The sequence below is a fragment of the Gigantopelta aegis genome, chromosome 9 (genome assembly GCF_016097555.1).
Source record: "Gigantopelta aegis isolate Gae_Host chromosome 9, Gae_host_genome, whole genome shotgun sequence".
NCBI classification, from domain to species: domain Eukaryota; kingdom Metazoa; phylum Mollusca; class Gastropoda; order Neomphalida; family Peltospiridae; genus Gigantopelta; species Gigantopelta aegis.
Window position 1 is genome coordinate 26,381,472 of NC_054707.1, and position 72,089 is coordinate 26,453,560.

The 72,089-nt window shown below is 38.1% G+C and overlaps 3 protein-coding genes across 6 annotated transcripts in view; 1 reads left to right on the top strand and 2 right to left on the bottom strand.

Annotated features, from left to right (window-relative positions):
* LOC121381508 (atrial natriuretic peptide receptor 1-like) overlaps positions 1-7,131 on the top strand; it is a 73,787-nt gene extending 66,656 nt beyond the window's left edge. Inside the window, exons 19-25 of the mRNA XM_041510831.1 lie at positions 194-340; positions 1,352-1,475; positions 1,813-1,881; positions 2,752-2,926; positions 4,027-4,125; positions 6,605-6,696; positions 7,039-7,131. Of these exons, the coding sequence (XP_041366765.1) occupies positions 194-340; positions 1,352-1,475; positions 1,813-1,881; positions 2,752-2,926; positions 4,027-4,125; positions 6,605-6,696; positions 7,039-7,131 (799 nt within the window). The remainder of the gene's footprint in view (positions 1-193; positions 341-1,351; positions 1,476-1,812; positions 1,882-2,751; positions 2,927-4,026; positions 4,126-6,604; positions 6,697-7,038) is intronic.
* A 12,010-nt stretch (positions 7,132-19,141) lies between these two features.
* LOC121380959 (MAM and LDL-receptor class A domain-containing protein 1-like) lies at positions 19,142-49,881 on the bottom strand. 2 transcript variants are annotated; one of them, XM_041510009.1, is made up of 8 exons: positions 49,720-49,881; positions 38,880-39,047; positions 34,207-34,371; positions 33,026-33,181; positions 31,461-31,601; positions 30,706-30,851; positions 29,411-29,492; positions 19,142-24,022 (listed from the first exon to the last, which is right to left on the bottom strand). In XM_041510009.1, the coding sequence occupies exons 1-8, from the start codon at positions 49,772-49,774 to the stop codon at positions 23,052-23,054; spliced, it is 1,884 nt and encodes a 627-aa protein (XP_041365943.1). In that variant the 5' UTR covers positions 49,775-49,881; the 3' UTR covers positions 19,142-23,051. The 2 variants fall into 2 exon arrangements, with proteins under 2 accessions (XP_041365943.1, XP_041365944.1); XM_041510010.1 differs by lacking the exon at positions 19,142-24,022 and adding an exon at positions 25,202-25,956 and having other exon boundaries at positions 49,720-49,877.
* An 8,565-nt stretch (positions 49,882-58,446) lies between these two features.
* Positions 58,447-72,089, bottom strand: part of LOC121381125 (myosin light chain kinase, smooth muscle-like) — a 76,158-nt gene continuing 62,515 nt past the window's right edge. For all 3 annotated transcript variants that reach the window (XM_041510258.1, XM_041510257.1, XM_041510256.1), the window contains 5 exons: positions 68,016-68,215; positions 67,421-67,573; positions 66,410-66,455; positions 66,049-66,200; positions 58,447-61,495 (listed from right to left, as the gene is read on the bottom strand). In XM_041510258.1, the coding sequence (XP_041366192.1) occupies positions 66,060-66,200; positions 66,410-66,455; positions 67,421-67,573; positions 68,016-68,215 (540 nt within the window). In that variant the 3' untranslated portion in view covers positions 58,447-61,495; positions 66,049-66,059. The remainder of the gene's footprint in view (positions 61,496-66,048; positions 66,201-66,409; positions 66,456-67,420; positions 67,574-68,015; positions 68,216-72,089) is intronic.

Consider the following 72,089-nt stretch of genomic DNA (forward strand, 5'->3'; position numbering starts at 1 on the left):
GTTGTGTGTGTCGCAGTAACCGAGTGTCGTGTGTATCGCAGTAACCGAATGTTGTGTGCGTTGCAGTAACCGAGTGTTGTGTGTGTGTTGCAGTAACCGAGTGTTGTGTGTGTTGTAGCAACCGAGTGTTTGGTGTGTTGCAGTAACCGAGTGTTGTGTGCGTTGCAGTAACCGAGTGCTGTGTGTGTTGCAGGAAGAAGGACCACAACATCGTAGAGGTGCTCATCAACCGACTGGAGGGCTACGCCGCCAACCTCGAGGTCATCGTCGAGGAGCGCACGCAGCAGCTGTTTGCCGAGAAACGCAGATCAGAAATGCTGCTCTACGAGATACTACCTTCGTGTGTACTAGTATATTCACACATACACACATACGTGCATACTCACACGCGCGCACACACACACAGAGAGAGAGAGAGAGAGAGAGAGAGAGAGAGAGAGAGAGAGAGAGAGAGAGAAACGCGCGCGCGCACGCAAAGATACACGCACAAATACATGTATACACAGAGAGACGCGCGCACAAAAACATACACAAATGTATGCAACATAAATTAAATGTTTTTTATTTTTAAAATGTAAAGTATTCAGTATGCAACGTGGTTAACATTCCATAGTATCAGTCATAGTTTGTTTTAAAAGACAAAAGAAAAGCGGTTGAAATTACAGTAGGGATAACTGTGTACTGTGTTGCGTCAACAATAAAACAGTGAAAACGTACGTTGGTAAGTCGGCAGAGTAGAGCTACTCCCAATTCTAATTCAACACATTTGTAACAACAAATATGATTGACTATCTACTACAGTTCTATAGTTTCAAGTCGTAGAGCAAATTTTCATGTCGCAATATGTCAAGTTAAGTGTGTATATTGTACATATATTATTGCTGAAGTGCTGTAAAGATCGCTACGGGTTCCCGTAAAGCGAACACAGTTCACAATCTGAATAATAAAGTAACAAATCGAAATTTTATTCTATTCAGTTCACAGTTGCCAAAACCAAATATCACTTACCAGAGGCAGTTGGGCCATAATTCTATACAATTACGGTATACTATTTAAATACCAGTAAATAAATTCATACGACTTTTTTTTTTTTTTAATCAAGTGCTTTGACAATGTTAAGATTTCGTGCTGGGGTGTCGTTAAACATTCATCCATGCATGTTAGTGCATTGTAGCACAAACCAATTAAATGGAATAGTGCTCCTTTGAGTTTGTAATGGAGAGTAATAAATGGATAGTGAAGAATGGCGTGTGGTAGTCAGAACATTGGTGTCGGTGGACATTCTAAAAATAAACTAATACAAATATATTCGAGACTTGTGTTTCAGGTAGTTTTACTGTTTACGTTGCAGATCTGTGGCCAACCAGCTAAAACAAGGCTTAGCAGTCATCCCGGAGACGTTTGAAGCGGTGACCATCTACTTCAGTGATATAGTGGGATTCACCTCCATATGTGCAGCTAGTTTACCCATGGAGGTATACTAGGTTCCAATCCACTAAGCTTTACTTAGTATTGATATAACCATTTGTTAGTATTATTTAGTATATATATGACTAAGGGCACTATTTTTTTCTGGAAGATACATTTTGTTGGTATATTAATTTCAGTATCAACAGAAATATGCTCCGAATAGTTAGTTGTTGTTTTTATGAGACGATAGACCCTTACACATGTACGCGCATAACAATGAAAGCATTATTTGCATCGAAGCATTAAATGCATATACAATTATATTACATGCAATTCTATGTGTTTGGGTGGAGGTTTTCTAACTCTTGTATAATTAATAATTTATGTTTGTCTTCATTTCAGATAATTAATTTTCTAAATGACCTATACTCATTATTCGACAGCATCATTGACAACTATGATGTGTATAAGGTTAGTGCTAATTATTTGCATTGGACATTGTAGTTACTAGGTGCAAAACGGGGTCATTGTTCGTGAAGATGAGCGTGTTCGCGATTGTTATTACACACATTGACAGAAATAATGAAACAATCTTTACGAAACTTTTAATTGTGGTGGTTTAACCATTTTTTGCACAGTCCATTGATACCATTAAAGGATGTGGGGAATTAGTGGGCATTTTACAATTAGATCACCCTCAGATGATTATAACGAAAGATGAGAGTTTTGTTTTCATGTGCCACTAGGAATCTTTTCTTTATTTTCTCCTTGCTATTGCTATAGTTTGAAACCTACCTTCCTTACCATTATCTGTTAGTGTTAAGCACAATAGCAAGCAAGGTAAGGCGTGTTTGTAAATATGAATTTAGGTTGAATAAGACGACTTTTTATTTCATGCCTTTACGAAATTAAGACCACAGAACTATAAAATGGACTGTCCTGAATGTGTAGGCATTACGAAGACTGTGAACTAATCTACTGGGTAATGAAGCGTATTAAAAGTTCCAAATATAATGCTGTCCATAAATATTGTCTGGATCCACTTTGATCCAATTACTTCAAAATTCCGTTTGGCTTTAGTTGAAAAAAACCCTGATATTATTGTAGGCAACATTCTAAATTGATCGGCTACAATCATTAAAATGATCAGAAATGCTTTGAATATATTAAGCAAGAACCTGTAAGTATATTGTAATTTTAATAATTAAAAATGAAATACTGGCCCAAAAATGTAACATTGGATACAAACAGTATAGTACCATGACCAGTGTCTGACCAGTGTGAGTATAAGCGTGCCACTCAGTGGGTACAGTGAGTTTTGATGAGCGTCATCTCATTCAGGTGGAGACTATTGGTGACGCATACATGGTAGTGTCGGGGCTACCCATCAGGAACGGTCGGCGCCATGCCGTGGAAATCTGCAGAATGGCTCTTGCTTTCTTGAAAGGCGTCAAAGTGTTCACTATTAAACACATGCCGCAGACTAGGCTGCAAGTCAGAATTGGAATCAATTCAGGTTGGTGTTTTTATATAATGATTTCATCAGGTAATCCCAGAAAGTAAGGAAAGGGATGGAGAGAGAGAGAGAGAGAGAGAGAGAGAGAGAGAGAGAGAGAGAGAGAGAGAGAGAGAGAGAGAGAGAGAGAGAGAGAGAGAGAGAGAGAGACAGAGAGACAGAGAGAGACAGAGAGACAGAGTGTGAGAGGACGGGGACCGGCTGTCGCTATATGGGCTACTAGCACCTAAAAACCAACTAGGGATAGTGTCCTCTGCACTTTCTAGCAGACAAGAGTCTATACTGTCATGAGCTTTTATGCACCAGTCGTGAAGCATCAGTCAGAATCTATGAATGGTGATGAGAGAACCCAGAATCTATGAATGGTGATGAGAGAACCCAGAATCTATGAATGGTATTGAGGGAACCCATAATCTATGCATGGTGATGAGAGAACCCATAATCTATGAAGGGTGATCAGCCCTACGATCCATTGTACCACTGATGAGCACTCTATCACTGCGCAGTGGCCCGCCTCTATTACAAAGATGGTTTCGAAATTAGATCATGCTGATTTGTCTTTTATAACATGGACTGCATATCGTATTACCATGCAAACTAATAGTTGATCGTTAGAACTGGTATTAACTCAGGTGAGTGTACTTCGGTAGTACACGTCTTCATTGTATAATATATGTACCAGGTATTGTAATATAATAAAACATTTTATCCTGCACCCGCTGCTTCTGTTGGCCATCGTACATAGTGGGTGAACTAACCGAACTAATTGTTTTCCCCATTAATGTTTGATGGATTGCAGGATACAAATAATAACTATTTAATGACGCATGATATCTGCTTTATCCTGTTCAGGCTGAATGGGAAATTTGGCAAGCCTCGCAGAAATTCCCATTCTTACCGTATCAGGATAACGCCGAAATCCTACATGTATGTCGTTAATTAGCTCTATATAACTGAATTTGTTACATCGTATTACTGATTAAATTATTTCAATGATTAGGATGATTGGGTCGATTTGTTTCGATAGTCTGTTGGTTGGTGGGTTTGTTACATATGTTCCTGCTTGTTGACTGTGTTTCTTTGCATTGCACGTGTCACAGGACCGTGTGCGGCAGGTGTAGTCGGTTTGAAGATGCCGCGATACTGTCTGTTCGGAGACACTGTGAACACCGCGTCGAGACTGGAAACCACCGCAGAAGGTACGTAGTACCCACATAACGTAACGCAGTGCTACACAATTGAACTTTTAAAGTTCGATTTGTTTAACGACACTGCTAGAGCACATTGATTTATTAATCATCAGCTATTGCATGTCAAACATTTCGTAATTTTGACATATAGAGGAAACCCGCTACATTTTTCAATTAGTAGTGCTATATAATGAATGAATGAATGAATGAATGAATGAATGAATGTTTAACGACATCCTGGTACAAAAAAAATATATATCGGTTATTGGGTGTCACACAATGATAAATACAATGGTCACACAATGATCAACATCAATACACAAAATTATAAAATCATGTTAAAACACGGTGTGAAGAGCTGTGCAAAAGTATAAGTATCACAGGTAAGTATGTGTAAAAGTATATGTAAACGTCAGTGTCTCATAGCAACTTCAAGATAAGTTCAGGGTGGAATTGAAATTATTCTATAACATTTTTTCTGCCAAATATATCTTTCCTCGTCGGTCCAAGATGAATATCGTGAACCGTCAGTGTACACTGACAATCGTCATACTGAGGTGGAGGATCCTTCTTTATAACAAATGCATGTGTGAAGTACATGTATGTATGGCCGGCTGCGAGCACGACACAAGACAGAGTTAGTGTGGTATGTTTAACGACACCACTATTACACCTTCACTAGCTGTTGAATGGCAAACACTTGATAAGCATGACATGTAGTCTTTAGAGAAAACCATCTTTTATGTGCACATTCTCGCCTATACCAGAACAGAGCAGAACTTTACAGAACTTTATTTCTCTCAGATTACCGAATGGTGATACATTGAGGTGGTTTACAAACATATATAATGACATTTTCAGTGTACTATTAACAGATTATGTGATATAATAATTAATTATCGTATATACTCATAGCAATAATACATAAATCAGTATACTTGTTATATAAGAATAATTTTAAAGACAGCAGTGTACTCTAAACGTGATACATATAATACATGTTTTTTAAAAACGTGATATACGTTTTTAAAAACGGTATTAATAACATTGAGGAACATACATAATTTCATTGTAGTTGATAATTTTGTAGAATTAAATAGCGGATAAAATTTTAAGGTGATAGCTCTGTTGTAGTAGTATCTCTTTAGTAAAATAAGGGTACTGGGTTCGGATCCCAGTCGACGCATGGGATTTTTAATCCAGATACCGACTCCAAACCCTGAGTGAGTGCTCCGCAAGGCTCAATGGGTAGGTGTAAACCACTTGCACCGACCAGTGATCCATAAATGGTTCAACAAAGGCCATGGTTTGTGCTATCCTGCCTGTGGGAAGCGCAAATAAAAGATCCCTCGCTGCCTGTCGTAAAGGAGTAGCCTGTGTGGCGACAGTGGGTTTCCTCTAAAAACAGTGTCAGAATGACCATATGTTTGACGTCCAATAGCCGATGATAAGATAAAAAAATCAATGTGCTCTAGTGGCGTCGTTAAATAAAACAAACTTTACTTTTGTAAAATAAGGACACTGAAATAAATAATGATATTCGTCACCTAAAGCAGTGTTACAAAGAGGACATATTCAGTCTTGTCTTTCAATGTTTTGCTATCGGCCAGTTTCAGTTAGTGAATACCATGACCATTGAAATATCAACTAGGTGGTACTGGTTGGGACAGGAAAAACCCAATAATGTTTTGAGAGCGAAGAACTGGCTACTGATTAGATATGCCACCCAGATTTGACTTTCTATTTTAGCCAGAATTCACAACGATGTCAAATGACAACAATCTCATTACTATTTCGACATAATCAAATTATGTGTGTTAGCTTAATTTGTAGTTATGTATCACAATAAATATAAAAAATAGCGAAATATAGTACCAGAAACTATGATTATGCACCTTTTAATGTGAGGATATGTTTTGTGTCTGTTCGTCTATTAAAGCCATTTCACACATCTTAATATTAATGGTGCTGTGATTACTCTATTGTTTGGCGAAAGAAAGCGGATTTAGCAGATGGTAGTACACATAAGCCGACAAAATGCTAATAGCAAACAGAGTAAGATTCACAAAGGATGTTCTGTTCAAATTGTCCATAAATTAAAAAGACATACCTAGTGGGGGCTCTAAAACTGTATATTATTATGCTCTGGTTAATTTTTTCAGTCAGTTTTAGGTGTTCTGTTCGCATTCAGTGGTAAGACAGTCAGTTTTAGGTGTTCTGTTCGCATTCCAGTGCCAGCTCCTACCCATTCTGAGTAAACCACTATGTGACTAACCATAAAACTGCTTGATATAATGACATTGTGGTTCAAATCATAACGTGTTCCTTGTGACCAAACTCCGATAATGATCACGAATAGGTTTGCATGTGGTCTGTGTTCAGAGAGCAACTTCTTTTTTATCAGCTAATAATGTTGCAATTAAATATATCAATAATTATGTCTGCTTCAGTGATAATATTAATGTACGTGCACCATCTTGTTTTGCAGCTGGACAAATTCAGATCAGTGGCGATACAAAAATAATCCTAGATCGAGTTGGAAATTTCGTTACCAAACTTAGAGGAGAAATCCATTTCAAGGTATGCATTTATTTTTAACTTTAATAACATCGAAAGACCGTACCATTGGCATACATTCGCATATGAGTTTAGTATTATTTCTAATTTTTGCAAATGCCTACTAAGAAATTCTGGGTTCAGTAAGTCAGAGCCCGTTTTTTTTGCACTTCTCTTTATACCGAATGATAGGGAATCAGTTAAATTGTTCGCTGACGTTAATATTGTTTCCTCCGCACGGATGCCAATTTTCTGTGTTAAATGGAATAATGATGGTAATAGAAAATGAACCTCTTTTGTTATGATTAGAATGTGCGACATAATTGTTTTAATTCAAGAACCATGACTGTTGGGTTTCGTCCACAGGGCAAAGGAACACAGATCACGTACTGGCTAGTCGGAGAAGGTCTAGGCAATGAACAAAGCTTATTGCCCGAATGCTTTGACCGCAACAAATGAAGAGTTCACGGAGCGTATACAGGAGACTCTGGAGCGATTGTAAATGCCTCGAATTGAGCGTGCTCGAGTAAGAAGTTACCACACCCGGTAGATTCAGAACAGGAGCATTCCATAACAATCCAATCCAATATTTATTTACATGCTCATATACCACGAAGGTTTCAAGCATGTCTGTCCTGGGCATAATCTCTGGCCTTTGCCAGTGACTAAGTCCAGGACAGAAAAGGGTGGGGGATAAGTTTGAAGTGGGCAGATTTTGGAATAAAAATTTAGTTGTGTCCAGCGACTGCGCGGACCGACTAGTAGACACCGAAAATGGGCCGTGTTCTGACTGGCTGAATTTCGATTCCTTCGGGTCTAACTAGAAAAAGCTAAAGTCTACGGAGAGTAACTGCTCCTAACATCATGTCCGGACTAAGAATTTAAACCCAAAAATAAGTTTGACTGCTCGGCCAAAAAGGTTTTAAGGTGATTTGAGCAATTGAACGGGCGCCAAAGTAAATTGCGTTGGACTATTTATAAAAAAATAAACATAAAGATTTTGAAGCTCGATCGAAAACGTTTAAAGTCCAACTAAGCCCAAAAAGGAGGATACCTGTCCTAGTTAAGGTTGGTTTTTCGGGGATCTTGGAGCTTTTCGGAGTTGCGGCAGCCGATCTTTCCGCTGGCTTAGAGCCTGTACCACCGTGGAGTAGCCGGGGCCGCAGACTGCTCTGAGCATCTTGTGGAGAGACCTGTTGTCAATCTTCCAGAACAAGACGCACTGTCTGTATGTCTGCTCCCTCCGATGGGTCACGACTACTCCCGGCGTACTTCCGAAGGTCTTCTGATGGATTTCGAAGAAGCTGCCGTCCTCCATGGGCTTCCAGTCGATGTTTGCGTATCCTCCCTGGAGTTTTGCTGGTTGAGAGGTGTCCCCTTGCATATATGGGTGGAGCTGATGTCGGAGTCCACCCAGGGCCAGGCTCCATTCGTCCTCGTCCTCGTCCTCGTCCTCATTCTCTTCCTCTAGTAGGGGGACGGCTTCAGGCGGCGGCTTGGTCTTTGCTGGTTGGGTGGTCGGTGATGACGCCTTCCTTTTTGGTGCCGCCACCGCAACAAATCCTGGTGACGACTCAACGGGAGCGGTCGTTAGAGTTGACCGCTGCACCGGAGTCGCCAGTTTTGGAGTGGAGGTCCATTTTGGTGGTGTCCTACTGGCCGGCTTGCACATCGCGATGTCCATTACCGAGTAGGGCGGATCCGGGGATGCAGGTGCCGATGGCAGTCGCCTCCTCTCCGGAGAACTCGGTGGGGGCGGCGACGCAGAAGGGACCGCCACTGGCGGTTGAGCCGCCAGCTTTGTCCCCTCCTGAGCCGTCCCCAGCACGGGTTTCTTCCTTCTCCTTCCTCTTCCCGTTCCTCCGGTCCTCTTCTTTGGAGGCGGGTCTCCATATATCAAGGACACGGTCGCCCGTGACCCGGTATAGGTGACCCGAAACTCCAAAAGGGATCCAAAGTTGGCTATCAGTCCCCCCAGGTGGGGGGGGGGGGGTAAATCGAGAGCGCACTGACACACGTCTAGTCTCATCGAGAGTCAACTGGAGAAAAAAGCATTCCATAACAATCAATATTACCAACACTGTGTTTACAAGACGTATTTAGTTAACTCTTTATGTACGTCATTTAAAGTCATTGATCCTAGTGCTTTAGGTACGTGCTATTTATGTTTCACATAACATACACTTTGGTCTGCTAGAAACACCAGGACAACCAAAACCACAATAGATTCACCAAACATTTAGTCACGAAGTGGTAAATGATTCGTGACTGAACTTTTATAAAATAATTTCTCATATTTTTATCACGTGAAATATAATATTAATAATAAAAAGGATTTGTCAAATACAAGACTTTTATCATTTAAATTAAAGAAGTTTGCGATGATATTTAGTGTGTTTTAATATTTGTTGTTGTTTAATGTGTAACACCACATGAGGAGAAAAAAGATGCTGCATGTTTGACATGAACAAAGATGCCTTCTGATTTATTATTTGAAAAACAGATTTCTGTTTCTAATATTTTCTTAATGTTTTTCTTAATTATCACTAGACATAAAATAAAGTCATTTGGCTCAGACGTGTATTGTTTGGCGCCTTTTGTTTCACTTGTTTAACTATCAGCAATCACATTTCCTCCTAATTTCTCTAAAATGGTATTGTAAATTTTATCTAAAATCGAATGTACTTACGTCAAAGAGCTATTTTCTGTAATCTATGTTCACCGCCCATTTTTCAGGATATATTTGTTATCGCGAACAAGTATATTCTTGACACATTGACATAAAATATAATTGTATACTTATCTTTACTAAGACAATGACAAATCAATTTGTAGCGTGTTGTTCGAGTGCCTGGACACAATTCCTGTAAATGGCTGGAAATATAACAACCTCTTTTACCACATAGTTCAGTGTACAGGATATTGACTGGTATTGAATAAAAACACGAGGGGTTGAAGACAGAACGTGTTGTTGGTGATATAACGATGGGTTATAATTCAGTGTTTGAGGGGGTTAATACAGAAAGTAGTGTTGGTGATATGATGGTGGGTTGTAATTCAGTTGTTGCTGGGGTGTGAATACAGAAAGTGGTGTTGGTGATATGATGGTGGGTTGTAATTTACTTGTTGCCGGGGGGTGAATACAGAAAGTGGTGTTGATGATATGACGGTGGGTTGTAATTCACTTGTTGCTGAGGGGGGGGGGGGGATTGAATACAGAAAGTAGTGTTGGTGATATGATGGTGGGTTGTAATTCACTTGTTGCCGGGGGGGTGAATACAAAAAGTGGTGTTGGTGATATGACGGTGGGTTGTAATTCACTTGTTGCTGAAGGGGGGGGGGGGGGTTGAATACAGAAAGTAGTGTTGGTGATATGATGGTGGGTTGTAATTCAGTTGTTGCGGGGGGAGGGGTGAATACAGAAAGTGGTGTTGGTGATATGATGGTGGGTTGTAATTCAGTTGTTGCGGGGGGAGGGGTGAATACAGAAAGTGGTGTTGGTGATATGATGGTGGGTTGTAATTCAGTTGTTGCGGGGGGAGGGGTGAATACAGAAAGTGGTGTTGGTGATATGATGGTGGGTTGTAATTCAGTTGTTGCGGGGGGAGGGGTGAATACAGAAAGTGGTGTTGGTGATATGATGGTGGGTTGTAATTCAGTTGTTGCGGGGGGAGGGGTGTGAATACAGAAAGTAGTGTTGGTGATATGATGGTGAGTTGTAATTCAGTTGTTGCGGGGGGAGGGGTGAATACAGAAAGTGGTGTTGGTGATATGATGGTGGGTTGTAATTCAGTTGTTGCGGGGGGAGGGGTGAATACAGAAAGTAGTGTTGGTGATATGATGGTGAGTTGTAATTCAGTTGTTGCTGGGGGAGGGGTGAATACAAAAAGTGGTGTTGGTGATATGATGGTGGGTTATAATTCACTTGTTGCCGGGGGGGGTTAATACAGAACGTGGTGTTGGTGACTGAGCCTCTGTACACTGGTTTGCGAAATGTCCATATGTATGTCATTGTTATTTTGCATTGTTTAACGGGAATAACACGACTGTATCGAGCATGAATTAAAATATAAAAATGAGTTGCTCATCACGTGTTTTTGTTTTGTGTTGTCTGTAAGTTTGTTAAACACATTCTGTTCTAATAAAGCCAGATGTTTATATACCGTCTCGCACTATTTTGTTTTAAAAGCCACAATAATATAACCATGTATTGCTTCGTTTCGTTTCAACATAATGTTCGTGCGGGTTGCCTGGGCACACCGCGATTCTCCGGATATGTCTTTGTGTTATGGGTCAGTGAACGAGGTCCGTGTAGACCCGTGGAAGTTCACCGTGTATTGCTTGCAGTGTTATACTGGCTACTTCTGGTGGGGGCCGTTACCATAGTTTGTTATATTATGTGAAAAACAAGCATTCTGAGAGTACTTCTTGCACAATACCGAGTCCAATACATTTTCATATGTCCTAAATTCAAGAATCATAACTCTGTCAAACTTTTTTGTTTAACGACACTACTAGACCACATTGGTTTATTAATCATCGACTATTGGATGTGAAACATCGCAATTTTGACACATTTGTTCTTTAGTTGCAAGGGATATTTTATATGCACCATCTCACAGACAGCACATACCACGGCCTTTGATATACCATTCGTGGTACAATGACTGGAACGAGAAATAGCCCAATGGCCCCATCGACGGGGATCGATCCCAAACCGACTGTAACTGAACAGGATAAAGCTGTACAAAACATTGTAATTTAGTATCTTCAGACATTGCGAACAGAAGTCCGGAAAACTATATAAAGGTCAGACGGACGCATAGAGAGACAGTTAGACGGACAGACAGGGAGAGACAGACAGGCCGACAGACGGACCGACAGACAGACTGACAGACAGAGACGAACCTTTTATTCCCCTCCATTTAGACGCATGGGAAATTAATAATCATGACTAAATCACTTAACTGAAATATATTGTGTATTTGCATTCTATGCCAGATAAATCATATATTTAGGGCGAAAATAGTGGCCATTTTGATTTTCGACCATAAAAAATAGCACCAACGGGAAACTTTGGGTATTTTAACATGTTGTTACTTACTACATAAGAGAACTATTCTGAACAAAATCAGTTTAGTATTTCCGGTGTCCCAGTTTCAGATTCCTCCCGTATTCAAGTTACTCCCCGGTAATTTGAACCTAGTTTCAGATTACCGGGGGTTGTTTGAACCTAGTTTCAGATTACCGGGGGTTGTTTGAACCTAGGTTCAGATTACCCCCGGGGTAGTTTGAACCTAGTTTCAAGCTACCCCCCCCCCCCCCCACTTAGTTTCAAACGACACCCCGGGGGTAGCCTGAAACTGGGGGGTAACTTGCACATATATGGTAGTTTCAAATTACCCCAAGTTTTGGATTAACCCATTTAATATCTCAAACAAGACGGCGATTCATGAACGTGTTGTGAATTAGACTAATTTTATATAGTGATATTTCCTGGGGAGAAAAATGGTGAGTGACTGAATCATTGTTTAACGTCCGTGTATATACACAGACGACGTGATGTCGACGCAGGAAGGGGCTATACGTAAAATATAATAGGACAGACATATTATGTGTTCTATTATTTACGTATTGACTATTAACAGTTTATATCTGAACGTAGGTAGTAGTATACAAGAAATAGAGATTATTACACGAGCGGGTGTCATACTGATTTTACGAAACGAGGGACAGATTTCTTTGTATGAAATATGTGTTCGTGTAATATGAATTTTCATATTTTATAGGAATACTTAATATATATATCAACGTTTCGATGTAAAAATATACCCTATTTGTGAAAATTTACTGGTTGTTGGGTGGGGGTAATTTGAAACTACGGGGGGTACTTTGAACCTAGGTTCGAATTACCCGGGGGGTAACCTGAACCGGGGGGTAATTTGAACCTATTACACCGGATCAAACCCTAATGCTCCTGGTCAACTAGTTTTAAATCCGAAACCAGTCGTTATTGCGTTTGTATTTGTGCTAAACATATTCTGCTGTTCCGTGACCATTGTTCATTAAATGTACAGTTCCAGCGTACATACAATTACTTTGAAATATATTGCGTTTTTCAGTCTTTCAATACTGCCACGCCCTCCAGATTCGATTTCAAGGTTGAAATGACGAAATGACATCAGATTGAAAATATAACCTCATAAAACAATTCTACAACACGTTTAGTTGAAATATACCGGCCTCGGTGGTGGTATGGTTAAGCCATCAGACATAAGGCCGATAGGCACAGGGTTCGCAGCCCGGTACCGGCTCCCACCCAGAGCGAGTTTTAACGACTCAGTGCATAGGTGTAAGACTACTACATCCTCTTCTCTCTCACTAACCACTAATATCTAGCACACTGTTCTGGACAGACAGCCCAGATAGCTGAGGTGTGTGCCCAGGATAGCGTGCTTGAATCTTAATTGAAAATAATTTAAAAGAAAGAAAGAAAAGTTGAAATAGATAACTCATTTATTATTCTATCACAGTTATTTCAAGGGTTTTAATACGGTCTTTATGAATTTGAAAATAACCTCAAATTGCAAAATAAAGTCGCCTAAATACTGTACATCCTCGTTTTAATGTAAATAGATATATCTTTTTATAAGTTAGCCCAGATATTTCAAACAGTTCTGCGGGGTGGGGGATTATCAATATAGTGGACAACGGTCACATTTGATTTAAATGTCCTCAGTTGCAAAATCAATCCCACCAGAAAAGAAAATTAAGCCAGTGATTCATTTCATTTCAACAACTTATTTTCGTGCTTATATCCAACTAAGGTTCAAGCACGCTGCCCTGGGCACACACCTCAGCTATTTGGGCTGTCTGTCCAGGACAGTGTGTTAATTGTTAGTGAGAGAGAAGAGGGTGTACTGGCCGTACACCTATCATTGAGTCGTTAAAACTCGCTCTGGGTGGGTACCGGTACCGGGCTGCGAACCCTGTACCTACCAGCCTTATGTTCGATGGCTTAACCACGACGTCACCGATGCCGGTATATTTTAACTAAACGGATTGCAGAATTGTTTGATGTCATTTCGTCATTTTTACCTTTCTGGAGGGCGTGGTAGTAGCCACTGGTCAAAATGCTGGTAGATACTAGAATAACGTTTCGGTACTGGCTCCAACCCAGAGTACATTTTAACTGATCAATATGGAGGGGGGAGGTGTTTAAACAATGGCAGAGGGAATTCGCCGCTACCATATACCCTACTCCTACAGCAGACGAGCATCATCTGGTATACTGTGTACTTCAGACAGAACAGAACAGAAGAAAAATCGACGGGTCCAACGACGGTGATTCATTTAAGCAGGCACCTAAGATAATAAAATAGAAAGTGGCCAAAATTATATTTGCATATTTATACACCATAACGTTCATATCTGGGTCAATATAAAAAATGGTAACATTTTTGTGGGGAGTCGGGGAAATGCGGAGAAAGAAAAAAATATATTCAGTGCAAACACATTAAGGTTGTACTATACCAAATAAAATCCCACAGGCGACCATATTAATGTTTGTGTTTAAAAACACTATATGCAATATATCAACCAAACTATGACCCATAAATATCAGTACTACAATTGGGACCTCTACCTCAAAGTATTAACTGAAAATGGTATCTTTCATGGCTCATTTTCGGTATAACCAGATGTTTTTACAACACCACTAGTTTTCTTTACAGGTACCCTACACATGTTTCAAGCACAAGGCTGCTTGACAGAGTGCTACTAGATGAAATAAAATGGCATAATTGTTTTGCCCAGATGAAACGTTTTTTTTTTACATCCAACACACTCACATTTATTACCAATCACAGGACTTGTGGTGTTAACGTCTCTATCAAAAGTTCTGCACCTCGAACTTTGAACCAGACGGAAGTTATTTGGTTTAGTACTACCTTAACAGTATGAACGCTGTATGGACAGTAACACTTTTTGTGTAGACAAGGTCAAGAACAATTATAGAATGCCTAGTTGGTACATAGTGTGTTCTTAGACAAAATAATTTCCTTACATTCTTTAAAAGTTTATTTCTAAGTTTGACATATCCAAACACAGTAACAGTATGGACACTCAAAACTTGTAAGAAATAAATCCTCTTAATGACTTGTATCGTGTGGTCCAAGATACTGATTTAATGCTACATTCAAATGATAGAATGGAAGTGGAAGATCCCTTGTAGAACGTACATTAAGAACACGTTCAAGGAGTATCAACTATGAAACTATTAGTATGCTGGTAACATGGTATGTAAGGGACACGCATATTTATTTTTAAATTCCTAAACTATAATTATCAAAATAAAATTTTAATAACGCATAATGCTTATTGAATATATCATGAGCAATCCACAGAAAAACGTTGAACAATAACAGATTTTTAAATAAAAATCCCAACTTTATCTTAGTTACCTCTTACAAGGACTTAAGACGTTTTGGCATACTTTCTGAAATAAAATACTCATTTTATTTTACCTAATGTCTCTAATATACTTTAAATGTATGTATTTGCATGCATTTGCCATAGTAATATTTTATAATGTTTGTTGGTTGGGGTTTTTTGTGTGTTTGTTTTTTTTTTTGGGGGGGGGGGGGGGGGTGGGGGGGTTTGTGGGGGGGGGGGGTGTATTAAATATATTAATAAACTTTAGAGCCAGGACCAAAAATGTTACCAATTTTGATATTGACCCATCTCACAATGGAAAAGGGTAGAGTTGAGACCTCATATTTTCTAGACTTCATTAATCATTGTGAAGGAGGGTTAGTGAGCCACACAACAATGTCTACAAGACGATGGATATGACGAAGAATGAAAAGATGTTTCACAGAGACGACGATGCCAGGCTATTATTGTGATAAGAGGTTCTCACACACAATTCACATCACTACATACATCTGGCGTAAAGGGACGTGCTTAATTCCTTAGTGTGTTCCTAATCTGTATCGGCCTTCACTTGTGATCGGTAAAAATAAAGGGCCATACAATTTCCCCCATGTATTAAACGTTTACTCGTTGCACATGTACTATTTGGTGATTAATGTGCCACATAGTAATCCTGGGGTCTGGAATTCATCTCTCATAGCAGTCGCTGTAATCTGATTTTATCCGGCAGGGTTACTTGCATCGTATGATCAAATCATCCCATTCTTTGATTGATTGTTTCCCTTCCCAATCAGTGCACCACGACAAAGGCCATGGTATATGCTGTCCTGCCTGTGGAAAAGTGCATATAAAATATCCCTTGCTACTAATAGAACAAATATGTAGCGGATTTTCTCTCTAACACTGTCTGTCAGAATTACCAAATGTTTGACATTCAGTAGCAGATGATTAATAAATCAACATGCTCTTGTGGTGGTGTTATACAAAACAAACTAATTCTTCAATGTTCATTTTGAATACTGTAATACAAAAGCTGTACAAAGTTAAAAAATCAAAACAAAAACAAGAAGACAAATACAAATTAAGTAAAATATATGTATATTTCACATATGTACACACTTTTTAAAATACTTAACAGGAAGCTTTGAACACAAAATTCAGAATTCCTATATTTGATGAGCATGCCATAGGCTAAACACAGTTGTTCAAAGCATAGTTACATTTAACACTGTGTTATCCCAATATTTTCCTTTTAATTGCGTGTACACAAGAACAAAATAAACTTTAATTTTTATTGTGTATGTTGTTCTAAATCAACTTTCAACATTATCTTTTCAATTATTATTTGTACTGATTCAGTTCTTGCTTTTGAAAATGTTAAGCTAACTAAAGTTTGAACAACTGTCCCGTGATGTAGATCATATAGATCGGACTTTAAAGTTTTAGACCTTCGTTCAAAATTTTATATCGAAATTACTTCTTTTTTTTTTCTTCTTTTTTTTTTTTCTTTTTTTTTTCATTGTCCCAGAAGAATACGACTTTCTTTTTTTAATATTATTAAATAGTCCGATCCTCTCTTCTTTCTCTTATTTATTTTTGCACTGTCCTTCTAAAATGCTCCAAATTATATAAATATTCGGCCAAGCAGTCAATTCTTTTTTATTTTTGGCTTGTAAACGTTTTATTTTTTATTTTTTTAATTCTATTAGCATTTTAACTAATTGCTATTTTCAAAATACTGTCCATTTCCAACTCTACGTCCCCCCCCCCCCCCCCCCCCTTCTATCCCGGACCCAGTCACTGAAGTCAGGTATTGTGCCCTGGAGAGACGTGCTTGAACCATAATTGGATATAGTCATGTTAATATGTTATCCAATCCAACCCCAGATGTTCTGTGTTATATTCACTGGTCGTCTTAGTGTTCGTCTAAGACACGTGGTTGTACTGACGTCACGTGTGCCTTGACATTCTAATAGTTACTCTCATAGTTCATTCTGTTTACGTAACAATCATATTTTCTGCATATACAACAATATTAACTAGCATAAAACCGTTCAAACTTGCAAAAAAAGATCATAAAATAGGCAGTCTCAAACACAAACATCAATACATTTTAGAAGATATCAGTACGGTATACTTTACAACTTACATTAATAACTACTATTTGAGAAGTGCATTATCTACAGGTGAATATAGAATTAATTACTGTTCAAAATAAGTAGGGGATATTCGAAATCAATAAGTAGGATATATTCGAAATCAGTAAGTAGGAGATATTCGAAATCAGTAAGTAGGAGATATTCGAAATCAATAAGTAGGAGATATTCGAAATTAGTAAGTACATGTAGGATATATTCGAAATCAATAAGTAGGAGATATTCGAAATCAAGAAGTAGGAGATATTCGAAATTAGTAAGTACATGTAGGATATATTTGAAATCAATAAGTAGGAGATATTTGAAATCAGTAAGTAGGAGATATTCGAAATCAATAAGTAGGAGATATTCGAAATCAGTAAGTAGGAGATATTCGAAATCAATAAGTAGGAGATATTCGAAATCAGTAAGTAGAAGATATTCCAAATCAGTAAGTAGGATATATTCCAAATCAGTAAGTAGGAGATATTCCAAATCAATAATTAAGAGATATTCGAAACCAGTTTGTTGAACGAAACAAGATAAAATATAACACCAGGAGCATTATGCACGACTTTTCTACTGAACGCACTTCCAAACGCAGCCGTTCGTACAAATGCGAATCACGTGAGCACATGTTGCACGTGCTATGTGTGAAACTCTGAATTAAACACTTTGTGGACACGATATAGAATGACTCAAAATGTGGACTTCGGCCTCGTTTAGGCCATCCGAGGGCCACATCTCCAGTCCCTAATCGCCTCATCTGTACCTACACTTCAAGAAATCGAGGCCAATCTCACATAGCCAAACACATTCATGAGTGAGAGTCCTTGTGGTTTTGTAATAATTGCTATAAAAGCATATATAATAAACAAACTCCATTATTTAATGCTATATTTGAATATACCTTACTTATTTTGAACAGTAGTATGTGTATGTACATATATATACATGTCCTTCTAAAATGTTCCAAATTATATATATTTTTTGTTTTTTAGTTTGTTTTGTTGTTGTTGTTTGTTGTTATATTTTTGTTGGTTTTTTATTGGGGTTTTTGTGGGGGGGGGGTTGGGGGAGGGGGGTTGGCCGAGCAGTCAATTCCTTTTTTTTTATATTTGGCTTGTTCACATTTAAAAAAAAAAAAACTTTTAACTTTTTCACTTATTGCTATTCCAAATCTGGCCATTTCCAACTCAATTCCCCCACCCCCTTCTCTCCCGGGGATTGTGTCCGGGAAAGACGTGCTTGAACCCTTAACTGGATATGGGTACATAAATATGGTATCCTACACTACTATGAACAATTGTGCGATCCAATCAAATATTTCGTTTACAATGGCAAATATCAGGTACATTGTATGTTAATAACAAACATGTGTTATTTTTATTTAGTTTTGTAAGTGGTACACAGGTCTAGAAGTGCCTCTTTGTCTCACTGTAGAATACTCTATATCACTGTGCCTTATTTCTTGTTAACTGGTTAGATACACTCGTGCGAAATCAGCACCTATGAACCTTTAAAATATGTACTAGAGTAATCGTCTATGAGCCGAGACTCCAAATTTGACCAATTGGTACCATCCGAGGGCACCAAACTTAACTATACTTTTTTGATAGGTGTATGTATCTGGATCTCAAAACAGCATGATGGACTTTTCTGCAGAGTAGCTTAAGGTAAAAAAAAAATTTTAGTAGAGAGGTGGTATTTTTATAAAATTTTAATAACATTTTTCTGTATTAATCTGTTTATCAATATATAGATAGTTTTAATCGTACAAACTGAAATGCACTTATCAACATTCACCAGGAATTCATTTTGAACTATCTCCAGCTAATTAAGGCATCACAACATCATTGTAATCCAAGATGGCCGTCAATATATTAACAAATCGTACTTTATAACAAGGAAATCGTAATTTATCGCATTTTACATCAACTGGGAAGATATTTTAATCCAAGATGGTCATGAAAATGGCCGCCAACAGTAAGCAGTGGCCATATCTTACATTCTACATATATTCCCCAAAAAATAATTTATACTTCAAATACATGTTGTTGGGTTTTTTTCATACGGAAAGCATTTCAATTCTGGTAATCACTTATACAATACAGATACATTTTATCATTACATGAATCCAATATGTTAAGTATCACTTAAAACAATCATTTTGAAACCAACTGCTACGTTTTAAAGGTAAACCAATCCTTTGATATGGATGAAATAGTTCACAATGCCAACATTGCTGTGATAAATGGGCATATGCACGCAAGTCACCAGTTACTAGTGTTTATACGAATTATGTATTGTACACACATAACAGTTTGCATGTATTACATACAATATGTTTTATGCTAATATGCTGCATTTGATCCAAATACATAATCGTGAAGCATATCTCTACAGTCTTCAAAGTGACTAGATATTCTCTGTAGATAAAAAGAATGGACAAAACTGGCTTCTACGCTGTTATCAAGTATCTCCAACTGAATCCATGCAGCATTGGTATCAACCTTTAGAGATGAGGATCCTTCCTTTATCACTGTTAACAGTTAAGAGGTGGGCAGTGGAGTTCAAGAGCAGAATAGAGTGTCGAAAATTATCCAAGACCAGGGAAATCTTCAGCTGACACTACTAAAGAAAATGCTAATAAAATACAAGGATGCTCGAGACTCACCACACATCACATAGCCAATACAGCAGGCACTTCTCGTGAGACAGTTAAGGAATAAATTGGGTATAACAAATTTTTCAGCACGCTTGGTTCCAATACACCTAAGCACCTGCCGTTGTCATGGCTGCTTTGAATTTATTCATCATCCTCCGTAATCCACCAGGAGGAAACCTGCAACACTAGTGTGATCCAGGCACTCGAGCATCGTTGGCAGCAGTGTGTAAACCGCGGAGGGGATTAAACTAATAACAACAAACTCCGTCAGCGTAATATATCATAGTTAGGCTTAGAACCTTTGAGTCATCGCTTATAGTTTTAGCATTCTCATGTTCCATCTCTATGTAACTGATATATACGTTATCCTTGCATTGTGTCAACCAAGACAATTTATCTAACATAATGTATAATCGTGTGACGCCAACCTTTGTCACCATAACATGCAAATTACTAGTATACCTGGAAATGATCGGCCATCACCAAATGAACTTAGTGGCTAATTATTACCAGGATTAAAATGATTGCACTGTTTTAGCATTTGTTCCATGACAGCTACAGTTTTCATTCAAAAGTTGGTATTGTTTATTGAAAGCTACACCGAATTATTTGCATAATTTCAGATATGCTTCTTCCGATTTCTGTCCAAATGATAGAGCTACTGGCAATGGGAAACAGCAATGAAAAAGGTTGCTTCTGATTTGATGACCCATGACCTTCCAGGCTGTAATAATGCTGCTATAATATAAAGGGTTACAAAAGCAAGAGTTACCAAAATTTGGCCTGAAGCATTTAAACCTGTTAAACCTGAGGACTTCGATGCTGATATGAACGAGTCACCAGGAATGCTACATTTATATGGTACAGACGTTGATTGGTGAAAATACGAAGCTTTAGGTCACTTCCACAAGTAACTATTCCACATGGAGCATAACCATGCACCCTCTGAAATGGTCCGATTCAGTGCAGCTCTTTAACCAAATTTAGCCCACTGGGTAATGTTGGTGTTCAAGGTGATGCATTTTATGTCTGTGCATTGTTAGGCCAACTAAGATTGGATGATGTATATTCAAAATCAATAATTTTTGCTAGGCAGCAATTCTTTTTTTATATTTGATATGGCAACTCGTTTTGGTAAAACAGTATACGTATAACGGAATAACCGGATTTATATACTAGACATTACAATCTTACGGAGAGAAAACTTGATGGACGAGTCTGACGAGGCAAATTGTCATGGTCAATAAAATGTAGTGATGAAGTACATATATATTATATATGTATGTATCCATTATCAAGAGACAGAAAATGGGAATGATAAAAACTGATTTCACAGTTTTTACCAAAACATCAGTTATAGACTACAACCTGCCCATTTATCGCAGCCAGATTGGCATTATAGACTTGGTCTATATGATGTAACATTTCTCCTAGATAGTTTAAAAAACGATTGGTAAACCCTTAAGACATAGAGGCCAGCATAAGAATTATTATTTTAGATGACATTTTAGAAAACTTTACTTGTAGATATAAATGTATTTTTAATGGATTGAACACCCTCAAAACTTAGCAATTGGTTTCAAAAAGATTGTTTCTGTTAATGAATATAACGCATTTCTTTGGTTTTGCAGCCATTTTGTTAACCATCTTGAATTCTGAAAAATACCCCCTATAAGACCATGTATTTGAAGTAAAAAATATTGTTTGGGGTAAAATAGAATGTAACATATAGCTACTTCTTACTTCTAACGACTATTTTCGGGGCCATCTTGGATTTAAGTGATAATGCAATATCTCAGAATATGTTGTAAACGTATTCCTTGGTGAATAAAAATACTCAATTCCTAACTTTACAGTCTTGCTATAGTTGATGTAAAATGAAATACATTTCAATGTTCTTGTTCTGACTACTATAGTGGTAGCCATCGTGGGTGTAAATAATGTTGGAATGTCTTGATTAGCTGGGAGTAGTTCATGAACATCAACAGTTTCGTCATTGTTAATAAAGTATTTGAGATGTTTCCAGTTCTGTTTTAACAGCCATCTTGGACGTCATCTTGAATATTTCAAAATGTTCAAGGATACCACATTACACCTCTCGGATCCTTAATCAGCACTTACGAAAGATACAAAAATCACAAAGAACATTGTGGGCACCGATCTACAAGGTTTATAAGTGCTTTAGAAAACACTAAAACACGAATTTATCAGATTTTTCGACCACCTGAATGATAAATGATAAAAAGTGTGATACCTAGGTAAAGCTACCTCATCGAAAAGTTCATCATTCGTTTTTGTTTTGTCCTGTGGTGTACTAAAACATGTATAACAGTTTTGTTTGGTGTCCTCTGATGGTCTGGCTGATGGACTATAAGTCGAGTTGGGTGGATTAGCTAATGTTAAAAAGAGCACACTCTGATACAAACATTACTGCAGCTTCAAATATAGATCGATGTTTATTACGGCCAGTTGCCCACAATATCTGTGGCAGCCCACCAATACACTTTACAACCAAAATGCAGTCAGATTATCATTAAACATGAAACACCGTGTTTCAGACTGTTTCTTGTCGTCTTTCACTAGGTTTGGTAACACCAGACAAGAAACCCAGCCATATAAGCTGTTGTTTGTCACCTCTTTTCACAGCGCCATGTTTTAAACAGTGTATTTCAATATTCAGTTTGTAAATGTTGTGTTGAGGCCAAACAAAATAAATTTCTGGTCTCTGGTCAGCACGCGCGTCAATTTTGACCTCGCGCATCAACATTTTTCTTTTTAATTTCCCGCGGTATGACGTCGATTTTTGCCGGGATTTTCTTGCTATGACGTAAAACCGCATTTGCAGCCAAAATGCGATCGCGCATGAACTAGCACGTGCATTCTGATTTCAAGTTGAATATGCTCCTTATTTCGGTATCAAATATACCAACATTTTCTGTGAAATTCATCTCATTGCCGCATCAATTCTGGAACTTTTCTTTTAAAAATGTGCCTAAAATACAAAACAAATACAATATTTCCACTTGTAGCGAATATCTGTTTTCTGTAGGTCTGTGGTACGAAACTGCTCAACAACTCTTACACCTGGAAGTAACAGACATCGATCTATTAGGCTCAGTTTTAGTCTAGTCTCAGCAACAAATTTAACTTTGATTGTAGTACCCTCCGTCCGCCGTGGTTATTATCATAAGTTCGTCTTCCAATTCCTTGGTCTTTTTCCTTCGTTGGTGTCGCGTCCACAGGTACGCTAAAATCCCTATAACAACCATACCAACGGCGATACCGCACGATATACCAATTATCAGCGGAATGAACCTATGTATAAGATTTTTAGGCTTACCCACACTGCTAAGAACTGTTGGTACGATATCGTTTCTAAATGTCGTTGTATTTGTTTCTTGTTTTGGTTCTTTGCTAGGCAAGGCATTGGAGCCGCTTGTTGTCTTGGCAGTTGGCCGTTTGGCAGTCGAGTATGACGCGGTTGTATTTGTATTAAAACTGGTTGTCATTGTATTATTTATTATAGACGATTTCGGTGATGTTGATGTGGATGTAGGTGCTGTCGTGGAGATTGCACGCGTTGTATTGGCATCGGGTGTACTGTCTTGGAACTGTTCTGTGGGCTCAGAAGTGCTGACGGATAACATCGTTGTGACATTAGCAGTGTCAGTGGTTTTGGTTGTCACATGATTTGTTGTTGTATAGAGTGTTGATTTATTCAAAATGGTGACCGTTGTAGTTTTCGTCTTTCCTGAAAGGGAATAAGTTGTAGACGTTGCTGAACCTGTTGCACTGCGCTTTTTTGTAGTTGCCGTTGTGGAAGTAATTACGGTTGTTAATGGTGTCGTCTTTGAAGTTGCTGATGTCGTAGTTGATGTTGTTTTCAGTGTCGTTGACTTCGACGTTGTTGGTGTTGATGGCACTGTTGACACTACTGTAGTTTTTATATTTGAGAAAGAAGTCGTAGTTGTACTTCGTTTTGTTGGGGTGGACGTCTGTGATGACGTAGATCCGAGAGAAGTGTTAGTTGTCACTAATGACTTAGTTATTTCGCTTGTCGATGGCATGTGCGTTGTAGCCGTTGTGTATGTTGTTGCTGCCGTAGTCGTTGTATCTGCAAGTAAGACACTAAGTAGTCGATTAAATCCTTTGAGACACACCTCAACATAGCTTGAACTCTTTTGAATGAAAACATTTTATTACATTTCAAATTGGATTGTACATTCATTATTCATCTGAGTATAGCCTTATTAATAGTTGTATATACTTACCTTCTGTGACACCCAATAGCCGATGTGTATTTTTGTGCTGGGTGTCGTTAAAAATTCATTCATTCATTCATTCATTCATTCATAGCCTTACTATATAAAACAATACGTTATTCATTTGATTAGAATCTTATTATACAGTACAATAATATACAATGCCAGTGACAATGACATATACACTATATGCAGCTCACCATGTAGTCTATAATATAATATGCAAGGCTGTTTTAACAGTTTCTGATCGTTCAGGTCGCTTCGCCAGTTTTTATTTGCACTGCCGACAGCCTGCTTTGTACTTACGTAACCCGATTTCGTGAATATCTTTTGCCCTCAGGTCCAGTCAATTACCGTACATACATCGAGTTAAATAGTGCATACAACGATAAATTTCATTAATTAAACCGTAATGGAGGTCGCTATAGTTGTCACTTAAATCAGAAGTGGCTATATGCACGACAGTCGTAAAAAGGGAATATGGGTTTTAAACCACATCGATATATTGGTTAATCCGTGTTTGTTGAGATTAGAAACGTGTACGGGTACGGGTACGTGTGGGTACAAGTGCAGTAAAACATCTGCTATCCAATAAGAAATCAACACAATTCCAGATCAGAAGTAAAGAGAAGTGGATGTTTATTTGCAACTGCTGCCTGTCATAGACAACGATGACGAAATTCTACTTTTGACGCAGGAATCTTTGGTGTCGGCAGTATTCAACCACAGCCGGCCTCGGTGGCGTCGTGGTTAGGCTCAATGAGTAGGTGTAAACCACTTGCACCGACCAGTGATCCATAACTGGTTCAACAAAGGTCATGGTTTGTGCTATCCTGCCTGTGGGAAGCGTAAATAAAAGATCCCTTGCTGCCTGTCGTAAAAGAGTAGCCTATGTGGCGAAAGCGGGTTTCCTCTAAAAAAAACAGTGTCAGAATGACCATATGTTTGACGTCCAATAGCCGATGATAAGATAAAAAAAAAACCCATCAATGTGCTCTAGTGGCGTCGTTAAATAAAACAAACAAACTTTATTCAACCACACTTTTAATTTAGCAACTTTGACAGAAGATAAGTGCTGGACAATGTTCCGATTTAAAAAGAACCATATAAATCCATTCGGAGCGCTCTCGGTATTCCTGACAAAGTAATCTGTAAAAATGGAACTGTACTTTCGGGCACAGAAAGTCTTTGCATTTTACTTCTAAGATTTGCCTACCCAAATTAGATTACAAGATTTGTCCCCGGTGTTTGACAGGCCAGCGTATAAACTTTCATACATATTGAATGAAATACTGAACATGCTTTATGAGGAGCATTCTAATCTTCTAACTGATCTCAAACAAAATTGGTTAAGAGCTAATCATGTGCTTCAATATTCCATAGCTATTTCTGAAAGTGGGGCTCCACTTGATAACTGTTGGGGATTCAAAGATGGAACGGTTAGGCCAACATGTAGACCCAGTACAAATCAGCGCATTGTCTATAACGAACACATACGGGTACATGCATGAAAGTTCCGGATCGTCACGACACCAAGTGAGATGATCGCCAACGTGTATGACCAAGTGGAGAGTAAGCGGCATGATGCAGAAATGGTTCGTATGATCGGCATTTTTTGCATTTTTGGACAAGAAGGTCAGTCCTCTCCCTTGACCGTCTTCCATCCATTTGCATTTTGCCGTTCTTTGATAATACAGTTGCTATATTAGGCCATTTTGTTCTTTCTGAAGACGAATGTTATCTGCTGGCTTAAGTCTTATCTTAATTTTTCTATTAACCATTGCATCTGAAAAACGAAAGAAAAGGGAACTCATATCGTTTAACAGTTTATCTATGTATTCTGATTATAAAATATTTATGTTATATCAGTCAGCGGCTTGACTACTATAAATGTATATGTTATATTACTTAATGAAGCCACAATAAAATCACTGTTTGGAAATGGCAACCAACTGGTACTGAAGGAATAAACAATCCGTTACAAAAATCGAGTAAACAACACAAATAAATAAAAAAAAAAAAAAAAAATCAAGGATGCACCCAAATTCGAAGAGGGTGGGGACAATAACCAGGTTATCAATTGTATTTGGCCTAATACGATCGCAGATCCAGGAGAGACGCAGAGGGATGCAGCCCCCCACCCCACCCCCCACCCCCACCCCCACACACTTTTTTTTTGGCCGATGTTCCCAAAATTTGTCAAAAACTGTTGAAACATCTCTTTTCACTTCGCATTCACATCCCCCTCCTCCCAACCCGTGGATCTGTAGTTAGTAGGGTAATATATATATATATATATATATATATATATATATATATATATATATATATATATATATATATATATATATATAGATAGATAGATAGATAGATAGATAGATAGATAAATACCCAGCGTAAGACCATACCTCTATTCTGTTGAAATCAGATTATATTTGTATATGGGAATATTGGTACTTTAACTCAAATATATACCAAACATTCAGATATAGGACAGGTTAACAGGTGCGAGAAACGCGAGAGGCCTCAATTACGATGGTTTACGGATTAAATTCGCTAATTGCATATTATATAACTGCTACAAAAAGTATACTAATAGATTAAACGCTTTCGCTTTCACATTAATGTACATTTTCCATACACAATTCAACTTAATGAATTTTTTTTTTAAACCCACACGTAATTCACTTACTTGTAGCAGCCATTGTACACGTTTTTGTCAACGTGTAAACTTGTCGAGAAATCTTCTGACGCGCATAGCTTGATGACGTAATCCGTGGGTTTTTTAAATACACGTATCCGTACATGTACACGTATCTAATCTCAACCTCTCTTATGTTGGTTATTGGAACAACATTGGTCTAGAAATCGATTTTATATAACCTCCTAACCGACACCACAGAAAGACCATTGATGGTGAAATACAAATCACTATAACACTGTTTGAAACGAAATAAACATGTATTTATTTATTTGCTTATTTCTTTTTTATTTCAGAATTTTTGTGCATAATCATACAATATACATGTTTAAAAAAAAATGTCAAACCAGCATCCAATCTACAGTGGGTTAGTTGTTAGTTGGTTAGTTGTTAGTGAGAGAGAAGAGGGTGTAGTGGTCTTACACCTACCCATTGATCCCTTAAGAACTCGCTCTAGGTGGGAGCCGGTACCGGGCTGCGAACCCTGTACCTACCAGCCTGTGGCTTAACTTTCATTTTCCGTTGCCAACGGAACAAATATATAAAGCAAAAGGCATTGTCAAAAATGAGGAAAGATGCCTATAATAAATAGACAATTTCATGGTGTTTTACGAATACGATTTTTATGTCAACTCGTGGTGTGTGTATAACATACATGTATTTTCACTCATTGCTTCGCAATTCGTGAAAATATGGTTTTCACACATCACTCGGTGACATAAAAATCGTATTCGAAAAAACCCATGAAATATCCTCTAAATACTTGATATAATGGCTCAGTGGGAAGTGAGAGGGGAAAACACACACAACACAACACAACACAACACAGTACACACAAATACACACAAACACATGCATACACACATTAATTAAAAAACACAAAACACCAGTAAGAAAAGGCCTTTTAATGGGACGGGAAGTTTATTTGTGGTTTTTATACCTTAAAAACCACAATGAACTCCCGTCCCATTATATAGAGGTGCCATGCTACATGTATACACATGATATATAAACTATATAAACACATGCCAGTCCATGAATGAATGAATGTTTAACGACACCCCAGCACGAAAAATACATCGGCTATTGGGTGTCAAACTATGGTAAATGCAAAACAAATTTGTTGATCAACATAAATATAAAAATTAAAGAGTCAAACATGCCAGTCCAAGTCAGAACTGCCAAACAATGTAAACAAAACAAGCTAAAGTTAGTATATAGAGAATAATACATGAGTGGCTGTTAGATACCATTTATCTCACAATGAGTTGTTTTCAAATGTATCTAACGAGTGAAAGCGAGTTTCATACGTTTTTAAACAAAGAGTTGCGAGATAAATGGTATCTTACGGACAGGAATGTCTTATTCTATTTCTTACATATCCTTAAAAACAAGTTTTAAGCAAATTTTAACATCTTTTTCGACTAAAAGTTATTTACAGCCGTTGCATTTGTAGCTGACTTACGCGTCACAGACACATGAAAGCCAGGTTAAATAAACGTCACAGTCTAATCAATTTTCATCGTGCTGGTTTTTTATTGGACGTATGGCATTGGTGACCTAGTCATCACCTAGGAGCTGCTAGTCGTATGTCTTGAAATTGTTAACACATGTACGTGTACATGTACAAGTATGTGTAATCATAAATAACACGTGGTGTTCTTACCACCGGGTGTGTAAGAAAATTATTTAGTAGATTATGACACACAGATCAAAACTTTACAAACTTATTACAGTTGCAATTGCTCAGGGCAATATTTTTGTAATATCATAGTATAGTGCCAACTCCTTTTGGATCCATGTAACATTTGGAATTAAACATTCCAATGACGTTAGTTATCAATATGTTTACATTCATAGGATCATTACCAAATAGGGTTAATCCTATCACATCCCCAAAATAAGTGTATCAAACTTGCTATTTTATGTTTACAAAAAGAACAAAGTGGTCACTGAATATATCCTTTGCTGTATAAGAACCTACTTATGAATTAGGCTATATTGAAACTGTATTCTCGGTGCAGCGAAATGGCACTGTATTTATCCAGTTCCAGTATTGTTTCTGATATATTTTCTTACTTATTTACTTACTTACTTACTTACTTAATTAATTAATAATTTTCACGTGTTTATTTATTTTAGTATTTATTTTACTATTGATTTACTTACTTATTTACTTAATTACTTGTTTATTTATTTATTTTCATGACTATTTATTTTAGTATTTATTTACTTACTTTTTTATTCTTGCTTACTTACTTATTTATTTTTATGACTATTTATTTTAGTATTTATTTAGTCATTTGCTCATTTATTTACTTAATTACTTACTTACGTGCTGATTTATTTCCATGTGTTTATTTATTTTTGTATTCATTTACGTTTTTACTTATTGACTTACTTATTTACTTAATTACTTACTTACTTACATATTTATTTTCATTAGTTTATTTATTTTAGTATTTATTTACTGACTTCTTGTCTGTTCTAACAGTATGTCAATTCTCGGTGTGTACAGCTGTCGATTTGGTTCACTGACCTTCAGAACAGTTGTAGAGGCGGATGTCGTCGATGGCGATGTCGCTGACGAAGGCGTCTTTCCGTGTACCGACGACGACGAGCTGCAAACAGACGGCTACAATCAGACCCATGCGCGCTAGTCGAAAAACTCATTGTCTACGCTTTTCATAATCAAAAATAAAATCTGATTTCATAAAATCTACACTAAATAATACTTTCACATATTGCTGGAATGAAAACGTAATGGTAAAGACATGCGGATGATGATGATTGTGATGATGATGATGATGATGATGATGATGGTGGTGGTGGTGGTGGTGGTGGTGGTGGTGATGATGATGATGATGATGATGAAAATTATGGTGATGAAAATTATGGTAACAAAGTAGATAATGATACCCATGGCATAATATCGATGACGACGATGCTGCTGCTGCTGCTGCTGCTGCTGCTGCTGCTGATGATGATGATGAAGATAATGGTGATGATGATGTGGTAGGTTTGGTGGAGGTGATGACCATTATAACAATTTATAAGTTCAACTGTAGTTTTGTGTTTTGTTTATCTGTTTGACATGGGTGGGGCATTTTTCGGAGGAGGGATTCCGTGCTTTGCAATCACTGTATACATTGGCAAGATATGATGACTAGATAAATCTCTATATTTTCGGTCACTGGCCAAAAATATAGGTCACGTGACATAAGCCCGACTCGACTCGAGTATTTCAGAGTAGATTTTCAATAAACATACTCTTTAAATTATTTGTTTAAGTACAATAAATACAAATAACTTTTAGTTTTGCGATAACAATACAAAACTTGTATATTTATTTATGAATTAGAATTTAGATGCGCCTTTTTAATGTGACAGAATGTAGCTAGCTTCTTACAAATAATGACGCCATGTATCTTGTATGACATCATACGGCAAAAGCCTTGCTAGGTTGACAATACTCGATTTGCGAACACAAAACTTGAATAAGTAATGATTTTCCGAATATTCCTGTAAGATTTAGGATAAAAGAAATAACTGGTTAATGTCTTAAGATATCGGCTTTATCCTGCTCAGGTTAATTGGCCAACGCAGCTCGGCAGAGCCTCGCTGCATTCGCCATTCTAACCTTCGCAGGATAAAGCCGATATCTTAAGACAATAACCAGTTATTCCATATATATATATATATATATATATATATAGAGAGAGAGAGAGAGAGAGAGAGAGAGAGAGAGAGAGAGAGAGAGAGAGAGAGAGAGAGAGAGAGAGAGAGAGAGAGAGAGAGAGATTATACGGATTGCACTACATCTCGTTTCCGTACTTGAAAGTCTTCGTTTTGCGACTCAATCTTGAACACTCCACGATGCCACTGGTTGCCTTGGTTACCAGCGACGTAGAAGTCCGGTGATATGTCATCTAAGGTGTCCATGCTAACAGGTTTGACATACACCTCCAGACTGCCAACAGCTGAAACAAGAACGCTAATATCATACTGATTGTTATTATAAACACAGATCATACAAAACGTGACTTTTGATAAACAATTAACATGCCTGTCTTTTACAGAACCGTTTACAGGTTTGTAAATAGATGATTTTTCAAATTTAACAGATGTTAGTGAGTTAATTATCAAGAGTTGTAACATTATACAAATATTTAACAGCTTTCCCTGCACCAACCTGACATCCTCGTCCTCTGCCGCTAATAAAGCTGGTCTGACCCACGGCACTAACAACCGCCGATATTATAAGAGTATAGTAGGTGCTTACAGGTGCCTCTTGAGAATGCCAGAAGTAACTACTGAACAAACTCCGAAGTGGAGAGACAAGGACTGGGATGTGGAGGTGGTGAGCGAAAGAACTTGAAACATAGGAGGAGTTGCCAGATCAGGAAGAAAAGAGATAGAATTCAAAGGTCAGAAAGGAAAGGGGGCATTTGGTGGGCATTTAACAGCTTATCGTAGCCTAGCATTGTGTTAATAACGGGTCATTACCGTATGCAAAACTAAAATTAAAGAACCCAGCTAATTTCACGTCGAACATGTAGTGCGGTAGCGTGCGTTATGTTGCTACATACCGTCCTCTCCGTCTGGTCCGAGCATGTGGTACCAAATCTCCACACACATCTCACTCAGCTTGGCGGGATACGCAGGGGAGATAAGCTTCGCCTTGTCGCCGCTGTTTCGTGGTGACGAACTCTCTATGAACATGTAGTGGCCTGTAAGGGCACCAGAAATTATGTAACAATATTTGTTTTGTTTCTATTAATTTTGTTGTCGTTGTTATTTAGTTTGGTTTTTGGTGGCGTTTTTGGTGGGGTTTTTTTTTTTACTGTTGTTGTTTCTTTGCTTGTTTGGGGGGTTGGTGGTTGGTTGCGGGAGTGCGGGGGTTGAGGGTGTGTGTCTCTCTTTGTTGAGTATTTTTCTTGTAGTTCATGTTGTTACATCGTTTTAAAATGTATTTGAAGAAGCTCGTATGTACTTAGAAGAAGCGATTTTTCAGTTTTGAATACTGCAGTATATGGTAGTAGATGGGATTACTACATGTGCAGTTTGGACTAGCGTCTGTGTAGTTTAGATTAATGTATATCCAGTTTAGACTAGCACACGTCCAGTTTAGACTAGTACACGTCCAGTTTGGACTAGCACACGTCCAGTTTATCCAGCGTACGAACGTCTGAGGCTAGTGCATGTCCAGTTTAGATTAACGCCCAAGCAATTCTGCTAGCGTATGCATAGCCTTGCGCGTGAAGTTTAGACTAGTGCATTACCAATATGGGCATGAACAGTTTGCATTAGCGCCTGAACAATTCATACTAATGCATAAGTAGTTTGGACTAGCGTATGAGCTTTGGTAACTAGCATAACATGAACAGTTTTGCTAACGTATCAGCGGTTTGAACAAGCATATAGGCAGGTTGGAGTAGCGTATAGGCAGTTTGGACTAGCGTGTAGGCAATTTGACTAATTTCTTTTAGCGTGTAGGCAGTTTGACTAATTTTTATTAGCGTATAGGCAGCTTGTATTAGCGTATAAGCAGTTTGTACTAGCGTATAGGCAGTTTGGACTATCGTATAGGCAGTCTGTACCAGCGTATGAGCAGTTTGGACTAGTGTATGAGAAGTTTGGACTAGCGTATGAGAAGTTTGGACTATCGTATGAGCAGTTTGTACTAGCGTATGGGCAGTTTGTACCAGCGTAGTGTCAGTTTGGTCTAGCGTATGAGCAGTTTGTACTATCGTATGAGCAGTTTGTACTAGCGTATTGTCAGTTTTAACTAGCGTATGAGCAGTTTGTACTAGCGTATGATCAGTTTGAATTAGCGTATGAGCAGTTTGGACTATCGTATGAGCAGTTTGTACTAGCTTATGAGCAGTTTGTACTAGCGTATAGGCAGTTTTGACTAGTGTATAGGCAGTTTGGAATAGCGTATGAGCAGTTTGGACTAGTCCATGAGCAGTTTGGGCTGGCGTATGAGCAATTTGGACTAGTGCATGAGCATTTTGGGCTGGCGTATGAGCAGTTTGGACTAGTGCATGAGCAGTATGAGCGTATGCTTTGATATAGGTACATGCCCGTAGGTCAATACTAAATCGCATTAAAAATTAACCTTGTTTAAACAAAACAAAATAAAACTCATTACCAAGTGATGCGTTCATAAACGTGTGATCGAACTGTGGGCCCGTATTCATCGTAGGCGTCACTCCTGATGTTCGTATCCAGTCAAAATCATCCTTGCTTCCTTGACTCCACCCACAAAGGTTGGAATCTTCAAAATCACACTTGAAACTCAAGCTGGCTGCAAGTAAACATTTAATTTATAGTAAACAAAGCTTGCCCCTCCTCCGCAATTGCATTTCCCCCTCCAGTGTCCATATTGGTTTGTTTAAAATCCAAACAAACGGCCTTGGTGGTTTTTTGGTTAAGTCATATACTGGATTCGCACCCCGATCTCAGCTCCTACCCAGGGTGAGGTTTAATGTCTCAGTGATAAGGTGTAGGATCACTACACTCACTTCGCTCTCTCACCAACCACTAACTGTGCGTCTCGTCTACACGTCATATCCTTACCTGTGAGTCTCATCTGCACGTCATATCTTTACATGTGTCTCGTCTACACGTCATGTCATTACCTGTGCGTTTTGTCAACTTGTCATATCCCTACCTGTGTGTCTCATCTACATGTCATATCCCTACCTACACGTCATATCCTTACATTTGAGCCTCATCTAAATGTCATATGCCTAATTACCTACACGTCATACCCCTACCTGTGCGTCTCATCTACACATCATATCCTTACATGTGTGTCGCATCTACACGTTATATCCTTACCTGCACACTCATTAACATGTAATATCTTTACCTGTGCGTCTCATCACGTTATATTCTTACCTGTGCGCTTTCAATAACACGTCATATCCTTACCTGTGCCTCTCAATTATATGTCATATGTTTACCTGTTATATCTTACCTGTGTCTCTCATCTACATGTCATATCCCTACCTGTGTATCTCATCTACACGTCATATCCCTACCTGTGTATCTCATCTACACGTCATATCCCTACCTACACGTCATATCTTTGCATGTGTGTCTCGTCTACATGTTATATCATTACTTGTGCGTTTTGTCAACTTGTCATATCCCTACCTGTGTGTCTCATCTATATATTATATTCATACCCGTGTTTCTCATCTACACGTCATATCCCTATCTATACGTCATATCCTTAAATTTGCACCTTATCTACACGTCATATCCCTATACTACCTACACGTCATGTCTTTACTCGTGTGTCTCATTTACACGTCATACCCCTACCTGAGCACGTTGGAGGGTCGTCACTCCATCTCTTTCCGTCGCATGTTATCACTTCCGGTCCAGATCTTTTCAGTCCAACTGCGCACTGGAATTTATACAATGCGCCGCTGAATGACTCGATGATTTGTGTGTTCGGTAAATTAGTAATGGGAGGGCATCCTCGTGCTAAATTAAAACAAAAACAAAAATAACAAGTTATGAAGTTGAATGGTGAAACAAATATGTAAACAGAACATTGATATTGTGCACGTCGAGTCTGATAATTTTAACGTCATGGCAACACCATACAAATTCTATGCGTTATTCATTACAGATTTGAAGCTATACTGTATGTAGAGAATAATACACGAGTGGCCGTTAGATACCATTTTCTCACAACGAGCTGTTTTAAAATGTATCTAACGAGCGAAAGCGAGTTTCATACGTTTGGCTTTTTGCCCAAATAGTAAACTGACCAAGCTAGTCTCATAATACTTTTAGAGCTTCATGATATACATGGTTGTACATGTTTACTTCAAGGAATGAACTAGCTAAGTATACAGCAATCATATACCCTATACCTATGTACAAGCCTTGAAATCACCATCATATGGTGCCTATAGCATTAAGAATGATTCCATTCTTAAGATAATAATGACATAGCCGTGTTTATGCCTTTGCAAACTGTTTGATTCATCAGTACGTCAATAATTTGTAAAGATAGTTTTATTCTGATATGCTCTGGTTCTGGTTCACAATTTGAAATACAATCGTCGGCTCGGAACAAGATGTACTGATAGCAGGCATATCTTTGAGATTGTTCATATTGAAATATCTGGTACTCATACGGAATTCGGTCCAACTTTGGATTTTCCATTTATTTGTGTTTGTCTGCCTTGTTAGCCTCCAAATGAGGTTATTTATTTTGTAACAATTTTAGCTAAATGTTTGGGGTTTTGTTTTATCATTGGTATGATCCATTACCAGTGACTGTGGTCTAACACATGCACCAGAAACATAAAATTTCAAACATTTGCTCCTCCAGTGAGAGCCACCTCCAGTCTATCAATGTTGTCCCAAAATAGATTCGTCTGTATCAGGCTAAATGGTGGTTGAAAACTATTGAAGTGCTAACTCGTGGTAGCCTCTAGTTGCAGAAGTCATACAATTTGTCTTCAGCAGGGAGCATGACACACCCTGTCCTGTTATTTTCAATGTCTAAATTAGTTCAACATAATTATGAAGGTAGTAATGCATTAATATTAAATTTTAGGAAACATATACAGCTGAATCACTTACCACTCCAGTGTATTAATGCAGTTAATAAATAGGTAAATTTGAATATAATAAAAATGTGTTGTTTTGATATTTTAAGTTGTGGATTCAACAGTATGTCTATTTGTGTGTGGCCATGTTATGATACGTTATTATCTTCCATGAACTCTGTACAAAGATACAATTTTAAACAATAATACCTTTGTAGTCATGGTTATATTACAAATATAACAATAAATATATGATCAATATGGGGTTTAAATCAATAACGTAGACTTTTAATCGGTTTTAGTCTAATGCGAGATCATATTAATGGCATCTCACCAACATACAACGTCAAATTAACTTCACATGCAAGACCTAAGTAGTATTTAGCAGCGTAATATAGATTTGTTTGCAATAAAATCCCTGAAACAGAACATTCGAGGATGTCAACCTACACTTACTATTGAGAAATGGTGGAAATTGCACTACGTAATGTAAAAATAAAAGTGTTACTTGAGACCCTAACCTTCTAGGGATGACACGATTGCTTCTATTTCTGAAATTCATTATTCCACTAACTTGCTCTTCTGTTATTTTTGCTTTGTCTAATGAATATTTTATAATGTGTTTTATTTAGTTACTGTTAACAAGTCCAATGCAATATTGCTGTTGAGGAAATAGGGGTAGGGTTGCAAAATATGTATTTACACAGAAAATCCTGCAACAATACTTTATTTGTAGGATGTAAATAATAACTGGATGTCCAAATGAGCGTCTATAATTAGAGCATTTAAAGAGAATATTTGAGGTGCTGAGCCTAAATTTTATGTTAAATTTCTACTGAAAAATAAAACTGTGTGAATTGTTTTTATAATGTTACAAAAAGTGTTATATGAGACCCTAATCCTCGAAGGATTTCAATATTGGTAACATATCGGAATTCTCCAATCAATTATCTCCCAATCCTCCAATTTTTTATTCTTAAATACTCTAACAAATATTTTACAATGCTGTCAATATGCTAGTCACCCTTTAGCAATTCTGTAAAAATATAACTGTCGTGAAAATGGGGGTAGGGTTACAAGACGGGTAGATACACACAGAAAATTGTGAGTCCCGCAATGCTATCATAAATTTTCCATCCTTATGGATGTAGGCCTTGACAAAAGTCTCTACGAGCATTCGTCTCCTCAGATGGTACTGACCGACCCCTTTGGCTCATTGACTATTACAGCCGTTGCACTTGTAGCTGACTTACGCGTCACAGACACATGAATGCCAGGTTAACTATACGTCACAGTGTAATCGATTTCCATCGTGTAGCTTTTCATTGTTGTAGTGCATTAATGATCTGGGGCCTAATTCACAAAGGTCTTTAGGCTCTGTTAGACAACAAAGCATCCTCTTTGCAAGTCTTTTAGCATTGCACTGCGAGATTGCAACGTTGTGAGAGTTTAGTGAATTAGGCCCCTGGTCTCACCTGAAAGTGTTAACTTGAAATAACATACATACTTGTGTTAACAACCCATGTGTTATCAAAAATAACGAATGGTGTTCTCACCAACGGGTGTGTAAGAACGTTTTTCTTACACACCCGTTGGTGAGGATATTATACGTTATTTTTTATAACACATACGTGTTAACACATATACCTGCGATAACAGTTTACAGACATACGACTGGTTGCATGTAGGTGATGACCAGGTCACCAATGTCATACCACCCAATGAAAAAGCACGGTAGAAATCGATCACTCTGTGACGTACAAGTTAACCTGAAATTGAATTGTCTGTGACGCACAGGTTAACTTTAAGCGCTAGGGCCGTACATAGGTTTTAGTTGGAAAAGGCGGTTAAATTTATTTTAAAACTGTTTTCTGAAGATATGTCAGAAATAAGAATTCTACATAAGTGTCCGTTAGATACCATTTACCTTACAACTCGTTCGATACGTTTTTAAACAAATCGTTGTGCGATAAACGGTATCTAACGGCCGCTCGTGTAGTAAGCACCGTTTTCTTTTCCCTTACAAGGTCATATCTGGTGCTACTACCACCACCACCCACACAAAAAAACAACCAACAAACAAACAAACAAAAACCAAAAAACGTACGCCTATTTACTAATTACTGTAAACTGATGGCAAGTGTGTTCTGTATTGTGATTAGTTAATTAAATTCTTTTTCCGGTGTCAAATGAAAATAACACCCAGAAAGTTAATGACGTCAGTAGAACGTTACGTCATTAGTAATTGGAGCAGGCGAACCTGACGATTCAAGGGTCTACCGTTATATTGTAGCCAGGTATTTGTTTTCAAAAAATGCCCAATATACAGTTAGTTCCGTAGAAAAACGATTCAGTTTATGATGGGCATAACCATATTGAGTTTTTAGATTTGCGGGTGTTATTGTCTATTTGATCCCGCAAATATCATTTTTGACCGAAGGAAAGTATATATATTTAAACTCTAAATGGATAATAATAGTTGGTACACTGGTGGCACCTAAGTCTGCGCACCTAAGCATTTGTGTTATATTTTAAAGTTAAAATCTTTCTTTTAAAATATGTTTCACCGCCATTGTACAATGGAACAATAAACGTGTTACTACTGAATGTTATTTTAATTTTAAAAGAATTTAAACTCATGTCATGAGCGCATGTTTAGTGGCACACCACCACCACCACTACCAGCCCCCCCCCCCCACCCCCCCCCCCCCCCCCCCCCCCCCCCCCCCCCCCCCCCCAGCCCCCCCCCCCACCCCCGCCCGTATTTACTGGCCTGCATGACGGCACATAAGCCTCCGCAGCAAACATTAAAACAGCCCACGTCTGTCGCTGATATTCACAGAAACAACAACAGGTATAGGATCCGACTTTTTGTAAGTTTTAAACAACACGCACTTCCTATTATAGTCCGTTTCAGAATTTTTTTAGATTGTGCATATGAGATAAATATAAATGATGTTCCATGCTCCTTAGTTTCGTAACATGAAATGACAATATAAAAAAGGCCAGTGTCAAACTTCATTATCATTATTCAACAAAAGTTGTCTGTTATTAACTGTGTAAATGATCACATTAGATCACATATGGTTCATTAGAAATATAGAACAATCAATGATAATTTTGAAACAGACTATAGCGAAAAATAGGCAGTGTAAGCTTGGTCGTCTGGCAGCCATGTTGCCGGTTGTGTCACTCGGAGGGAAATTCAAAGTATTGTGGATGTTTACGTTAACAGATAAGCACCATCCCACATAGTAGCACATACCACAGCCTTTGATGTACCACTCATGGTGCACTGGCTGGAACGAGAAATAGCCCAATGGGCCCACCGACGGGGACCGATCGAAGACCGACCGTGCAACAAGTGAACGCTTTACCACTGAGCTACGATGCGGCTAAATAACTTCATCTTTGAAGTGAATATCTTACCGATGCACAGTGGTGGGGGGTGACTCCACGTGGTTCCCTGCATACAGAAGGCGTACTTGGCTCCATATCGAGTGTAGCGTTTCCGGCAGCGAAAGTGAATCATTTTCCCCCTAGCACGGATTTTGATCCTCCCGTTCACCAGCGTAGGCCGAGTACAACCAGGTTTAACTGAAAACAATACACAGACATCTAAGTCACGAATAGCATAATTACAATATTTTATGGAATATGGCAGCAGCAGACATCTTGTGTTCTAGACCCGGATGTTGGAATTCCACAATAACAACCATTCATAGCCATGTGTCGTCTTCCTGGCTGATTTAGTTTTTTCATTCCATTTTCTCTATAGGGTGTGTACTACCAAATCAAAATCCATTGACGACTACCTAAAGCGTATCAATTGACATAAACACCACAGATATAAATACTACCACCCCTCACTCTTAAAATAAATCAGAAAACATTGGGGGTGAAGCTGCTCATTTCAGAGATAACGGATAGCGTCTATGACTACCCTAGCTCCGCATAAAATTTTAGAACTTTATTTTACAGGTACCTCTCACATGTTTCAAGCACAAGGCTAATTGACACAGTGGTACTAGATGAAATAAAATTGCATACACTGTTTGCCTAGATGAAACTATTTTTTACACCCAACACACTCACATTTATTACCAATCACAGGACTTGTGGTATTAACTTCTCTGTCAAAAGTTCGCGTGCACCTCGAACTTTGACCCAGCTGGAAGTTATTTGGTTAATATATGCTTTGTTGGACTGAAAATATTTAATTTGTTGGTAGTAAACTGAAAGGTGTTAAAATTAGTAATCTATGGTGCTTTAGAAACTGTTAATCACATTTATTGAAGATTTTTTCAACCCAGAATATAAACATGAATACAAGACAAATTTATCATCGTGTGTTTTAAGTTCTTCGAGTGAAACCAGTATGAATAACTTGGCAAACTGAAATATGATCATACGCGGGGCGTTAAAGATGTCTGCAACGAAACCAACTTTTTTATTCAAACCATAATATCGAATTAATGACGTCAGACTGATCCCTTCCGGCCATAAAACCCTTTGGAGCATGACCTTTTTAAAAAGCTACAGGTCCATGCCATGCTGTGTAGTCCAGGGCCAGTTGTCGACATATAATCTCCCGTGGGAATTTAATGAAGAAAGTAGGCAACATACACCATTGTGAAGCTTAGGCCTTGGAGATTTAAAACATATTTGGTGTCATTTTTTCCTGACAGGTTCAAGGTCACATGTCACGGTCAAAGGTCAAGAATTGTTAAATTTAGCTTCAAAGGTTTGTTAACGGAATCAATCCAAGAAAAACGTGTACATATTGAATGAAATTAATAATACATAAGTGTTTATGTCGACCCTAACATATTTAAATATATCTATTTTCCCTCGAGAAATTCAAGGTCACATGTCAGGGTCAAATGTCAAGAATGGTTAAATACAGCTTTAGGGGTTTGGTAATGGAATCAATCCAAGAAAAACATGTACACACTGAGTCAAATTAATCATGCATCATGTTTTTACTTCTATTCTAACATATTTACATATATCAATTTTTCTGACAATTTCAAGGTCACGTCAGGGTCAATGGTCGAGAAATTTTAAACACTGCCTCATAGGTTTTATAACTGAATCAATCCAAGAAAAACATGTACATATTGAGTGAAAGTAATAATACATAATGTAGTTATGTTTGTACCAACATGTTTACATGTCACGATCAAAGTTTAAGAATTGTTAAATATAGCCTCATAGGTTTGATAGCAGAATCAGTCCAAGAAAAACATATACATATTGACTGAACTTACAGAGCTAGCTGTGGCACTCGCCAAATTTATTCATTTGGCGAAATAATTTTGTGTAATAATTGATATTGTGTTAGAAAACAACTGGGTTTCTGCGATTTTGTTTTCTGCTCACCCACTGCTAATCCTGACTTAATAATACATAATATATTAATTGTATCCTAACATATGTACATATATCCATTATTTTTCCTGACAACTTCAAGGTCACATTTCATTGTCAAAGTTCATGAATTGTTAAATACAACTTTGGAGGTTTGATAACGGAATCAATCCACAAAAACGTGTACATATTGAGTGAACTTAATAATTCATAATGTATTTATTTCTACTGTAACATATTTACAGTGATACGAGTGGTTTGTAGCAATTAGGTATATATCGAATAATATCTTAGCGGTTCAAAGTGTCCTTTAAATACCATTAAATACTGCTATGACTGATATTGATGATACATTTCTCATGACTAAGGGTGATACCATTATGAGGAATTAGGATTGGCAAAGATACTTCCTGTTATATTGAAAATCACCATCTTCACAACCACTCCTTTTGTGATTTATTCGAGGTTGAGGGGTTCTATTATTTATATTTAAGATGTTGATGGTGATTAAAAAGTTGCATGTGGTAGATGTCAGATTTGATTTGATGGGTTATACCCAGATGTATAACACATATATTAATAAAACAATTGATTTGTGTCATTCAATGTAACTAAACTATAATAATTGCTTACTTACAAATGTAGTTCACCAAATGTTTAACAACCAATAGACGATGATTAAAGGGACATTCCTGAGTTTGCTGCATTGTAAGATTTTTCCGACTAGTAAAATATTTCTACGATATATTAAATATATTTTCTTGTTTAGAATATTAGTGTCTGTATATTCAATGTATTTCTGCTCATCTCAATATTTGAAAGAAGCCCAAACTGGATTTTGTCTTCAAATAAGTTTGTCCCATAGATGTTCAATCGAGTTGAGATATGGCGATCTTGATGGCCATGGCAGCACATTAATGTTCTCATTCTGTAGGAAATCCATTGTTACACGTGCCGTATGCGGCCTGGCATTGTCCTGCTGGAAGAGTTCTCTCTGTCGATCCAAAATGGGAAGCATGTGACGGCGAAGAATTTCATCCCGGTAACGTACAGCTGTCAGGTTGCCTTGCACGAACACAAGTTCACTTCTGTCGGTGTATGAGATGGCTCCCCATATCATAACACTCCCTCCACCGAATCTGTCAACTTGGGCGACGTAGTTGTTGGCAAAACGTTCACTGCGGTGTCTGTAAACACGTTGTCGTCCATTACGTCGCTGTAGAAGGAAACGTGACTCGTCGCTGAACTTGCTGCCATTTTCCTCAAGTTCCACCCCTGTACATTCGTGCACCAGTGAACACGTAAATGTCGATGTTGACGTTGCAGAACGGGGCCAATATACGGTCTCCTAGCCCGTAAACCAGCTTCTCGAAGTCGGTTCCGAATGGTTTGTGCAGACACCCTTCTCAAACCAGGTATGCGTCTAACAGTGTTCGTTGCTGTGGCAGTTCGGTGACGCAAGTGCAGAACTCGGATGTAGCGATCTTGTGCTGCAGTTGTTATGCGAGGTCTTCAACTTCTGGGCCGGTCTTCAGCTGAGTGAAACTGCTGGTACCTGTCCCAGAGACGTGAAATGGTGACCTGATGGACGTCCATGTGGCGTGCGACTGCTGACTGCGATTCACCTAACTATTGCTATGTTTCCATTCGGCAGGTTTAGTCTTGGCATCTTGTAACTCGTCTACGTCAAAATGGAAATGAGGCATCATTGCGAGCATTGCAGCTTTAAATATCTATCACTGCCCCAATCTTTCCCCCGAGTTTCACGTGCATTCGCCAAAATCTGACCATTTCACGTCAATTTCCTGCAATTGTCGCACAACGTGCCACAACGTGCGTTAAATTTGTTTTAGGGTGCATTTGGGCATGCATTCCAGGAATATTAACAAACATTGTCATTCAACAACATTGTACAAAAAAACGATATTTTGTAAAATCAAACACTTTACTTCTTTCCCTATCACCCTATGCGTTTCTTTTTGGACAGAGTATAGAACGATCAGAAACACGTTTAATATACACCCACTAATATTTTATGCAGAAAAATATATTTGATATGTAATTGCAATCGTTAAAAAGTCTCTGTTAGTCGATAACATCTTAAACATTGCAGCAAACTCAGGAATGTCCCTTTAATTAATCAATGTGCTCTAGTGGTGTCGTTAAACAAAACAAACTTATTTACACAGTTTTACATAATTATACAATTTTTATTTTAATGGAAATAATCATATTGATGTACTAAGCCAATAGCCGATCTCTGTTTGTGTGCTGGGGTGTCTTTAAACATACATACATACATTCATTCGTTAAACATACATACATTCATTCATTCACTTTTCATTTAATATTTTAATTTTTGATTTACATACGTTCTTTTTATTCTCTCTGTTTACACAGTTTACACTGGTATGATAACACACCCGTTTTATATAGCTGTCTGTTTCGCATAAATGTATCCTGAAGTCGTTAATTATCAAATTTCCCCAAAAACGTCTCATGGTAAAACGTAGTAATGATCATTAAAAACACCTTTTAATCACAACAGTTTTGAAAAATGTCAAATGAATTTACACAGTAAATGCATGACAATATATACGATAGTTGAGAATTTCAGTATTTGTGAACAAAGTCTACGAGGTATGCGAGGTCAAGACGATATAACAGCTGAACAGAGCAATTATAAACAGGAAACGTTACATTGCTGTTTCCTTCTGCGTTACAAAACGAAATTGCTATTTCATACTTGTTTCAACAATAGTACTATTTATATGACATCTTTTTAAAGTGGCAATACCGTGTATATTTTATTAATAATTAAATATTTGGAGTAGACCATGCAGTTTGTTTATAATTACTCATTTGTTTGTATCTAGAATAGCAGTATTCGCCAAGTCGACACTGAAAGGACCGGACGTTTCTAAGATATCCTAGATGTTTAAGTTTCGTCCGGATAAGCATACACACCATTATTACTACTCGACCTGACAACGATAATATCGAACGCTTTATTAACCTTAAAGTCCTTTATCCTTTATTTTCACAATCCATTCACAAAATTAAAAGTCAATAAACACGAATACAGGTCTTCGTGGCCCATATTTACAAAGCTGGCTTAACGCTACGATATCGTAAAACCATCATACGTTATGACGTCACTGTGGTGTGTGCTATAGTGATCTCATATCCTACGATGATTTCAGTTCATTTCATTATAGTGTGACGCAATACTAATTTTGACACTCGTTTCGTAAAATCGGTATGACATACAAGCTCGTGTAATAATCTCTATGCATATTCACGATTTTAACAATATATGATATTGCAGCGAAGCCTGTAACATACTCCTTAGTAGTAAAACTACACGAGTTTGCTAACACTGTAGTTGTATTTTGTTCCTTTATTTGCATTAATAAACAACATTGCACGATTGGGAGACGAGATTGAAGCTTTAAGGATGAAATCAGAAAACATGGAAAAAGAAATATAAAATACTTGGTAAACAAATCGTACATCCGTATGGGAGATAATACTACTGAAATGTTGCAAAACAAAATCAATATTTATTTTGATATATTTTACCAAGTTGATAAATAAAAAAAGCTTGTGAGAAGATTGCGTTAGTAGTTAATGGAAATTGTTCTTAACACACGCACACACGCACACACACGCACACACACACACACACATATATATATATATATATATATATAAAACACACACACACACACATATATATATATATATATATATATATATATATATATATATATATATATATATATATAAACATACACACACACACATACACACATACGCATATGCACGCGCACACACACACTTGAGGCTTGAAGATTAGGATTGGTGTACGCCGTTAGCCTTTGGTAAACATTTTTAAAACTATATGTTCACTATTTTAAAAGTAGGATGACACGCAAGTGAACGTATCGTCCCCAGTCAAAACCCATCCACTCTTCTGGCTCCGACAGTCCTATTTATATCACTTAAGAACAAATAGTAATTTAATCTTCTTGCAAAAAGGCAGATGACGTTGATTTATGTTACTTCTATCATTTTTATCTGAAAAATAAACAGAGGACTAATTGGAATTTTACCAAGCATCATTTTAAATGTCAACAGATTTTGCTTCAATGTGATTTGAGATGCTAAAATGCTCCCGAAGGCTCTAAAGTGCTAGACAAGAAATATTTTTGTATGATATAGTGTGACATCATAAATGAATATAAGTAGTTTGGGCGCTTCTAACCGTCATACTAATGGTATTATATTATGTGCCATCTAGTACAACTAGTTCAGTTTCACAGTATACACATTTACATATTTTTGTAATTTTGGCTAAAGATGATGATGATAATGATGATGATGATGATGATCATGGTGGTCATGATGATGATGATGATGATGATGGGAGCGCGATTTTAAGGTGTTGGTTACCGTTAATTATATTAGTTTGTAATTATATAATGTTTCTCATACCAAACGAACTATCCTGTCTTTGTGACATTGAAATATGTTTCTGGTAATTTTTATAAGTATTAAAATGATACACATTTTGGTATGATTCTGATTGTTCTAATGTTCACAGCGGGACTTATTCTGTTCTATATAATATATATTACTACTCAAAAGAATTTAAGGGTCAGACGATATTTTCGACATTATTTTCTGAATGTCAATTATATTAGCTAGACCATAATGTCACGCATGGTATTGTTCCATTTTGACGAAAGTGGGTCTAAGCAACCCATAAATGAATTAAAATCCACTGTCATTAACACTGTCGACTAGTTCTAATGGCGAAAACATGCTTACATTTGCACGTAAATTAGGGCGAAAGCGAAAGGTCTGCTAAGTGCCCATAACTTGCTTTTTCACAAAGCGCTTCATTTGCACGCTTTGCACGTGTATTCCATGTTCCCAATGCTGAATTTCCGTATAATTGGAGCTTGCGTTCGTATACGGTGCACACTCCAAATTCGACAATGGTACGACTTCAACTGACTATCGAAGATCGAGGAAGGGCTATTGCTTGGCTTCAGGATGGCAATACGCAAAGAAATGTTGCTCTGAGACTTGGTGTCAGTCAGAGTGTCGTTGGCCGACTGTCGCAACGGTACCAAGCAACGAATTCTGTTCGAAATCGTCCACGTTCGGGAAGACCCCGAAGCACTACAAATAGAGAGGACCGCTAAATCACCAATATGGCTCTACGTCAACGCACAACCACTGCACGCCGATTACGTGACAATCTGCGGACTGCGACTGGAACTCGAGTGTCTGATCAAACCATACGCAATCGTCTGAGAGCCAATAATCTACGCTGCCGTCACCAGGCTGTTCGACCACCACTCCTACCACGTCACAGAACGGCCAGACGTCACTGGTGCACGCTTCATCTGCGGTGGCAACGTGTTCAGTGGGGTCGAGTGATGTTCACTGATGAGTCCAGGTTTAGTCTCCAGTTCAACGACGGTCAGGTTCGTGTCTACAGACGTCCTGGGGAGCGCTTCGCTGACGTTAACGTTAGACAACGTCACCGGTTCGGTGGTGGCAGCGTCATGGTGTGGGGCGGCATCTCTATCCACCACAGGACCCCCCTCTATGTGGTGGATGGCAATCTGAATGGAATCCGCTATCTGAATGAGATTATCCGGCCGTTGGTTCTCCCAGGCCTTCAGCAGATTGGCGGCGGGGCAGTTTCTGCAGGATGACAATGCCAGACCCCACCGCGCCAGGGTGGTAACGGACTTTCTCAGACAACAAGGTATCGCCAGGATGGATTGGCCAGCATATTCGCCTGACTTGGCCCCAATAGAGGACGCCTGGGACGAATTAGGCAGGAGAGTTCGGGATAACCATGCCCCTCCGGCCAACCTTCATGATCTGGGTCAACTTCTTATGGCAGAGTGGCATGCCATTCCCCAAGAGTTCTTCAGACGTCTGATCAACAGCATGAGGCAACGATGTGTCGAGTGTATTCGCGCCAGGGGTGGATTCACACACTATTAAACGAATGTTCTAATGTGTAAAATCCATGTTTGACAACCTTCAACTTTGACAGCATGTCATGTGACTTTCTTGTATACAGTGACGTTTATTTGTGTTTTTTTGTAAATATGGAACAATAAATAAAAAAATTGGTGTAGTTTACATCATCAATCTAATACACTCTGAAACTTATTTGGTTATACATTTTTGACCCTTAAATTCTTTTGAGTAGTATATATATATATAATATACAATTCTTTCAATTTTATATATTTCAGTAGATAAGTCCCGAGCATTTCCGTACTTTAAGTACATCGTGACGTTACAAATGTAAACTGTAACCTCTCTTGCAACCGGCTTATCACTTTTCGGTCCATGGAAACGGAAGTTTCACCAAATGTCGCACGGAAGCAAATGCGACAGTCTGCTATATATATATATACTCTCTCTCTCTCTCTCTCTCTCTCTCTCTCTCTCTCTCTCTCTCTCTCTCTCTCTCTCTCTCTCTCTCTCTCTATCTCTCTCTATCTCTCTCTATATCTATCTATATATATATGTGTGTGTATGTATGTGTGTGTGTGTGTGTGTGTGTGTGTGTGTGTGTGTGTGTGTGTGTGTAAATAAACGTGGATAGACAGACACATAAATATTTAGACAAAGACATAGAGACGGACGGACGGGTCGATGGATGTATAATTTACGCACACATACACAGTATACACACACACAGACAGACACACACACCAGGCACACACAAACAGACGCACACAGACAGACACATACACACCAGGCACACACAGACAGACACACACACGCCAGGCACACATACACAAACACACACACACACACACACACACACGCCAGCCAGACACACGCACACACACACACACACACACACACACACACACACATGCCAGCCACACACAAACACACACACACACACAATGATAGAAGTAATCAATCTGGTAATCAAGTGTCAGACTGTCATATAACTGACCATTAAAAAGTCTTTATTAAATGAAAATGTCTAAGATGTTGGCAAACATTCCTTTCTTTTGAAATGACCCTGATGTGTTTACTTTTGACATCTAACTCGAGTCTTGGACTGTGATAAACCGGAAATACAAAACGGAGACAGCTGACTGAGGCAGTATAGTTTACTTCCTTCGTGTAATTTCCTCCCACTCACCGATGTTTAATTTAAAGTGAGATTTCCACAAAATCATAAGCGTACAAGACTGGGGGGGGGGGGGGGGGGGGGGCAGTGCTGGAGCAAATCATCAAATTCGGGCAAAAAATAATAAAGATGTTCAGGCAAAATGTAACCTGAGGACTTTTTACCATATATATTCAACTCGCAAAATTAGTTGTCATCCATGTAAAAATGCTTAGTGTTTTGTTTGAAAACATGTTACTAGTATTCATATTCGGGCATTTTTGTTCAATTCGGGCAAAAACCAGCCTGTGCCTCTACACAAATGGGAGCCCGTACGTCTATGCCCAAAATAATGAAGGCATGGAAGCAAAGACCAAGTCACTTGTCCATTTTAGCTAATTTTCACTGGAAAAGCTATACAGTATATGTAGATTCTACACTGATTTAAAGCTACATTCTCACCTCACCATGTCAAGACAGCATTTACTAATGCGATATATGAACACACTTTGTTTTAACGAACGTGTGTGGTTTCAGTGACAAGAAATATCCGTCGAACTGCCTTAATGATACTGTCGCCATTCTAGACAGATTAATTTATTTAAGAAATTCACCGCTATTTCAGTGTTGGGTGGGACGTTTGATTCACAGCTCATTTCAAAAATAGTGTTACTTTACACACTTGTTATTGTTTCTGATAATTTCTTCTTATTTGGTCATGGAACTTAAAAATTACAATTGTTCTAGCATTTGAAATCTTTGAGATGGTCTGGCAAAAGTTTACAAAAGTTAACAAAAAGGAAAATAAGTCTAAATTAAAAACTTTATTTATTGAATTTCCATTTATTTGTAGAGTGATCTGGGTAGATGATCTATTAATAGCGCATACGTAATGAAAGGATGCTCTCGGGCCGGCTTCGTGACGTAGATTGACCTGACGGCTATAATACCCTGGCTTCGTGACGTAGATTGACCTGACGGCTATAATACCCTGGCTTCGTGACGTAGGTTGACCTGACGGCTATAATACCCTGGCTTCTCAGACCAGGGATAGTGCAAGACCACTACTCCGATGTCTCTCTAACAGTTAACAACCATTAGCTTTATGTCATTGACAGACACCTCGAATGACTCATGTTTTTGTTAGTGAGTTTTAACCTTAACTGGGTATAACCATGAAAATCAAATTAAACAAAAGATGGTTCAGCGTGTAATATAAGTTATAACCTTGCGATATGTCACAAAATATATTAAAGTCACAGGCCCTAGTTTCAAACCGTGAATATGGAAACACATTTGGTTAATATACAAACCTGTAACACTTTGGTTAATGTTGCAATAGAATGAAATGTGACACTTAAACGGGGAAATACTCTTAAAAAATAACTAAACTCGTTTCTGTAACCGATACTTTTCAGAAGTACGTACGTTTTAAAAAATATTTAAAAAATATTATTTTTCTGTGGTATTTAGAACAGTAGGCTGGCCAGAATTACTTCGCATTTACGTAAATGGACATAATAATACAATCAAAGTAGGCCTAATCTCTGATTTTAATTATCAAAAACGTCTCTAATAATAAAAAAAATAAACCATTGTGTTTAAAATCTAAGGATTGTCACTTTAAAGATGAGCCGTATTGTTGCAGAATAGGATATTGCTCATGTTGCGATATATCATAGTTTATACTGTTATTAAAATATATCAATAATTAATAATAATAATAATGCTTACACTGCTGTCCTGAGACTTCGAGAAGAAATAAAAGGCAGAGAAATGATAACTTCATGTCTGATACGTCTTCGTTGTTGCTTCAGCAGCTGTTGGACCCCAAGGTGACGTCAGCACATATATCCAGACCCACTGCACGATGCGCGAGGTACTGCGACTGAGATTTTCAACACCGGAAGTATATATAAGTGTAACCAAGATGGCGCCTACATCACTCCCAGGAAACGCCTCAAGTGTTTAACTTCTTCATATAATACAGCTTTGACCTAATTACACTTAGGATGGATTGTTGACAAGTGTGTTATTTGTGAAAAAGCGAATAGGACAATAATTGCAACAAAATATAAGATGCACTTGAAATATGAATATTTCTGGATAAGATTCTGTTTCTTGTTTTGTTAATATAGTAGGGGTCAATCAAAAAGTACGTAACGTCTTTTTTTTCTAATTGGGGTGGGGTGTGATCTAATAGTAAAGCGCTCGCCTGATCCGCTCTTAGTCCAGGATCGATCCCCGTCGATGGGTCCATTGGGCTATTTATTGTTCCAGCCAGTGCTCCACGACTGGCATATCAAAGGCCGTGATATGTGCTGTCCTGTTTGTGGAAAGGTGAATATAAAAATACCCTTGCTACTAATCTAAAAATGTAGCGAGTTTCTTCTAAGACTATATGTCGATATTACCTCTCCTGGACATGTTCCAACTGTTCTGTCCTGGTTGTATCCCCTCTCCAGATATCGTAAGACTTAGCAAAATTATTGGTTTTACGGGTTTGTAACGTTTTGTATTGAGACACTTACTTGTCTGAACTTTATTGTTACTGAAAATGTTCACGAACTGTGAAGAAAAATGTCACAAATGAACAACAAGCAAACGACAACAAATCGGATGTTGATTGCGCGAACCGTGCACGAGAAAACAAACCGAACCAAAATGATAACGGTCACGTGGTATACCAACGTCTGTGACGTTTACACAGGAAGATTCCCTCTAAAAATAGATTGGACCTCGCTTGCTTAACGGTTTTTTCTCGATTGCGCGCGGCTTTTTAAGAAATAAAAAAAAATGCATTTCGTGGTTTTACAAACATCAGGATTACCAGGATTACCAAGAAGCACTTCAGGTGAATGGACATGTGTATTCTAAATAATAAAATGTAAGTAAAGTGCAATTTTATTTGTGAAAAAATGGGTTTAATAGCGAAAAACAACGCCGTAATGGTTAACAACTAGCCGTAACTAGGGTGTGTCCCTTTAAATAGTCGTTGTTTTAGATGTGCTGAGATGTTATATAAACGTGTCCTTGCCGATCCTGCCACTGATTGGCTCGGTGGGGAAAACGTTCATCAACAACAACGTGTGATGATCGGTCATTAAAAACCGGCCTCTGGTTATGTTATCGGAGTTAAGCCTGCCAGATATCGTGACTTAATCAAATAAACATCTGAAGGTATTGAATCAATTTCCAAACTCTATATATGCATAGAGATTCATGAATTAATTAATGTTTAACGACACCCCAGCACGAAAAATATATCGGCTATTGGGTGTCAAACTATGGTAATGCAAACAAATAAAGTGATGATCAACATCAATACAAAAATTCAAGATGTAAATAAAAACACAGTGTAAAGAACTGTGCAAAAACACAAATATCACAGTGGGTCCACCGAAGGAGGTCGATCTCAAACCGACCGCGCATCAAGCGAGCGCTTTAGCACTAGGATACGTCCCGCCCCTGCTTGGACATAACTTCAAACAATCAACTTAAAACGATATGTTCAACGTCACCATATTTTTAAGTACAGTTCTGTCACGTCGTGGTTAAGTTATCGGATTTAAGCGTGCTGAATACCAGTTTCACAGAATTACTCTGGCTTGGTTGCTGTATTTATAAATTTATGAATTCAGGAGATAATTTCACCCAAAAAAAAATCCGTATATTACACATGCTAATGTCATAATTATGATATAAATAATTGTATTTTGACAATAAAAAAACACCTCACCTTGCATTAGCTGTATATTCGAGGTAATCGCCGCCTGCATTCCTATATTAGACAGTATCATTTATATTTTAAGTTGTCCTAAATTAGAGAGTATCATGTATTTTTTAAGTTGTCCTAAATTAGAGTGTATCATGTATATTTTAAGTTGTCCTAAATTAGAAAGTAGCATGCACCTTTTAAGTCGCTCTAAATTAGGCAGTGTATATTACATATTAAGTTCTTATAAATTAGACAGTGTATTGTACATTTTAAGTAATCCTAAATTAGAGAGTATCATGTAGGCCTATATTTTAATTTGTTCTATATTATAAAGTAGTATGTACATTTTAAGTTGTTTTGAATGGCACAATAATTGTATTAACTACGAACCTTCAAAACACGGTTGCATACACGCTATCATGACTAGTAACAAGCATTAATATAGACAAATACTTTTTATATATATATATAACATGGCGTTTCAGAACTGGCTCATCTAAACATTATTAGATGGTCATAATCTGTAGGTGTGCCAAATTTCAGTCTTTTATTATTTATTTTAAAGCATATTTTAAGTGCACATATACTTTTCTGAATGTATTACTATGTTAGCAGATTTATAAATACATGTACATATTAATGTGAATTGACTGTACGAATGAAAAGTCAGAGAATAACTTTGAATTTGATCAGATGTCCTACATGTGGGGAGGACAGTAAGATCTGGTTTTAGGCAACCCGTTATGAAAGCATGCAGTATTTCATAAAATCCGTATGTCCTACACGAAACATTATTGTCAGGACGCAGATGTATTTGTCACCGTGGCGCGTAAAATAGGCGACTTAGTCTAGGGGTTCTAACAGACCAAATCAATTGCCGTTTACTAATAAAACTGATATAAGCAGCGTTTCAATACATCTAGGAAGTACAGCAATAGAAAGTGTGGCACCTCACATCTAATCTACCTGCAGGAAAATGGGGGGGGGGGGGGGGGGGGGGGTCACGTATCATTTAAGAGATTTAATTAATTTTTTTAATAGCAACTGTCATTTTTGCTGAAAATTGCAGTTCCATTTTTGGAGGTACCCCGCATTAGTTTCAACTTCTGGTATATACTGCATAACAACTGTATAACAAATGAAAGTGTAGTTATTTATTGTCAGTGGATAATAGTATTTGCACAAATAATCAATGTCACATATTACTACTAATCAAACCCACAGCTGATTTTACTCCGTAAATATTTGACACGGAACTCTCTTCTTTGGTACTATGCAACCTAGGAGGGGATCTGGGACTTGAAATGGGGAATGTTCTAACAACTGTGGGGGGGTTTCATAGTTTCTTGTACTGATTAATATGAAGAATATCACATAAAACGTGTGTAGAAGTGACACCATTGGGAAGTGGTAAAAATGTGTGATTTACAAGGTGTTAAGCGATAACAAGCGATAGTCATACATCAGCAGTATTACTCTGTGATTCATGGAATGACTCGGTGTGATTCAAATGTAGTCTTCGTAGCACGTGACATCTTTACATCGATATTTTTATGAAAAAAAGTTTGTTTTGTTTAACGACACCACTAGATCACATTGATCTATTAATCATCGGCTATTGGATGTCAAACATTTGGTAATTTTTACATATAGTCTTAGAGAGGAAACCCGCTACATTCTTCCAAGGATCTGCATCATTCCATAGACAGGATAGAACATACCACGGCCTTTGGTATACCAGTCATGGTGAACTGGATGGAGCAATGATTATATTTGTATTAGTGCACTGTCGTCAACTATTGTGGTCGTGTCGCGCAGCCTTGGACTCTATATCCCCACACTCCGACTCACTTCAACGTCAACCAGTTATGATGAAATCAAATGCATTATTTCATTAATCAGTGGTCTAGTGCACACACCAAATATATAAACATTAAGACTAAAATATACTTATACGGACTAACATAAATAATAATAATTACTATTATAATTATTATTATCAGCCATAATCATGAAAATGTCAAGATCATTTTATCAATATGAGAACGTGCTGAATCGTGGTCAAGTATCGCGACTAATAACGGACTGCCATTCGCTGTGTATGTTTAGTGGATAGTTTATTACCATCATTAATGAAATTAGAATGCGCTGTCATGTCGTACCATAATGGATTTCTATAGCTTTCACCAAACATTTTCTTTAAGACATAGAATAGCAACTTTATTAATCAGTCAGGTATTCGCATGGCACATTCTCATATCCCTTAAGGCTGAAGCACGCCTGTCCCGCAAGAAGCCTCAGAATTTCCGGGAAATATATAATACCAGTAAAAACATTCCGGGAAGTATATATAATACCAGTAAAAACATTCCAGGAAGCATATAATACCAGTAAAAACATTCCAGTAAGTATATATAATACCAGCAAAACATTTTGGGGAGTATATAATACCAGTAAAAACATTCCGGGAAGTATATAATACCAGTAAAACATTCCGGGATGTATATATAATACCAGTAAAAACAATCCAGGAAGTATATATAATACCAGTAAAAACAAAGTATATATATACAGGAAGTATATATATAATACCAGTACCCAGTAAAAACATTAAAAACAGGGAAGTATATAATACCATTAAAAACATTCCGGGAAGTATATATAATACCAGTAAACCATTTCGGGAAGTAGATAATACCAGTAAAAACATTCTGGGAAGTATATAATACCATTAAATACATTCCGGGAAGTATATATAATACCAGTAAATACATTCCGGGAAGTATATATAATACCAGTAAAAACATTCCGGGAAGTATATATAATACCAGTAAAACCATTCCGGGAAATATATAATACCAGTAAAAACATTCCAGGAAGTATATAATACCAGTAAAAACATTCCGGGAAGTATATGTAATACCAATAAAAACATTCCGGAAAGTATATATAATACCAATAAAAACATTCCGGGAAGTATATATAATACCAGTAAAAACATGCCAGGGAGTATATAATACCAGTAAAAACATTCTGGGAAGTATATATAATACCAGTAAAACCATTCCGGGAAGTATATATAATACCAGTAAAAACATGCCAGGGAGTATATAATACCAGTAAAAACATTCCGGAAAGTATATATAATACCAATAAAAACATTCCGGGAAGTATATATAATACCAGTAAAAACATTCCGGGAAGTATATAATACCAGCAAAAACATTCCGGGATGTATATAATACCAGTAAAAACCGTTTAAAACATTCAATATCAGAAGGAAAATACAAAAACAAATCGCCTACTGTAGGATATTATAAAAGAAATAAAAATTGTGTAAATTTAATTACAATTTGATTTAGTTGTTTCCTCTTTTCTTTATTTATGCACGGCCGGTACATCAAAATTCTTGGTATCTGTTGTTAAGTCTATGGTGGCGTACTCTTAATCGAATATTATAGCCGTAATTAACTCAATTATATACTAGAGTAGTCCACCTACGAAATGGCGTAACACAATACTGCCTAAGTATATAAATATTTAGTATGTCCTGATGAGTGTTTCATTTAAGCAAGTGCATACGAAGTCGTCAAGTCCCTCTTGTTGTTATCGATAGTTAACTTAAGTTAAACGTGCGTATAGTAATCCGTGTGATTGATCGCAGCTTTAATTTTGCAGTCTTCCAATAACAGTCTGAGGTTATAATGTATAATAGCAAGAGGAATTGTATACTTCAATATAATATTATGGCGAAAATTATATCGATATAGAGAGTAAAACCCCTTAAGACCGGACCCTCTATAAGCTGACTTATCTCAAAACCGGACGTTTTCCATGGTCCCATGATTTACGCATCTTTAAACTGAACACTGGGCGAATAATTCAATCACAATTTCTTTATTTAGTTCAAATTCTTTGAAAACCGAAAAATCTTACTTTTATCACTCATTTTGGCGTCACTAATTGTTTTGTTTAACGTCGAATTACTTGACTGCGAACATAACTAGCAATATGCACATGCTAAAGTTAGCTATTAGATGGAGGTTCACCGTTATATGTGTTTGGGAATGGTTGGCAAATAACAATTAAGAAATTAAAGATCAAGCTTTTCTATCCTTCACAAACCTGTTTATGGTTTGCGTCAAGGATCTCTCTCTCTCTCTCTCTCTCTCTCTCTCTCTCTCTCTCTCTCTCTCTCTCTCTCTCTCTCTCTCTCTCTCACTTGTTATCTCTATCTCTCTTCCTCTTTCTATCTTTCTTTCTCTATCTCTCTTTCTCTGTGTCTTCTCTGTCTCTATTCTTTTATATCTCTCTTTGCCTCTCTGTTCATTTCTCTCTCTCTCTCTCTCTCTCTCTCTCTCTCTCTCTCTCTCTCTCTCTCTCTCTCTCTCTCTCTCTCTCTCTTGTTCTCTCTATCTATCTTCCTCTTTCTATCTTTCTTTCTATATCTATCTATCTCTGTCTCTCTCTATCTATCTCTGTCTCTCTCTATCTATCTCTGTCTCTCTCTCAGAATGACATAAGCACGAATGTCGGGCGGCGGTGGTATAACATTACCAGTGGTGTCAGCTGATGAGGTGATGTCTACAGCGGTGGTCGTAGATCTTTAATTTAAGATCGTAGGATCAATCACCACAAGTGGACGTGTATATATGTGTGGGGGTAGGGGAAGGTGAGGGTCCATATTTGAACCGGTACCCCGCACATGTCACATTACGCTAGTGTCAGACTACCAACTGCTACAATGGAGTTGGTCTACTCGGCGATCTTTCAACTTCTACGACTGTCCAGTCGCTAGTCTGAGCGCTCTTATATCTCGATTCTCGTCGTATACAACTTCTACGACTGTCCAGTCGCTAGTCTGAGCGCTCTTATAACTCGATTCTCGTCGTATACAACTTCTACGACTTTACAGTCGCTAGTCTGAGCGCTCTTACAACTCGATTCTCGTCGTATACAACTTCTACGAATGTCCAGTCGCTAGTCTGAGCGCTCTTACAACTCGATTCTCGTCGTGCACAACTCCTACGACCGATTAGTTAGTATAAGCGCCCCAGTCGTAAGTTGGGAGTGACAAAATTACAACGCTAATCATTAGAGGCCGTGGGATGTGTCCAGTCTATGCGAGGTACACATTAAATATCTCACAAACACTTGCAACTTCCCGATCTCGCAGTGCAGTGCAAAGTGGCTTGCAAAGACAATGCGATATTTCTTAAGCGAGCCTAATAGAGCTTTGTGAATTACGTGGCCTATTTGATGGGGGCGGATTCCTCCCTGACTATATAAACAAAGTATGAATAATCACAATATTAGTTCACATCAGATGTCGCTATTTGGTGTTCGTAGATTCCTCATTGACTATCAAAACAAAGTATGAATAATCACAATATTAGTTCACATCAGATGTCGCTAAACAAACACGTTTTGTTCTTTCCTTAATGATCCATTACTATAATGGTTCTGAACCAGGAAGCTAAAGGTTTATTGAGTGCTCACAAATTACAGAAACGAGTCTCTTAATATACCTGATCGTTTAATGTAGTTTAATAGATTTGTTAGCATTCCAGAAAATAGAGGGGGTAATACTTTAAGAGATGCTAACAAATTTCATTTGGCGTTACACCTCTCGTCTTTTCATAGACATCATGTGGCGACAGCGGTACTGTTTCTCTCTCTTTGTGAGTGTGTTGGTTGTAAAAAAAATATATAGTTTCATCTGGGCAAAAAATGTATGCAGTTTTATTCCATCTAGTACTACTGTGTCAAGTAGCTTTGTGCTTGAAATGTGTATGGGGTACCTGTAATAAAAAAAATACTCAAATTTTGTGTGGAACTAGGGTAGATAGACGCTACCCGTTATCTTTGAAATGAGTACCTTGACACCCATTTTTTTTCTTATTCACTTTAAGGGTGTGGGGTGGTAGTATTTATATCCGTGGTGTTTATGTCGATTGATACGCTGCAGGTAGGAGTTTTAGCCACATATGTTACTATTGTCGTCTATTTGATTTGATTTGGTAGTGTACTAATAAAAATATGTAGCGGGTTTCTACCGAAGAGGGACGGGACATAGCACAGTGGTAAAGCGCTCGTCTAATGTGCGGTCAATCTAGGATCGATCCTCGTGGGTGGGCCCATTTGGCTATTTCTGGTTCCAGTCAGTGCACGACTTGTATAACAAAGGCCGTGGTATGTGCTATCCTGTCTGTGGGATGATGCATATAAAAGAGTCCTTGATACTAATGGGAAAATGTAACGGGTTTACTCTCCAACAATATATGTCAAAATTATCAAATGTTTGACATCCAGTAGCCGATTATTAATAAATCAATGTGTTCTAGTGGTGTCGTTAAACAAGATAAACTTTAACTCTACCGAAGACTACAAACAATAGCCGACGATTCATTAATCAATTTGCACTAGTTAAACAAAATGAAATAGTTTCCTCTCTCAGTCTAGACCAAAGTGTGAAAATAAGTTTATGTTAGACATCGATTGTAGTTTAAAATAAGTTTATGTTAGACATCGATTGTAGTTTAAAATAAGTTTATGTTAGACATCGATTGTAGTTTAAAATGTGCTGAGGTTTCCACAAACAAGATTACTTTCCTCGCTATTGTAACAATAGGAATGGTCGACGGAAACTAATATTGACCCGTTGCCGTTCATGTAAGGCGTACGTGATCATGTGTGACCTGTTATAATAATTTTTAACTTCAATTTTATAACAACAAAAGTAATATTGGTATGCCAATATCTTTATTTGTCAATACAGTAATCTGTTTGAAAATACAAAATACCACAAAATGACAAAGATGTATAATGTACACTGAAAAAAATTATGTTGCATATCTATGTACATTTAATATACAATGTCAGAGGGAAGAAAATAAATATTCTTATTACGGTGAAGCACGTACCATAGTCGATACTTAAACTGAGATGAAGCGCGTGTCGGGCAGATACTCCAGGCCGATGACATATATATATACAATGAATCAAGCTAGTACTGAAGCTAACTTGTTGGAATTCATTCCTTTTATTGCTGTATATATTTCTAGTTCTACTTGAAGTTAAATAACACTCTTTGACTGGTCTATGGCGAGGCAGTCATACAAACGATGAATTTTTAAAACGTCTATCACCCGTTCGACTAGTTGAAAACCAAAGCCGTAAGAATAAATGACGCAGTCACCCGTCAGACTAGCGGAAAACACTGGCGGATTCAGGTGGTGCGCCCCCCCCCCCCCCCCCCCCCCTCACTCCACCATCCAACCCTACGATTATTTGGTGGAATATCCTGAAAATGTACAAATCAAAAACATTCAGTCAGCCAAAAGGAGGTATCTACAGATGCGGTCCGTCCTTTTCTAACTTCCTGTGTCCACCAGCTGACAGTGTATGTATAGATTATTACCCGTCCCACTGTTGTAAACTGACGTATTCCTAACTGTCAGGGCCGTCTGCCATGTGCGCAGTGTTTGGTAGATTATTACCCGTTCCACTGTTGTAGACTGACGTATTCCTAACTGTCAGGGCCGTCTGCCATGTGCGCAGTGTTTGGTAGATTATTACCCGTTCCACTGTTGTAAACTGACCTATTCCTAACTGTCAGGGCCGTCTGCCATGTGCGCAGTGTTTGGTAGAGTATTACCCGTTCAACTGTTGGAAACTGACATATTCCTAACTGCCAGGGCCATCCGTTTGGCGCGGACACTTCAAAGCATCGATTTTATGGGTATCAATAGCAATGTTTCCATATGAGCGTCGCGGATCAAGGATCGAACCGCGCTTAAAACTGTGCACGTGGAAAGCGGCTACCTCGAACCGCACTTAAAACTGTGCACGTGGAAAGAGGCTACCTCGAACCACACTTAAAACTGTGCACGTGGAAAGTGATTACCTCGAACCACGCTTAAAACTGTGCACGTGGAAAGAGGCTACCTCGAACCACACTTAAAACTGTGCACGTGGAAAGAGGCTACCTCGAACCACACTTAAAACTGTGCACGTGGAAAGTGATTACCTCGAACCACGCTTAAAACTGAGCACATGGAAAGAGGCTACCTCGAACCACACTTAAAACTGTGCACGTGGAAAGAGGCTACCTCGAACCACACTTAAAACTGTGCACGTGGAAAGTGATTACCTTGAACCACGCTTAAAACTGTGCACGTGGAAAGTGATTACCTCGAACCACGCTTAAAACTGAGCACATGGAAAGAGGCTACCTCGAACCACACTTAAAACTGTGCACGTGGAAAGAGGCTACCTCGAACCACACTTAAAACTGTGCACGTGGAAAGTGATTACCTTGAACCACGCTTAAAACTGAGCACATGGAAAGTTGCTACCTCGAACCTCGCTTAAAACTGAGCACATGGAAAGCGGTTACCTTGAATGGCGCTGCTGACAATTCTGTTATTAATATGGAGGAAACACTGCTGTTGGTAACAATAAAACCGATTTTAAGACGTGTTCGCCTACCGCGTTCCTCGCCCGCGCCCACGCCACAAACTGTGTACACAAAAAAACAGCTTTTCGTTAACCTACTACCCGTTCTATCAGTGAAAAGTATGATATAACACGTTTGGATGTATTACCCTTCAAGTAGTTGGAATTATTACATAAGATTAAGTCAACTTCTTGCGCATATGTGCGACAAGGACTTCGGGGCATACATCCTCCTCGGTTTATTTGGAAACCATACTTTTCCTAATGCTTAAGAAGACACCAGTCAACTACAGTATTTAACAACCTAATATTTCAGCCCCCGTTGATTAACTTCGTGACTAATCCCGGATTATATACCGTGTTAGCCTTGGCTGGTCTGCTCATATTTGTGCCCTCCTGCTTCGGAGTTGGTCACTGGCGATGTCAGAGGCTAAATCCGAAGTGGGCGTGCCTGAACCCTTGTGGATAGGGGCACGTTAAACCCAGTTTCCATTCCATTCATATTTGTGTTATGCTTGGATGCTTTACGAGGGTTTGATTTAGAGGCGACTGCTATGTAGGGATGATTTAGGGAATACAGATACTAGTAAAGTATTATATTGTACGTGTGGTGGGTATTACAGTCAAATATATGTTGTACACGCTTGCCTTATACGCTATTATTATATTGTGTATTTTATTCCACTGATTTTGAGTGTTTGAAAATATATCCTATACCCCACCGCGTGTCATGACTTTTGTAACTGTCCTAAATATACAAAAGAAAATAGCTAAATTCGGCCGACAGTCATAGTCCTGATATAAATAAAGACACGTAAGTTCTACCATATTGAAAATTAATCTCGACTACACGCTCATAATATTACATTACTTTCTAAAACAGTAAATGATTGGTCCACAATGGGTGCCATATCATGTGATTTGACCCATATATCAAACTTGGATAAATCCGGTTCTTGGCAGAAAAAAAATCAGACACGTGCCATGCAATGTGATTTCAGTCATATTAAACTTGAAAAAACCATGTTCGTGGCGGAAAATTAGATTCACGTGCCATATCAAGTAATTTGACCTATATGACATCCAGCTTGAAACATCCTCTTATTGGTGTATCCTGCTGCTCTTATTGGTGTATCCTGCTGCTGTTATTGTTTTCAGTTTTGTCGTGTCAGCTAACTAGTTTCCTTGGTACACCCGTGAAGACTGCTTATCAATAAGAGAATCACGGTGAGTGATGTACCACGTACAGATCAAGCCAATCGACTGCGTTTGTCAACGAACAGTGGCCACAGACATTGTTCAAACAGAGATCACTGGGAGACGAGGTCAGCAGACCTAAAATACAAAACATGGCAATGGCAGATAGGTTTAGAAACATAGCAATGGAATATAGTTTTAGAAACATGGCAATGGAAGATAGTTTTAGAAACATGGTAATGGAAGATAGTTTTAAAAACATGGCAATGGAAAATACATTTAGAAACATGGCAATGGAACATACATTTAAGAGGAAACCGCAGACCGTAACAAATTGGGGGCTACTCAATAATATTCTATTGTACACTAATTTTAAGCAGATATAAACATTTTAAGTTACACCCATTTAGAAACAAAATGTATCGGGCCGAATTTAAAGAAGGTATTTATCCCTAAGTCGTGTACCTTTCCTAATCAGCTTTGTATATTTAGGAATTTACGATCAACTCAAGAATTTAGTCAAGCCACGCATTTTCTAGTTTGCCCTTGTCTGCTTAAATGCATCTAAAATAGATCACTTTTCGTACATTTGACATATTAAGTGTGTGCGAGAGTGAATTAGTGGAGCCTATATTAGTGGGAACCCATTGTGAGTACAACGCCCGTATAAAAACTATACTTAATTTGTGGGAGCTTATTTGAGCTAATTGACCCTATATGAGCATCATCTCAAAACAAGCTATGTTTACCATAGTGGATCCTATGTGAGACACATCTCAAAACAAGCTATATCTACCATAGTGGAACCTATGTGAGACACATCTCAAAACAAGCTACATCTACCATAGTGGATCCTGTGTGAGACACATCTCAAAACAAGCTACATCTACCATAGTGGATCCTATGTGAGACACATCTCAAAACAAGCTACATCTACCATAGTGGATCCTATGTGAGACATCTCAAAACAAGCTACATCTACCATAGTGGATCCTATGTGAGACACATCTCAAAACAAGCTACATCTACCATAGTGGATCCTATGTGAGACACATCTCAAAACTAGCTATATTTACCATAATGGAGCCTATGTGACCACCATCTCGAAACAAGCTATATTTACCATAATGGAGCCTATGTGAGCACCATCTCAAAACAAGCTATATTTACCATAATGGAGCCTATGTGAGACACATCTCAAAACTAGCTATATCTACCATAATGGAGCCTATGTGAGCACCATCTCAAAACAAGTTATATTTCCCATAATGGAGCCTACGTGAGACACATCTCAAAACTAGCTATATTTACCATAATGGAGCCTATGTGAGCACCATCTCAAAACAAGCTATATTTACCATAATGGAGCCTATGTGTGATACATCTCAAAACTAGCTATATCTACCATAATGGAGCCTATGTGAGCACCATCTCAAAACAAGCTATATTTACCATAATGGAGCCTATGTGAGACACATCTCAAAACAAGCTATATCTACCATAATGGAACCTATGTGAGCACCATCTCAAAACAAGCTATATTTTCCATAATGGAGCCTATGTGAGCACCATCTCAAAACAAGCTATATTTACCATAATGGAACCTATGTGAGCACCATCTCAAAACAAGCTATATTCACCATAATGGAGCCTATGTGAGCACCATCTCAAAACAAGCTATATCTACCATAATGGATCCTATGTGAGACACATCTCAAAACAAGCTATATCTACCATAATGGATCCTATGTGAGACACATCTCAAAACAAGCTATATTTACACTAATGGATCCTATGTGAGCACCATCTCAAAACAAGCTATATTTACACTAATGGATCCTATGTGAGCACCATCTCAAAACAAGCTATATTTACACTAATGGATCCTATGTGAGACACATCTCAAAACAAGCTATATCTACCATAATGGAACCTATGTGAGCACCATCTCAAAACGAGCTATATCTACCATAATGGATCCTATGTGAGACACATCTCAAAACAAGCTATATTTACCATAATGCATCCTATCTGAGACACATCTCAAGACAAGCTATATCTACCATAATGGATCCTATGTGAAACACGTCTCAAAACAAGCTATATGTACCATAATGGAACCTATGTGAGCACCATCTCAAAACAAGCTATATTTACCATAATGGAGCCTATGTGAGCACCATCTGAAAACAAGCTATATTTATCATAATGGAACCTATGTGAGCACCATCTCAAAACAAGCTATATTTACCATAATGGAGCCTATGTGAGACACATCTCAAAACTAGCTATATCTACCATAATGGAGCCTATGTTAGCACCATCTCAAAACAAGCTATATTTACCATAATGGATCATATGTGACCACCATCTCAAAACAAGCTATATTTACCATAATGGAGCCTATGTGAGCACCATCTGAAAACAAGCTATATTTATCATAATGGAACCTATGTGAGCACCATCTCAAAACAAGCTATATTTACCATAATGGAGCCTATGTGAGACACATCTCAAAACTAGCTATATCTACCATAATGGAGCCTATGTAAGCACCATCTCAAAACAAGCTACATCTACCATAGTGGATCCTATGTGAGACACATCTCAAAACAAGCTACATCTACCATAGTGGAACCTATGTGAGACACATCTCAAAACAAGCTACATCTACCATAGTGGATCCTATGTGAGACATCTCAAAACAAGCTACATCTACCATAGTGGATCCTATGTGAGACACATCTCAAAACAAGCTACATCTACCATAGCGGATCCTATGTGAGACACATCTCAAAACTAGCTATATTTACCATAATGGAGCCTATGTGACCACCATCTCGAAACAAGCTATATTTACCATAATGGAGCCTATGTGAGCACCATCTCAAAACAAGCTATATTTACCATAATGGAGCCTATGTGAGACACATCTCAAAACTAGTTATATCTACCATAATGGAGCCTATGTGAGCACCATCTCAAAACAAGCTATATTTACCATAATGGAGCCTATGTGAGCACCATCTCAAAACAAGCTATATTTACCATAATGGAGCCTATGTGAGACACATCTCAAAACAAGCTATATCTACCATAGTGGAACCTATGTGAGACACATCTCAAAACAAGCTACATCTACCATAGTGGATCCTATGTGAGACATCTCAAAACAAGCTACATCTACCATAGTGGATCCTATGTGAGACACATCTCAAAACAAGCTACATCTACCATAGCGGATCCTATGTGAGACACATCTCAAAACTAGCTATATTTACCATAATGGAGCCTATGTGACCACCATCTCGAAACAAGCTATATTTACCATAATGGAGCCTATGTGAGCACCATCTCAAAACAAGCTATATTTACCATAATGGAGCCTATGTGAGACACATCTCAAAACTAGCTATATCTACCATAATGGAGCCTATGTGAGCACCATCTCAAAACAAGCTATATTTCCCATAATGGAGCCTACGTGAGACACATCTCAAAACTAGCTATATTTACCATAATGGAGCCTATGTGAGCACCATCTCAAAACAAGCTATATTTACCATAATGGAGCCTATGTGAGACACATCTCAAAACTAGCTATATCTACCATAATGGAGCCTATGTGAGCACCATCTCAAAACAAGCTATATTTACCATAATGGAGCCTATGTGAGCACCATCTCAAAACAAGCTATATTTACCATAATGGAGCCTATGTGAGACACATCTCAAAACAAGCTATATCTACCATAATGGAACCTATGTGAGCACCATCTCAAAACAAGCTATATTTTCCATAATGGAGCCTATGTGAGCGCCATCTCAAAACAAGCTATATTTACCATAATGGAACCTATGTGAGCACCATCTCAAAACAAGCTATATTTACCATAATGGAGCCTATGTGAGCACCATCTCAAAACAAGCTATATCTACCATAATGGAGCCTATGTGAGACACATCTCCAAACAAGCTATATTTACACTAATGGATCCTATGTGAGCACCATCTCAAAACAAGCTATATTTACACTAATGGATCCTATGTGAGCACCATCTCAAAACAAGCTATATCTACCATAATGGAACCTATGTGAGCACCATCTCAAAACGAGCTATATCTACCATAATGGATCCTATGTGAGACACATCTCAAAACAAGCTATATTTACCATAATGGATCCTATCTGAGACACATCTCAAAACAAGCTATATTTACCATAATGGATCCTATGTGAGACACATCTCAAAACAAGCTATATGTACCATAATGGAACCTATGTGAGCACCATCTCAAAACAAGCTATATTTACCATAATGGAGCCTATGTGAGACACATCTCAAAACTAGCTATATCTACCATAATGGAGCCTATGTGAGCACCATCTCAAAACAAGCTATATTTACCATAATGGATCATATGTGAGCACCATCTCAAAACAAGCTATATTTACCATAATGGAGCCTATGTGAGCACCATCTCAAAACAAGCTATATTTATCATAATGGAACCTATGTGAGCACCATCTCAAAACAAGCTATATTTACCATAATGGAGCCTATGTGAGACACATCTCAAAACTAGCTATATCTACCATAATGGAGCCTATGTAAGCACCATCTCAAAACAAGCTATATTTATCATAATGGATCATATGTGAGCACCATCTCAAAACAAGCTATATTTACCATAATGGATCCTATGTGAGCGATACACCCATCCGTCTGAGAGCCAGCATTGCATTGATTGCCTTCTGCCACTTCCGTCTATAAACAAACTTTCTCAAACGTTTTTTGGACAGTGACCGTTCTGGTATCCGACTTTCTCGCTTCACTGATCTCTGAAAACAAATAATACCATATTTAATACCATATATGTAAATATTATTGAAATATATAATAAAATTTAATAGTATCGAAATATGCCCAACACTAATACTCTTACACTTTTAAAATATATGAAACAATAAGCTATTGAATATACATCTGACAACCCTTTAATGTTATTAAAATACTGTATGGGTGATTTCATCAATAATATCTGACTTACCCTCAACCACTGGTGCTCGAGACAGGAGGCGGCAGACAAACGCTTCCTGTGAAGACAAACAGTCACCAGTATTAGTTAGATACCTTTAACACTGTGATTTACACAAGTACGAAGTACATTAAATTATCAAGCAGAAAAAAAGTATACAAAATATAGCATGTACTATACCCCAATCAAAAATGTATCAGTATGGGGAGGGGTATTTTTGGTGTGTGTGTGTGTGTGTGCGTGCGTGCGTGCGTGCGTGCGTGTGTGTGTGTGTGTGTGTGTGTGTGTGTGTGTGTGTGTGTGTGTTACACGTATAGATTAGTACATGTATAATAACAGAAATGTAAACAATTACAGTTATATTTGAGACGGAGAATGTGATTCCGCAAACACCTACATGATCGGATACAGGATTTTACTAGGGAGGGGACGCAATTCTTTACAAAAGTATACCTAGAGAATTCCAAAATGCACTAACATGCAATACATTCATATATCCAGAAACCGCTGGAATACCGACAGAAACAAAACCATTGGTTATATTAAAAACAGGAGCACTTTGAAATTCACGCATCGTATAATGTTTGAAAGTAGCTAAGATAACATGCAACTAGTCGTAAGTTATTTTATTAACTAAAAATAGAATGTTTGTTTTTGTAGATATTTTATAAAATTATACTTAAGTTAAACGATACCACTAGAGCACAATAATTTCAACTATTTGGTAATTTAGACATATAGTCTTAAAGAGAAAACCCGCTACATTGGTTTCATTAGTAGCAAGGAATCTTTTATATGAACCATCCCACAGACAGAATAGCACATACTATGGCCTTTAATATACCAGTGGTAGTGCACTAGTTGGAGCAAAAGGTAGCCCAATTGGTCTACCGATGAGGATCAATCCTTGACCGACCGCGCATCAGGTGAACGTTTTACCATTGGGCAACGTCCCGCCCCTAAAAATTAATGGATTCTGAAGATAAAAACACCTGTTTTAACGATACAAAAACGTGTATATACCTAGGATCTTTTATCAGGAGTTTTGAGATGAAATCTTTAGCTTCTTTTGAAATGCTGTCGAACTCTTCTGCATTGAAGTCCCATGTTGCTGTCGTGACGTTCGCCAGAGTTTCTGCCTCCGTGTCCGCCATGAAGGGAGACAACCCTGATAACCTACAAAACCATTGTCCCATTCATGATTATTAAACTATTTATTAACTTTACGGAATAATAACATCTAGTGGTGGTGATTACATAGTTATAGTGTAGTTAGTGTTTTAAATGCCGCACGTACACACATTAAAGGGATGTCTTAAATAATATCTCATGAGTATGTATTATTGGGGGTGGGGGGTCGAGAGTGAACTGTAATATATAGTAATTTACTTTATACATTAAGGCCTCTCTGCATAGCATGTTATCTGGACTTGTTTGGATAAATGTAGTAAAAACTTCTTTTTTTAAAGCAGGCATATCCTATTTAATTTATTTCGACACGTTCCCGGAAGTACACAATTTTTAGATATTTTAGACAAAATAATGGATGTGTTGCTGACACTCTGAGATGTATGTGATAAAAGAAGGCGTATTATGTACAGGCTCACTGTATACTTACAAAACATAGCACACAACACCAACGCTCCACAAGTCTGTGGCGGGAGATATGGGGTCAAAGTTCACCACTTCCGGAGCCACGAATTCTGGCGTTCCAAAGAGAACCCTAAGATCTTCCTTTGGAGAGTATTTTCTTGCCAATCCAAAATCGATAATTTTTATTATGTTACCTTCCCGGGTTAAACATAATATATTTTCTGGCTGAAAGTTAAAAAAAAATCAAAATATAATTAAAGTTAATAGCAACCACAGCCGTAACGTTTTCGGAAAGTGTTTTGTAGTTCTAAACATAACCACTGGCTTAGGAAGCGGGGGGGGGGGGGGGGGGGGGGGGGGGCAAGGTGGGCATGTGTTCCCATCCCACTTTGTAGCAGCAGCGATGTTTTTTATATATAGTTTACACACACACACACACACACACACCACACACCACACACACGCACACACATACACACTTTTTGACACCTTCCTACGCCCGTGATAACGTGCGATAATTCGGTTCAAAACGGTAGTGTGTGAATGTTCTATAGTTTTTTTAGCTGTCAATTGAAAGGGCTGGGAAGGTGTGTACCTCAGTTGACATCTCCCCCCTGAATGTGAGTGTGCGTGCGCGCAGGTGTGTCTGCGTGTGTGTACATCGTCCTGGTATTTTGTATTATTTATTAAAAACCATGTCGTTTCCGGTTTGCCACTGGATTGCTGTTGTGCACCATACTTTTATAAAGCCTGAACTCGATCTGTATATCAGTTTTATGCCATGCCACATTCCAGCAGTGCACGAGCAATAACGAGTCGATAATGGCACACGATCAAAACGATTCCCGTGGAGGAGGCCAGAGATGTTTCACCTGCCCTGCAGGTGCGACTGATAAGAAAAACATTCCGTGCAAATCTTCCATTATGATTTGTTTGTAGGCGTGATCTGACATTTACACTCAATCTGCAGTCCGCGTTCATAAACACCGGCCTCAGACATGCAGACGTGTGCAACGTGATTGGGTGAAGCCGCGAAGGCCGGGCAGAGTAAATAAAAGATATAATGTTTATGGATACCCCAGCACGAAGAATAACGTCTGATGCTGGGCGCTGAAATGGAATCTGCAATTCTCGCTCATAAACTTCGGCATGAGACATGCACGTGCAACGTGATTGGGTAAAGCCACCCCCATCCCCATCCCTCTTACACAGTCTTGGATGGTATGCATAGTTCGCCATATCAAGAGACTGATGGAGTGTCAAGATTGTTATATTAACTGAAGGAAGCTTTAATCTTAGGTTTAATTAACCAGTATCGGTTGTATTCTAGTTAATTAACAGTTTCTAGGTCAAGGATCGAGGTGCACTGATATATGATGAAAATAACTACAGTTCGTATTGGTAGTAATGTGTGACTAGCAGACAGACAGACAGACAGATCACACGGCGCGGATTGACGGAAGGATATGCTTTATTTAACGACGCACTCAACACATTTTAATTACGGTTATATGGCGTCAAGGCGCGGATTGCGTCAGATGTGGAACACATAATAGAAAGTGAACCACCAAACGTGCGTACAGAGTTGTTTCCACTGACTTAGATACCTTGCTGCTAATCAAAAAGAGTAGCCCATAGCGTGGCCACAGCGGGTTTCCTCTCTAATAATATATGTGGTCTTTAACCATATGTCCCACGAGATGTAAGAGTAATTGCAATTGATGAGTGCGTCGTTAAATAAAACATTCCTCCCTTCGACCTTGGCTTTCACCGATAACGTATTTATCCATACGTTATCCATTATGAGTATGTGCATCGCGTTTTGGCAAGAACATGGTTGGTGTATTTTCGGCATTGTTGCTTTTGTCAACTATGTTCCGTTCCCAGCGCCAGCGACTCCAGTCATTGGTGCTTTCAGTTGGTCAGTGGACTTTACACACTCGCATCGCGCTAACAGACACGGACAAAAGTCAATGCACGGCGTATTCCTTTTTTATTCTTTTTTTCCCATGAAGTAATAGCATATTCAGACATCCATTTGGGAATATTGTTCCACAGGATTGGCAATTGTCCAACAGTGCCACACGTGCAAAAACTTGTGCGAATCATGTTTTCCCATTACCATAGGCAGTTGCATATTACACTAACTGGAATCTAATGTAACCATATATATTTGATTATCTCCACTACAATACGCTGGCGGGAAATGTCATTTCTGACGTCTGCATTGCGCGAAGATTTATATTAATTGGTGCCATATTCGAAGGTATATGCAAACCACTGAATGTTCTACTAGATATCGGACACTTCGCATTCAACAATAGGCATTATACAACAGTATTCAGTTTAAACTGTACTGCTATTCACAGTTCAAGGTATACACTACAGAGGCGGATCCGGGCGGGGCAGGTGTCCGCCCCCCACACCTATTGTATATTAATTTTCATCTTTTTACTATCCCCTCCAAATCTCCCCCAAAGTTTCCTTGGCATTCTGCCTAATGTCATTGTCCCCACCCCCAAATGAATTTTCTGGATCCGCCACTGCACTATGTACCTATCAGTTAACAAAGGTCATTAATATTGTAGAATGGCGGGTCAGTCCGTAAAGCGCTCGCCTGAGGTAATGGCGGGTCAGTCCGTAAAGCGCTCGCCTGAGGTAATGGCGGGTCAGTCCGTAAAGCGCTCGCCTGAGGTAATGGCGGGTCAGTCCGTAAAGCGCTCGCCTGAGGTGTTTGCGTCGTATCACCTCAGTGGACCCAATCTCAGCTTGGGTTGTTTCCTGTCCCAACCACTACACCACGACTGGTATATCAAAGGCTGTGGTAGCTGCTGTCCTGTCTGTGTATATGAAAGATCCCTTGCTACTAATGGAAAAATGTAGTGGTTCTCCTCTCTAATAACTATATGTCAAAATTACCAAATGTTTGAAATCCAATAGCCGATGGTTAATAAATCAATATGCTTTAGTGGTGTCGTTAAACAAAAAAACTTCAAGTAATATTGTAAAAAATCTTAAATATTTGTAGAAGATAGTAGGCTCTCAGATTCATGTTGCTTATTAAATTAGTCGCGGACCTTAGGATCTTGGGGTTCCTACACCATGGCATTTTTCCTATCAAAATCCTTCGACATATCGTAACATGGATTGTGATTATTCAATGTGTTGAATATACTGGACCGAATTTACAAAGCATGTTTATATCTTACACGTTTAACTACATTCATTTGCAATCCTGAAACACCTGCGTTTAAGAAAAATAGGTTTCGTACATTGGGCCCATTTTGGTTATATGGCTGGCTAAATCTGTGGGTTTTCGGCACCATGCAAGGGGTCACTAATAGTCACTTCTGGTATTTTGTCAAGGAGAAAAATGGTTTGTATACATGACGGCTTACCACTGCCAGATTAACCTTTTGGTACCATCCAATGCTCCACACCCAGAATATTAACGAAACGATACCAGTAGTTGCTGTAAAAATTCATATAAAAGATCTAGCGGGTTTCTTCTTTCATATTTTAGACCAAATATTGCAATATTCCGTGTGAGACAATGCCGCGGTGTCATTAAATAAAAATTCTTCAGAAGTAATTGTGACACATAGGTCACAGAGAAGAAACCATATTAGACTACTCCTTGTTATTAGCAGACAAATATGTTTTATAGGAGACAGACAACAACCGAGGAGGACTGACTCCACGACCCACTGCGCCTCACGCCATGGTTCTGTCACTGAGTATAAGTCGCTTCTTACCGACTCTCTACAGTAGTATCTAATAATATCGGCTACTGGTATTATGCTCCAAAACAAAACGCGGCTGGTGATCATGTTGAACAGGATTTGCTTTTTCAAGACTAAGACTTGGTACGAGTGGTTACCTTGATGTCGAGATGGAGAATGTGTTTAAGACTTGGTACGAGTGATTACCTTGATGTCGAGATGGAGAATGTGTTTAAGACTTGGTACGAATGGTTACCTTGATGTCGAGATGGAGAATGTGTTTAAGACTTGGTACGAGTGGTTACCTTGATGTCGAAATGGAGAATGTGTTTAAGACTAAGACTTGGTACGAGTGGTTACCTTGATGTCGAAATGGA

Excerpts from the sequence above, each read along its gene's own strand:
- LOC121380959 (XM_041510009.1), bottom strand. The coding sequence starts at position 49,774 with ATGAAGTTATCATTTCTCTGCCTTTTATTTCTTCTCGAAGTCTCAGGA. Across the intron at positions 34,372-38,879 it reads CCCCCCACCACTGTGCATCG|CACGAGGATGCCCTCCCATT; the intron begins GTAAGATATTCA and ends GTTTTAATTTAG. Across the intron at positions 33,182-34,206 it reads CGACCCTCCAACGTGCTCAG|CCAGCTTGAGTTTCAAGTGT; the intron begins GTAGGGGTATGA and ends GTTTACTTGCAG.